We start from the raw sequence: 72,089 nt of genomic DNA, 5'->3' as shown, positions 1-72,089 counted from the left end.
TCATATAATTGCATACATTCCCATACATCTCATGCATTTATGGATAAAAAGTAAATATGGTATGTTCATGGACTTTCTAAGGGATTCAATTCTAAGCCACCAAGAATTGAATTAGGGCATTCCTAGGTGCATTTCATTCATTTATATTACAAGAGTTGCTGAAGGAGTACATAATCAACACTTGATATTGAATTCCTCCCACTGGTCCCACCAATACTCTTGACCTCTTTGATCTTTTTGTAATCCAATATTACATAATAATTCTTGGCATACCAAGGTGAATTTACAAGAACTAAATAAATGAAATTACAACCCAAAAATTATTACAACCTTAATAATATATGCCCAAAAATAAATTAAAATAAATTAATTTAAATTACAATCCCAAAGAAACATAAAAGAATAATTCCAATCACATTGGTCTTTTATAGTCCATGATCATCCATCATGCATATCACTATTTAACAATTAAATAAAACATACATACTAAATTAAATTGAATATCTCATATTCAACTTAAAAATTCAGATTTGAATATGATTCAAACAAATTTAAAAGTTAAGATTTGAATCACATTCAAACAAATTTAAAAATTCAGATTTGAATCATATTCAAACAACTTTAAAAATTCAGATTTGAATCACATTCAAACAATTTTTAAAAATTCAGATTTGAATCACATTCAAACAATTTTTTAAAAATTCATATTTGAATATTATTCAAACAACTTTAAAAATTCAGATTTAAATATGATTCAAACAACTTTAAAAATTCAGATTTGAATCACATTCAAACAACTTTTAAAATTCATATTTGAATCACATTCAAACAATTTTTTAAATTCTGATTTGAATCAAAATTTAATTGTATGATTAAAACTACTAATTAAATACTTTAATTAGTCATAGGATAGGCCTTAGATCATACAGTAATTGCAGAATTTAAAACCAAACCTTGCGCCACCCATGAAGCCCAAACCATGCGCACCATCTTGGAATTCATCAAGCATGCCGCCACACATCCATTGCAACCAGCAATAGATAAATCATCTCATGATCAAAACACATAATTAAATCATAGAATCAACAATCTAAATGGCAAATATAGTGGCTCTAATACCAATTGAAGGAGCGAAAGTATGAAAAACACAAGTTTATACCATTGAATTCAAAAATTTTCACCTAGGGTCACATGCATCATGTAAGATTTATTTTTATCTATTTGATTTCAATGATAAACAATATATTAAAACTCTTTTAATATGTCTTTGGATCTGTATTTGCCATTTAAGATTTTAGAATTAATCGGATTAATTTTAGAACCCTATATTAAATCAAGAACAAATACACTAATCTCTTGATGCACTGTAGCGTATTTGTGCCTTTGGGATGCGTCTTTAGGACACCAGATGTTGTCCCTCTAGCTTGTCCACACCAAGATCACCTATGGCAGCCCTTGACCAGGATCACCAACATCACCATCATCATTATCATAGGCCTTTTAGAGCTAGGACTATAGGATAGGATCTTTATTGTAATATCTTAAATGCCTTAGTACTAACTTGCAACCATAGGTCTCTTTTATTTGCTTTATGTTCAAAAATTCTCCATGCTTAATAAATAATATACTTCCTTAAAATTTTTGTACGTTTGTTCTGATTTTGCACATTATGTTAACATTGAGGACAATGTCTGGTTTGAGTTTTTTTTTTTTTTTTTGGGGGGGGGGGGGGGATACAATTGCATTTGCACATCATTACATGCACATCATTGCATTGTTTAAATTCAGCTACATTATTCTTGTGTATCAAAATTTTTGACAATTTTTGAAAAATTTTGGATTTTAAATTGTGAAACTTAGCACTATAACTAAATTTTAGTAAGCTAATAATTGAACTCCACAGGATAGAGGAATGAACGTATCTAGATAGGCTAAAAGGGATTCTAACATATTGTTTGTGAAGAAACTAATCTCTTTAATGGAACTAGACTAGTTAAACCTCTTAATAACTATTAATTTATCACATTGAACTTGTAAAATTAGGAGAATAATTTTTGAAATACAAGCAAACCTAAAAATGCCTCACCAGCTCTAGAACATATCTCTTGGACCTATCAAGACGAAATCCTAGCATATGCTTGATAAAGAAATGATTAAGGCATTCTTTGATATAACCTCACTAAGCCTTAGCCACCCCTAATTAAAATGAATATCCCTTGTAGCCAACTTGAAGCCTATGTTATCCCTTAGAATTTATTGCTTACCCATGTTATTTACCTAGCCCCTAGCTTAAACACCTACCATACCCTTTTGAGGAAGAAAAATGCATAAAGAAAATGAAGAGAGGATGTAGAACTCAGGGAAGAATGCAAGTGTGCAATTGAAATTAAAGAAAAATTTGCCTTTTCAACCCAGCAAAAGCAATGAGTTTGGGGGAGAGGACAAAAAGGAAAAAGAGAAGAAGTCCCAAGATAAGTATCATGGAAGCATGCTTGGCACTATAAAAAAAGCCAAAAGCCCTTCCTCTCCATGCAAAATATGTAGAAACAAACTTAGTATACTTGGATTTTATGCATACATGCTATCCTCATATTTGCATTCCCTAAAAACCTTTCATTAGCAATCAAGTAATTATCCCTCTAGCCCCATTACAACCCTTTTAAAGACCTTTTAATCTTTTGAGAAGTGCATGCTACATTAGCGGAGATAAAAAAAAAATTGAGATATGCCTATGGAATTGAAATTGAAATACTTTATCACAATTACTCACAAAAGAGGCAAATTTGAGGGAGTTAGTGTTTCTAAAATCTATCTCGATAAAACACGTTGTTTGTGGCTTATTAATAGTTTTGTATAGAGGAATAATTAGTCGAAACACCATGAAATTATGTAAAGTTCCAAACGAGCAGCTATTAGAACCCTTATGCCTTGAAAGAGGGAAATAGGAATGAAGGTTGGAGGAGTTCAATTCTATGCTTATTAAATTGATGGTTGTATTCCTAAGTATCCCCAGAAATGTGTTTTAAAACAGAGTTTTATTTTGCTTGAGGACAAGCAAAAGTTTGAGTTTGGGGGTATTTGATACACTTGAATTGTATAGATGTTTTTAAGCACATTTGCATACTATGTCATTGCATTTAGGCAAGTATTTTCATGCATAATAGTTGATTTCATTAGTTTTTGTAATTTCTATTATAAAGCCCTTAATTTCATATTTTCTGCATCATTTTAGGTGTTTGGGTAAAGCCTCAAAAGTATAAGAGTACAAAGGAAAGCTTAGAGGAGTCAAGAGACAGAGAATTGCTGCTGATACAAAGTACACGGGTCGTGTAAAACAAGCCCCAGACTTGTGTAACTCTCTGCCAGAAGAAAGCCAAGAGAATCGATGAGAAACACAAGTACACGGGTCGTGTAAGTAGACCCGTGTAATCTGCAGGGACCCGTGTAAGTCTCTGTCGGGCGCAAGCTTGAAGAACCTTATGGGAACAACAATATACGGCCCGTGTAACCAGGCCCGTGTAGTTGGCGCAGACCTGTATAACTTTCTGTGCCAAAACAAGCTTTCGCAATTCTCCTCCAGCAAGTTACACGGCCCTACATTACGGGACCCGTGTAGTGACACACGGGCCGTGTACTATGCTACAGCCAGTTTTATAACTCGAATTTCCCTCCTGTTTTCAGATAAAAATGAGACTACTAAGGCCCTTTGGACTCAAAGTGACCTAACCCTAGAGCAACCAATATAAATAGAAAAGAAAACATCAAAAGAGAGGACAGTCGTAGGGAGTGCTGCTGAAGGCTACTGCTGTCGGGCTCTGTATCAGTACTAAAAGAAGTTTTCCAGCTGAAGCTCCACAATATCAAAGCTGCAAACTATCTTCAGTTCCTTCGTTTCATCTCTCTAGACAAATTTCTATTGCTTTATTTCTTTTATATGATTTTCTTTTTACTGTTCTTACCTTTTATCATGATGTTTACTGAACTCACCATGAGTGAGTAGTTTCCTTATTCTGGATTTGGGAGAGTAATGCTTGTAATTATTATTATGGATGAATATTAAGTTTTATTTACTGGATTTGAGATTCGTTTCTTGATTTAATTTCTTGTGATCCTAATGCATGCTATGTGATGGTACCCACTTAGACATGATTGTAGATGTTGATTGAAGGACTGAAAGGTGAAGATTAACATTATAAAATCAAGATCTTGAACCTAGGAATTCTGACCTAGACATAGGCTAATACCTTTGTGGAACCTAAAAATTGGTCTAAGGTCTTAAAGGATTTTAATTAATTTGATCACCATGAAAGTAGGGTTTGAGTTAATTAAAATACACCCTAGATGCCTTGAGAGAGGATTTAGGATAACTTAGGGCTAATTTCCATCAAGGAAAATGAACCTCAATTCAGTAAATAAACGAGACAACATCCCTGACACCTCAATTCAAGTGTGAAATCTTAACTTCAGAATTGTTCCAAAAATAGATTACTTCATTTTAAGTTTACTATTCTAGTGTTTAAAGTTAACAAACTTCATTCCCTAAATATTCGATAGCCAAGACAGTCAAAATTACTGTGTAGATTGGTACTTGTTAAACAAAGGTCCTCGTAGGAACGATACTCTACTTATCACTTTATTACTTGTTAGCGATCCGTGCACTTGCAGGGTTGTAAAACCAAGTAAACAGCAGCACTTAGCACCCAAACTACCACCAAATCCAGTCCCACCTAGCTATGATATCAACCAATATTGGCAGTTTTACCAAAGTCACAATCATGACACCAACCGAAGCTTTTGGCTTAAACATGAGATCCAAGGCCTAATTGATGCCAAAAGGATAGCCAACCTGAAACCTTATCAAACACCCACACTAGCCCAATGTCTAACCACAATTTTCTATCTCTACTAGGTTTTCACATGATTTCCACTACCTCAAATAACTCTGACTAAATTATTGACCTTATCTAACCCATCCAGAAGCCTGATGAACCTCAACCTATAATGATTGTTAACATTTGTGATAGTTCTAGCAATGCTGAGGGTCCTTTGGATGTAGCTACATTGCAAGTAGATAGTTTAATTTAACCAATGTTTGATTTTTCAGGTTGCTAGGATTTATGGAAATTGAATGGATCCAAAAATGGCTAATGTAAAGAATGGGATGAAGTTTTTACCTAGCATGGGACTAAGAAAACATGTAGATGGCCAGATGACTTTTCTTGAGATTAATGGGTAGATCACAAGGTATGGGTTAATCTATGAGCCAACTGATGAGGAGGAGGAATCAAAGCCTCCTAAGTTCTTGAAATAGGAGGCAATTAGTTGGACAGGTGATCAGGGGGTACAACATGTGAAAGAGTCAAAGCATAAAATTAGCACCACTGATCTAAGACTGCATGGAAGCCAAACACCTAGAGATACATTCCTAAGTTTGAGTTTGTCTTTTGTAATGGCAATAATGCTAATGTTTAAATTTTTAATGTTCTTGATGCTGATTTTGAAGCAAAGATCAATAACATGATTTGCTTACATGTTTGATGCTTATTCTAATGGGCATGTGCATGACATTTATGACCATTTAGAATCTATTTCTATTAATGCATTAAAATCAATCTCTATTAATTTGGGTACATTAAGAAACCCTAAAAAAATAAAATCAGCCAAAGATTTTACTCTAAAAGAAAGAAATAGATTTATAACTTTATTAACAAAGTACCTATAAGTTTTTGCTTGGTCTTATAAGGATATGCCTGGAATTGATTGGGATATAGTATAACACAAGATTCGTACAGATCTGAATATGAGGCCTACATCTGTGGCCTAGAAGCATTGATAGATGTTAGAGCGAAGAAAGTAGAGGTAATTGGAGATTCGATACTAGTGGTTTCTTATATTAAAGTTGAATAGGAATTTAAGGAAGGAAAATTGAGGCCATACTTGGAGTATTTAAAGAAACTATTAGCTAATTTTTGATAAGGTAACCACGAAGCACATGTCTTAAACTTAGAATCAGATGGTCGATTTCTAAGCCACACTAGCATCCCTATTGGAAAAGGGTAATCAAAAGTTAACTCAGTCAATTATCTTACTGAAGAGTAGAATTTCCTACTGTGAAGGATTAATAGTAGCACATGTGGACCTAGAGAATGAAGGAAAATGGCATGTAGACATAAGGAAGTATCTGAAAATTAGTTAATACTCACAATCAGCCAATAAAAGAGATAGAGTAACAATTCGTAGATTAGCCACTTAATTTAATTTGGCTGGGGCGCAACTCTGTAAAAAGTACTTTAAAGGACTCTTGCTCATATGTGTGATAGAAAAATAGGTTGAGCAAATAATGAACAAAGTACATACAGGAATGTATAGTCCTCACATGAATGGAAGGGCTCTAGCTAGGAAAAATTTAAGGTTGGATTATTACTGGTCTACTATGGAGACTAACTATACCAAGTTTGTCAAGAAATGCCATCAATGTCAAATCCATGGAAATTTGAATCATCTACCTTCAAGTGAGCTCTATAATTCAAGGGTGATTTTCTAGAGTTAATTGAAGAGTTCAAAATCAAGCATCAAAAGTCTTCACTGTATAGACCTCAAACTAATGGAGCAGTTAAAGCAACCAAAAAGAATGTGAAGACTATTTTGAGAAAAATGGTTGAAACATATATTAGGATTAGCTTGAAAACTCCCTTATGCTCTTTGAGGTTATTACATTACTACAAGAACATCTACGGGGGCAACCCCATTCTCTTTAGTTTATGGAACTAAAGTAGTGCTACCTATTGAGTTAGAAGTTGAATCCTTATGAGTGATGCTTGAGGCTAGGGTCCTAGAAAATGTATGGGCTCAAAAAAGATATAAGGAATTGGCTCTGATTAATGAGAAAAGAATGAGGGTCTTATATCACATGCAGTCTTATCAGAGAAAAATAGCCCAAGCCTTTAACAAAAAGGTTAGGCTAAGAAAGATTAAAGAAGGTGACATGGTTTTGAAATAGGCAGGGCCCATTCCTTTTAATCCAAGAGGAAATTCAAGCCAAACTAGGATGGCTCATATATTATCAAAAAGATCTTGCTAGGAGGTATCGTGAGAATATCCGACTTGGATGAAAATAAGTTCTAGGAACTAGTTAACCTTGACAAGCTCAAAATGTACTTTGAGTGAGATAGGCTCGCTAGGCTGAAAACCCATAAAGGGCGGTCTAGGCAAAAGTTAGGGTCAAGAAAAAATAAAAAATAATAATAATAAATAAATAAAAAGAGAAGAAAAAAAAATAATAAATGCTAGGCTGAAAATCCGAAAGGAAGGTCTAAGCAAAAGAAGAATGAGAAAAGATCTGGATGGAAAACTTAAAAGGCCATTCAGCAAGTTATAATTTTATTTCTGACTTTGAAAGGTTAGAAATTTAGCAAAACTAAATATAAAATGGGTAATGGCATACCAACCCAAATTAATAAAGAAGGTCTTTATCGCATGATAATAAATGAATTCTATTTAGTTATAATTGCAAATGCTTGTGTCTAGAAAGATACATTAAATAGCTAAGTAGTAAGACTGTATGTTTCAGTTTAATGTGAGTTTTCTTATTACGATATAATAATCAATGGTAAATTCCCTGATAGTGAGCCTGCTGAGATAAAAACCTAAAAAGACAACTTAAGTAAAAGTTAGAGTAAGCCCGCTGAGATAAAAACCCCAAAAAGGCATTTTAGGCAAAAATTAGGACAAAAAGAATAAAACACACAAAAGAGAAGGAGCATAATGAATCAAGACAAGGCATGAACTTAAACATAGTCTTAGAATGACAAACCATAGTAAGAAGGAAAAGGGATTTGAAAGAAAAATCAGAGAAAATTATATTTTAAGCTAAAGGTAGTATCTTGGTGTGCAATGTTTTGAAAAGTTTTGAAAGATTCTTACCTGCCTAGTGAGTTTTCATAATGCCACCATGAAAACTTTGAAATTTTTAAAAAAATCCCCAGTGTCATTCATTCCCATTGATGTTTTCAAAGATATTCCCAATGGAAATGAGCATGCACACATGAAAGATAGAAAGCACATAGATCACAAGCAGTTTTGAGATCCAATCTTCTCAATTTTCAAATCACAGATTAGCTTTTTTTGGTAAGTCCTTAAACTTTGGTTAGGGTGCATAACATAGTTGTGTAAGGTATAGAAAATCATGCATCAACATGTCACTTGTAGGTGTATAAGGCGTAGAAGATCATACATCACCGTAATTTTCAAATCACAAATCAGTTTTTGGTAAGTCCTTAAACCTTATTTAGGGCGTATGACATAGTTGTAAAAGGAGTAGAAGATCATCCATGAACATGTCGGATAAATTTTGATAATTGTTCCTAAACTTATCTAGTTGTAATACTACAATTCCTCAATTTAAAAATGTAACATAAAATCCCATCAACTTTCAAATTTTGGACACTAGAATCCCTCTAACTTTCAATTATCGATTTTTCAGTTAGACGCTGACCTAGACAGTTCCAGCATGGAGCTTAGTCTGTATTTCTCTTTTCTCTCTCAAGCCATGTATAAATTGAATCCTTTTTCTCTCTATAGACAGAATAATTTTTTATGCGTAAAGAGAATAATTTTACACTTTGTATAAGAGAGGAGAGAGAAATGTTGACTAAGTGCCATGCGAGAGCTATTCACATCCGTTTCTAACTGAAAAATCAGTAATTGAAAGTCAGAGGGATTTTACTGTGCAAAATTTAAAAGTTTAGGGGTTTTATGTTACATTTTAAAGTTAAAGGATTGTAGTGTTATAACCATATAAGTTCAGGGATAGTTGTTGAAATTTATCCTCAACATGTCACTTATGAATGTGTAAGGCATAGAAGATCATGCCCATCACCATAGTTTTCAAGTGTTGAACTATGGGAGGATTTGATTCTTACTAAAAAGGAGATACGTAGGAAGCTTAGAGGTTCTAGGTTTAAAGTCTCAAAAATTCTAAATCATATATTAGTTTTTAGTAAGTCCTTAAACTTCGTTGAAGGCGCATGCTATAGTTGTGTAAGGTATAGAAGATCATGCATCAACATGTCACCTATAAGTGTATAAGGCATAGAAGATCACGCATCACCATAGTTTTCAAGTTTTGAACTATGAGTGGATCTAATTCCTCTTTAAGAATAACAAGGGGGATATGTAAATAGTTTAGGACTATGGTCCTAAATACGAATCCACAAATTTTCAAATCACACAATCATCACTGTTGTGGGACTGCAGCTAGTTCCATGACATAGAGGGTATCGATAGAGTAAGATACACTCGAAATTTCAAATCACACAATTATCACTGTTATGAGACAGTAGCTAGTGCCATGACACAGAGCGTATCAATAAAGCAAGATACACTTAAAATTTCAAATCACACAGTTGTCACTGTTGTAGGACCATAGCTAGTCCTATGACACAAAGGGTATTGACAGAGTAAGATATACTCAAAATTTTCAAATTACATAATTATCATTATTGTGGGACAGTAGCTAGTCCCATGACACATAGAGTATAGACAAAGTAAGATATACTCAAATTTCACTGTTGTGAGGCTGTAGCTAGTCTCATAACTCAAAGTCCTAAATTTAACTTAGGCAGAAGGTATATCGACAAAGCAGCAGAAGGTATATCAACAAAGCAAGATATACTCAATCTTCATAGCTAATATCGCGCTTGCTTTCAAATAGTTTTAAAAAAATTGTATTGTCACTTTAACGAAATTTGAGCAATGTCTTTGCACTGATTTCAAATCTCGCCAAAGCAGGGGACAAATTATAGACCCCTATTTTTGCGACCTTATGAGTATGTGCATTGAGGCCGTGAGAAACCTGATAATGAAAATTTTGTATGACTGCAAGAAATATTTAGAGGTATTAAAAATGGATAATCATATGTATGACATGTTTCTTGGAGAAAATAATTTTCAAGAGTAAAAAATGTTTAATTAAATTTAAATGAATTTATTTTTTGTTTAAATTTAATTTTGGAAATTTGTTTTATTAAAAAAAACTAATTGGACCTAATTAGACTCTTTAAGGCCAATAAGACCCAGTAGAGTATTTTGATTAAATAAATAAAAGCCTATAATTCTTTTTTATTTTTAAAGAAAAATTAAAACTAAATAGAAAGTTTCATTTTTAAGACTCCTTAAATCTTCTTATTTAGGGATTACATAAACTTTCTATTTGATATTTTGACCTAAACCTTATAAATACATCACAGAAAAGAAGAAACAGAGTTGGAGAGAGGGAGGGGAGTAGAGAACAATACAACATAAGAAAAAAAAAAACTCCTATTCCATCTCTCCAATTCGGTAAACTTTCCCAATCTCTCTCTTTTTTTTCTTCTTCTTGCTTTCTTCCTTTTTTTTCAACAAACCTTCAAGATTTTTTTAAAGTATGTATTCTAAATTATAAATATTCAAGTAATATACATATATCTATTATTTCATGTTTATGTACCTTTAAATGGTCTCATATGTTCATAATATTTATGTATATGTGAAAACTTTGAGGGTGATAACAATTCCGTACATGTTCTTGTTATTATCATTTTGTTTTTAATTAATTTTTGTGTACTTTTGTTTCTGTAAAAATTATATTTATAATCTTCATAAAATTATGATAATTTTAGCCTCAAGAATTATGAAAAAAAATGAGTGAGTTATAACTATCCAAAGTTATGGTGTCTGTAAATCGCAATTTGCAGTGGAGCCGATTTTCAAGGCTTATATCTCTCTCAATTCTTTATCTTTTTCTGTGATTCTTTAGTCTACAATTAAATTCAAGATCTTGTCTAATTTTTTTCATTAGTTTCATGAAAATATCTTTTGTAGTTTGAGAGAAATCATAGTTTTAAAGAAGTAGTGCAAATCTTTCACTGTTAAAAGTTTTGATTTTTGTAAATTATTTGATAATGATTTTGATCTGATTATTAATTTTATAATTTAATATGATGTCTTATCTTGCTCCTATAATTTTTTCTAAAATTTTATATTTGTTTAGATATTTTTAGAAATTCAAATACAAAGATATAATGAATCTATCAAATCTGAAATTTTCTTTTTATTTATAATTTTTTTTATTCAAGTTTTAAATTGTATCTTGATCTAATTTTAATGATGTATATGATATGGTATTGTGTTATGAAGTATTAGAATTAGATTAGATGTACACATGGCCATTGTATAGTTTTGGCCCATTAAAAATCCATATTATAAGTGATTAAATTTTTAATTATAATATTTATTTTATTTTAAAAAATAAATTGGTAAGTACTAAAAAGGATAATAATTGCGTGAAGATTAATAGGAATATGACAAGGATTAACTTACCATAATAGAAGAGAAGGTCCTTCTTTAAGGATAGCTTTCATAATAGCAACTATAATAATTAAAAGATAAGTACCCCCTTAAACTTTCTTAAAATAATAATTTTGTATATAATATGTAACAATAATAGGATTTACTTGGTAAATAATAAAATCAATTTTATTTGTATATTTAATCCATTTGTGTATGAAATTTAATTAAATAAATATTAGATAAATTAAAATTAAATCTTGTTTGTATAAAAAATAACTTTGACATGTAAATTAGATGTAATTAAAAATTTGGTAAGAAATAAAATAAATTAATATGTTAAAAACAAATATTTTTAGGATGTAATTATTTGAGCCTTTATGTGTTTATCAAAATAAATTACATATATACGTAATTTATTTAGTTTAATTATCTTTAGAGTAAGTTGATAAATAAATACAATATGTTAATTAAAAATTTAGGATTGTTTGTAAATTGAATTTATTTGTAAATTAAATTGTCAATAATAAATTAATTTTACTCATTTGATAAATTTCACTTAATTTAATTTAGCAATCCTATAGATAGAGAATACTTGTGCATAAAAATTATTTGTAAATAATAACTCCTATTTGAATTACTGCATGTGTAGGGTTATAAATTATATTTTTAGGTAGAATAAAATTTAATAACTGTCCTTAAACTTATATGGTTGTAACACTAATGTCCTTTAACTTTAAAATGTAACATAAAACCCCCTAAACTTTTATATTTTGCACAGAAAAATCTCTCTGACTTTCAATTATTGATTTTTCAATTAGAAACTAACATAAACAGCTCCCACATAGTGCTTAGTCAATATTTCTCTCTCCTTTGTTATGCAAAGTGTAAAATTATTCTCTCTACACGAGAAAAATTATTCTGTTTACAGAGAAGAAAAGAATTCAATTTACACATGGCTTAAGAGAGAAAAGAGAAATACTGACTAAGTTCTATGCTGAAACTGTCTAGATTAGCGTCCAACTGGAAAATTGGTAATTAGAGGTTAGAGGGATTTTACTGTGTAAAATTTGAAAGTTGATGGGGTTTTATATTACATTTTTAAGTTGAGGGACTGTAATGTTATAACTAGATAAGTTTAGAGATGGTTGTCAAAATTTATCATTTTTAGGTAAGAAGTTTGATAAAGGAATAATAAACAAGATTTTTAGAAACGTTAGTAGAAGGCTGACACTCGAATTAACGAGATTAAACCAGACGCAGGGGATGCCTAATACCTTATACATATTCACTATCCCAAACTTAGATATTGAGCTATGATGATGACAGTTGTGGAATCTCTACAATGAGTAAGTTGCCATCAATGACCTTATCGGAAAATTGCGTGCATTAATCAAGTCCCTTCGATTGTCCCTTTGGAAGTTAATGCCTCAATCAGATGTCACTCGAAAGAAACAATGAGTATATCCCAGTTATTACCCATGTGGCAATTTTCGTCTATCAATGCATTTGTGATATAAATCCTTACTACCATGGTAGTGTTATGGAAAGACGGTATTCACTAGTGGACTTGATTCTATTAAGAATTTATAAATTACATGTCTAGGAAATACTATCTAAGGAGATGGTACTTAAGAGAGATCAATGTGACTCCACCATCTTTCCTGGGTATTACCTGGTGCATTTTATGCGATTCTAGTCGATGATCCTTTGCTTCATGCCAAGTGATGCCACCCACAGATTTCAAGTCAAATATCATGTCTGTGAGAGGTGATACATTATTTTAACTAATTATTTTATATTATATCAATTGTTAAATACAATAATAGTGATATCTTATTGATTATGATTAAAACGTTCCCTCAACCTTTTTAAAAGTTAGGAGGGGTAATTTTCATAAACTGCTCTTTTAATCTATAAACACTATTATAAATAAGGGAGGTATTGTTTTGACTAATGTCAAATAACTAAACATTGCCTTAGAAGTTGTCATCGAACATGTCTAAATTAGAATTTGATTCACTCAAACTGGTGAAGGGACTAATTCCAAATTTTCCAGTTGAATAAGTTAGAGGCAGTTCGGGTTTGCCATCTCACCCTTATGAGTTAATTTTACTTATAGTCCATCAACTTAGTTGATTGTATCAGTAATGTACCTTAATTTCAATTCATATTATAAAAATCCCTGAATTTCAATTTGAGTATCATTAAAATCCCTGTAACCTACTGTTACAGATTTCCAAGTTAACTTATTGTTAAATTTCATTTATCATCCCTTAGCTTTGATAAATATACCTCTCTTATCTCTCGATTTTAATTTCTCTCACAAAAATTTTAAAACTTTAATTTAATATATAAATAATTTTAATACAAAATATACTAAATAATAATTAAGATTGGACATATTATTTTGCTAATTTAAAAAATAAAGACAAAAACTATATATAATATCAAACTATATAAAAAAATCATTTATACTTAATTAGGGTTTAAATATTGTCAAAATAAAGTAAAATAATTATATGTTATTAATTTTTTTCTTACATTAAAATAAAACCCAAGAAATTAGGATAAATTAGACATAAATCTTTTAGATATTAATATAAAATCGAATTAAAAAAATAATATGTAAAAATAATATTTTTATGTGATAAATTAAATAATTAATTGTAAATATTTATAAAAATATTAAACCATTTATAAAAGTATAATTTTATTTTAAATAAATCGAAAAAAAACTAGAAAATTAGGAAATAATTACGATACATTTATTTAAGATGAAAGATAATGAGTAAAATGTAGTTATAATTTAAGTCACAAATCTATAATAATATATTATAAGAATTTTAGTGATAATTAAAGTAAAGTTTGAGAATTTTATGATTCGAATTAAAATTGAAAAGGAATTAACACACCCCTATGCAACTTAAAAATGTAACATAAAATCTTATTAATTTTTAAATTTTATACAATAAAATTCTTCTAACATCAAATTACCAATTTTTTAGTTAGACACTGATCTGAACAGTTTCAGCATGTCACTTAGTCAATATTTCTCTTTTTTCTCTTAAATTATATGTAAATTAAATTATTTTTCTCTCTATAAACATAATAATTTTTTATACACGAAGAAAATAATTTTATACTTTAAATTAGAGAAAAGAAAAATATTGACTAAGTATTATGCAGAAACTATTCACATTAATTTTTAATTAAAAATTTAATAATTAAAAATCAAATAAATTTTACTTTATAAAATTTAAAAAATTTTATATTATATTTTAAAATTAAAAAATTATATTATTATAATTATATAAGTTCGAGCCATGAAATTTATCCTTCACGAAATTGTCCATTTGGAAGATGCTATCAAACCAGAAGTCAACAAGTGCCAGGTTTTCTCAACAAGGGCCAGGATTCATTGCGTCAAATCCTACGGCTCAAGCACCTACATTCATGTACCCACGTGTGCCTCTATTTGAAGACCCTACAAACGCCCAATGCTTCGTTTCCTTCTCTCCCAATTTCCCCAACGTTCTAGTGAGGAGACTTTCCCGACCATCTTTCTTCTCTCCGGCCACAGTTCCCGCTGTCCGGAGACTGTTCTACCCTGATGATAAAAATGCCAATTATAGACACAATGAAATGCGATAATTTCCACTCAATTTAGATGGGTTTCCAGTACCCTTAAACCTGTGATGGAGGCCGATCCAGATGACAAGCGTTAAGATAGAGAAAGATGAAAAATCGGAGTACGTTATGCATTTAATTGTTGATTGCTTGGGTATCAGTAATTGTACTGTCTCTATTTCAATTTCTCTTCTATTCTTCCCCATAATCTTAAATCTTTTTCCAATTCTTCAAAATGGTTTCCAATTCTTCTCCATAATTGTATGCCATCTGTTGTTGTTTAATTAACTTGAAGTTGAGTTGTTAATATAATCTGCTATGGTTTATGAAGATGTAAATCTATATGCTTGAGCATGCGCAATGTATTATATTTGTTTACTGTAGGGAATACTGTTGCTATTCTTAAAATGAAAAATATGTAATATGTGATTTTTCAACTTATAATCCAAATGGATGACTGATGTTATTCGTTTAGGAGTAGCACATTTGATGGTTTAGTTTAGAGACCGAATTTTACCCAGATAGTTGCCATTTATACTCAACTGGTTTTGTGGAATAGTAGTTCACATCAGAATTCAAAGTTTTTATTGCTCTGACTGAAGGCTAATTAAGTAATGTCCTGTTACTGTTTGCAGAAAGTTCATGGAAGAAATTTGTCGAACCCCACTCCTAGACATTTCCACTACTAAATCCTATTTCTTTTATTTTCTGTGGAATCTCATATTGGTTGGGAAAGCTCAATTGAAATGGGTTTATAAGTTCAGCCCATCTACCAAAAAAATAAAGTTGGTTTAACTATTTTAGGTCAAATGGTTTGGTCTTTAAGTTTTGCTATGAGTCACCTCGTTCAGAAAATTGTGCGAAACTGGTGTAGCTGTTCGAGGCACCAATGAATCATAATATCTAAGGGTTTGGTCTTGGCTTAGCAATTGTAACTAATAAAAGGGTGATATTATGTAATCTTAGTTTATAACCTAAGCACCAAAAACCCAATTGAAAATTGAAATGGGTTTATACTTTATAACCTAAGCACTAGAAACCCAATTGAAATGGTTTATAACCTAAGCCCAACTTAAAAAAAGAAAAAGTCAATCATTTTGAGTATAGTGGTTTGGGCCTCATAGTTATTTGACCTGGTTGGTTTTGGATTGTTACATTTTCTATTCTATTATGCATTTTCAATTCCAAAGTGAAGATAATTCCTCCCCTTTGTTTTTCCATGTTCCCCTCTCTGCAGGAGGTGGTTATTCCATCCAGTTGCTATTTAATAAGGCATACAGAAATAAAATGGATTATCAAAGTCCTTCTTTACAAGTTTCTGAGTGCTTTAAACTCAAGACATTTGTAGGTTCTATCTTTGATGAGCCTGTAAGTTGCAACCATAGGCAAGAAGAAGAAAACACCTTCCCAACTTTCCATTAAACCTCATTTTTGGTAGGAACCCTAAAAATAGTTATTCAGAGAGAAATTAGGAGAAATTACTAGAACAGAAGAATATATATATATATATATATATATATATATATATATATATATATATATATATATATATATATAATTACAGAATTAAATCAATCTTACTTGTTTCTATATTTCCTTCTCCTATGCGTAACAATACGCCCCTTTTAAGGACTTTCTTGTCCCCAAGAATGTACGAATGTGGGAAATTGGGCCTAAATAAAAGACTGGTCCTTCCAAATAGCATCTTCCAAAGGAAGGTTAACCTATTTGACTAACCCTTGAAGGACAGACTGACCATTCATTGCAATGGTTTTGGTTTGGAAAATTTGCTTAGGAGCTACTATAACTTAATCTCCACCATGTCTTGCAATTGCCATTGTGGCACAATATTTTCTCCAAGTTTCCTCTTTAAAAGAGAAACATGGAGAACGGGGTGTATAGCAGCAGTAGAAGGTAGCTGCAATTTGTAAGCCACCTTGCCAATCCTTTGCAGAACATTGAAAGGTCCATAGCATCTAGCAGCCAATTTCAAAGTCCTTCTCAAGGCAACTGAGGTTTGCCTATAAGGTTGGAGTCTTAAATACACCATATCACCTTCAGCAAATTCCTTCTCAACCCTTCCCTTATTAGCTTGCTGCTTCATTCTATTCCTGGCTTGCTCCAAATCACTTTTAAGAAAATCATTGAGCTGTTGCCTCTGCAGGAAGAATTGGTCAACTACCTGGAATGGTGAAGCAAAGGAAGAAATGGCTGGTAATGCTGGAGGATAATATCCGTTTTAAGCTTCAAAAGGTGTCATTATAATAGCTGAATGGGAAGTGGAATTATAGCACCACTCAGCAAGAGACAATCACTAATACCAAGCTCTAGGATGTTGATGAGTCATACATCTCAAATAATTTTCTAAACATTGGTTCAAACGTTCTGTTTGTCCACCACTTTGAGGGTGACAAGCACTACTGTGAGGAAGGGTAGTGCCTAATTGCTTAAAGAATTCCTTCCAAATCACACTTGTAAACAGCTTTTCCCTGTGACCTATCTGAAACAATGGTAATAGGAACACCTTGAAGTTTGTGAATGTTATCCACAAAATCCTTGGCTACAGTTGAGTAAGGCCAATAAAATGGCCATATTTAGTATACCTACAGACGATCACCCAAATGGTATTCTTCCCCCAAGATTTAGGAAGCTGCTCAATAAAATCCATGGTAATATGTTGCCGAGTTTGAGAAGGAATAGGCAAAGGTTGCCACAGACCGAGGGTAGCATAATTTAAGCCTTTACATTTAGCACATTCAGCTCATTGTTGCACCCATTGCACCACTTCAGCATACACACCAGGCTAATAAAAATGTCATTGAAGCCTCACATAAGAGTTATGAGTACTTGAATGACCTCCCATAGCATTGTCATGATATTATGCAAAAAATTGCTTCCTCAAATCTCAATAGATCCCAATACTATTTGTCTGATAATACAATAGACCTTGCATCAATTGAAACGTAGAATGAGCATGGCTATCCAATGACAGTTGAGTAATTGATTCCGTTGCTTTAGGATTATTGGCATAACTATCAAGCACATTAGTCATCCAAGTAGGAACTACTAGGATGGTGCACAGTTCTTGGGATCTTAAACCGAACCGAAGAATCATACCAAACTGATAGGAACCATACTGAACAAAAGTTATTTTGATATTTTGTTTTGGTTTTGGTTTTGGTTTTTCGCCAAGAACCAAATCGAAACTGTATTGAAACCGAATCGAAACTGTATTGAATCGGAATCGAATCGAGAACTTAATATATACATATATTTTTTTTATGGTTTTTTAGATGTATTATATAACTTCAATAAAATTATATATAATTATATATATATATATATATATATATATATATATATAATTATAAACTAAATACAACATAATATTATATTTTATTTCTCTATATTTTCTTAATAATTTTAGTTATAAATACATTAAATTACCTTATAATTCTTATTTATAAATATGTATTTTATAGTTAAATATTATATAATTTAGAAATAGTTAAAAGATATATTATATGAGATATTATATATTAATAACCCAATTCAAACTTAAATGTTAATTTAAGCATGACTTTTTAAAGAAATAATTACATAAAATTATTTTAAAAATCGAGAACCGAATGGGAACTATACCGAACCGTATTGGAACCGAATAATTAAGAACTATGCCAGACCGAAACCAAAACAATAAAGAATTAAAGTGGAACCGTACCAAAATTTCAGTTCGGTTCCGATTCCTAGGCAGACCCCAAACCGAACTGGAATCGCACATCCATAGGAAGTCCGCATGATGAATAGCAGTTAAATGATGAGTAGCTGAATGTGGCCTTCTAGACAAGGCATCAACCATCTTATTCTCTATCCCTCTTCTATCCAACATGTTATAATCCAGACCCAAAAGCTTGGATATACGTATACCCTTTTGCTGCAGGTTGGTATAAAGCCTTTGCTCCAAAAGATGCTTGATACTTTCATTATCAGTTTTGATAAAGAGGGACCTTGCTCAAGGTAGTGCCTCCATTTAGTGACTACAAAAGTGATTGCCAACAATTCCTTATCATATACAGAAATACTTTGATTCCTAACCCTAAAAGCTTTAGATATATAGGCAATAGGGTGCCCATTTTACTGCAATACAGCCTCCAGCCCATAACTGCTAGCATCAGTCTCAACTATAAAGGGTTGAGCAAAATTCGGTAATGCCAAAATAGGGGCAGAAGACATAGCAGTCTTTAAGGAATTAAAGGCTTGTTAAGTCTCATCATTCCACTGAAAACTATCTTCCTTCAACAAATTTGTAAGAGGTTTATTGATCTCCTATCAACCCAAAAATTTCTATATTCCTTAACAGAAGTAGGATTAGGCCAAGATACCGTAGCCTTAATTTTCTTAGGATTTGTAGACACACTCTAATGCAAAATAGGAAGTTTTGAATTTTATTTAGGAATTTTAATTACTAGAATTAGAAAATTTAAAAAGTTTTTACTATTTAGGAATTTTATTATTATTAGATGTATTATTTCCTAGTTTATCTTATTTAGTATTCCTAATCAGAGTTGAATAGTGTTTCTATTCCTAAATTGATTAGGGTTGTAAACTTTTTAAATAGAGCTAATTTTATATTATTCAGTAGCTTTCGATTATGATTATTGTTGAGATTAAATAAAATTGTTGAGAATTAGTTCCCTTTTTCAAGGATTGATACTTGATTTCTCTTCTTCTTGATCATTTCCCTTTGTTATACAAGAATTTTGGTATTAGAGCTTAAAATCAAGCCAAATTTCTATCGCTTTCTGTAAAATTACAAGAATTCCCATTCCTTAGATTCCCATTGGTGTTTTTCTCCTTTGAAAATTTTCCTTGCCGCTGACAGTTCAGAAAAAAAAAAGAAGTCAAAAACTAGAAAAACCCAGTAACTCGTTGTCAGCCGATCTATCTCTACACGTTGTTGGAACTTTAGTTCGACACCTTTGGAGCTTTAACCCAATGGATTGAGTATTCGGATAAGCTTCCACACCCAACGAGCTCACCCAGCTTTATTGTGAGCCTACAAGCTACAGATTTGGCCCGAGCAACAACACACATCAGATAGCCACATCAACTTGCCTCTTCAACACCACATCAACTACCATCATCACTATGTTATCACTGCCACATCAGCAAAATTTTAAGAGTTTCTTTCCTTACTAGGTTCGACATCTTGGATCTGATTTTGTAGCGCGTTTTCAACAGAAGCTACTCTTAAAAGCTGAATTTTGAGTTTTGTCTTCAAGTAAGGTATGTTTTCTTACATCAAATGCCATAAAAACTTATATTAAAAGGTTAGAAGAGGAGATTAATTACTGCTAAAATGTTCTTGAAGAAATTAACCATGACTTTGGATTTTATAAGGGTTAATTATTATCTTTATGTCATTGGATAGATAATTGTAGTTATAGACGTGATCGTGAAAGGTGTTTTTTCTTACATGGTGAATATCGAGAAGTTAGATTTTACTAGATAAGGAAAGGGAATATAAAGATTTACAATAATTCTTACAAGTTAAGGAAAGAGAGCTTGAAGAATATAGGAAAGAACTTGTGATTTCAAGTATAAATGCACAGCTTGATAAGTTCCCCAAAGTAAAGCTTAGTGAGTTATCAAAAGTAGAGTTTAATGAATTATCAGTAGCTTTGCAGGGACTTAAAGAAGAAATTCAAAATATAAATCAAGGCAAAAAGTTTGATGTTGAAGATGAACAAGAAGAAGAATTCAAAGAGCAGCTTGAAGATGAGAATGAGGAACAAGAAGAGCAACCTGGAGAAACTAAGTTTGAAGAGTATGAGATTGAAAAATCTGAAGATTCGAGTCTTGAACATTCACTTGTTGAAGAGCCTATTCAAGAGCAAGAAGTTGATAGAACTGCATAAGCAAAGCTTGAGGAAGATATATTTTGGGAATGAAGAAGATTCAATGAACAAATCAATGAAAATTGAAGATTCTGTTAAGTTAAAGGACATTTTAACTATTGTTCTAATTGATTTTATCTATCTAGATGTTTCCAAGAATAAAAAAGAGAGTGCAAACTTCTTCAAGTCAATCTTGCTGCTACCATACATGAAGATAGTATTGTGTGTTCTTCTCATTTGGTTTGTGATCCTTCAGCACTTCAAGACTCGAGGATGAGTTTTCTCCAACCAAGGTAGAACAATGCAGAATAGGAAGTTTTAAATTTTATTTAGGAATTTTAATTACTATAGAATTAGGAAATTTAAAGAGTTTTTATTATTTAGGAAATTTATTATTACTAGGTCTATTATTTTTTAGTTTATCTTATTTAGTATTTCTAATTAGAGTTGATTGGGATTTCTATTCCTATATTGATTAGGGTTGTAAGCTCTATAAATAGAGCTAATTTTATATTATTTAGTAGCTTTGGATTATGATTATTGTTGAGATTAAATAAAATCATTGAGAATTAGTTCTCTTTTTCAAGGATTGGTTGTTGATTTCTCTTCTTCTTGATTCTTTCCCTTTGTTCTACATCACCTCCTGTTCTAAACTGATGTGCCCTTATTAGTCCACTGAATTTTGAACAAAAAGAGTACTTTGACATTTTACCAAAAAGTTGCTACTCCTTCAATGCTTTAAACACAGATTCCAAGTGCTGCAAATGGGATTCCAGGTCTGGACTATAGATGAGTTTATCATCAATAAAAGAACAAACATCCTTAGGTATGATTGGAAAATGTGGTTCATTAGAGCTTGAAAGGTGGTGGGGGCATTAGTCGACCCAAAGGGCATGACTGTAAATTCAAAATGCCCATTGTGAGTTTTGAATGCAGTGGGAATGTCAGGGGATCCATTCTAATTTGGTGGTACCTAGCTCTCAAATCAATCTTAGAAAACATTTTAGCCCCATACAATTCATCCAACGAGTCATCTATAATAGGAATTGGGAATTTGTTGTTAATAGTATGTTCATTCAATCTCCTGTAATCAATATAAAATCTCCACGTCCCATCGTTCTTCCTAACAAGTAAAACAGGGGAAGAAAATGAGCTAGAACTAGGTTGGATAACTATGGAATCCAGCATCTCAGTCACCAACTTCTCAATCTCTCTTTTTTAATAATGGGATAGCTATAAGGTCTGACATTTATAGGTTTAGCATCAGGTTGTAGAGGGATACTGTGATTATGACTTCCAAAGGGTGGCAAGGAAGTTGGTTCAGCAAAATATTTGAGGGTATTGATCAATAAAGTTTTGAATGGTAGGATGAAAGTTACCTTTGGTAGCTGCATGTAAGGTTGCCCTTCCATTAGAATGAAATACATCACTACTAGCTTGTTCCAACAATTGACACAAAATAATGGTGACTGGAAGTCATTTCCCTTCCTATGCATCAGCTGCTGCAAGGACTCATGCTTGAAGTTTGAACAACACTCCTCTGTTACATACTACAAAAGGAAGAGGAGAAATAATAATAGGGTCGGATAAGGAGTATTTTGGAAGGAAATATTGTTAGGGAAGTCAGCTGGTTTGACTGAATTAGTTAGTTGTTGAGAGGAGGTTATGAGGCATTTATGCTTTTGTGTATAAAGAGAGATTCTCAGTTGTATTCATTCATTCTTCTACTGAATCAATAACAGATTACTTCTTCTCTCTCAAGTTCTATTTCTCTTATCATCTAATCTCTTTTCTCTTCTTATCTACTCTATTCTCTATTTCTTTCACAATCTCTGTATTCCAGAGATTGAGTTAGGCTGATACCTAACAATTTGTTATCAAAGCAAGGTTGCAAGGGGCTTAGGTCTGTAATTTTTGTTTCTCATAGTCGCAAGATGACCAGATCTGGGGTAGTTACTCAAGATTCAGCTAATTCCGCTAAATTGGCTGAATTAGAGGAGCATATTAGTGTTATACAGGAGACGACAAAGAAGGATAAGGCTGAATTGAAGGAGGAAATTAAGCAGAATACAAATATGGAGGAGATAAAATCCTTGTTTGGGGTTACCATGGGAGGAAAAAGCGTTGGAAATCCAAGTCCAACATTAGAAATGAACAAAAATTAAATGGTGAATATAAGTGGTTGGTTTGCAACATTGAATTAGCTAGTAATCTTGATATGTAAAGTAAGTTAATCACTTATATAAGCTCGAATTAAAATGAATTAAAACGTAATTTGATCAGCACTTTCTCCAAATTTAAAGCAAGGGAAATAATTCTGGAGAAAATGATGTAGCTGGAACCTCTGTTGCTGCCTTCTGAGTAAAACGAATTCCCCAAGCTTAAGGAGACTGGAAATCAAGTGCAGAAGGGGGATAACTGTGCTGGATCTATAGCTGAAAATGAAGGCATGCTGAAAACATTGCCTAAAATGAAGTTAGTTACATTTGAAGGGAAAGAACCTAGGGCTTGGATTAGAAAATGTATTAAATACTTTGAGGCGTATGGGGTACCTAAAGATCAAATGTTCGGAATTGCTAGTTTGTTTTTAATAGATAAGGCAGATGCTTGGTATCACAATTGGATAAAAGGGGCTGGATCTCATGATTGGGTGTATTTTGGAAGGGAGATTTGTAGCAGATTTGATGAGGAAGGGTTTGAAGATATAATGGAGGAGTTTATGAGAATTAGGCAAGAGAGAACTATAGAGGAATATTTGGATAAATTTGAAGATATGGGAATTAGATTGGAAAGGGTTATGTTATGATAATAAGGGGAATAAGAATTGTGAGAATGTATGGGAGGAAAATATTGTATGAATAGGGTAGCATTGTAACTAATTGGGTCAGCCAATAATTCAATAATACAAGAATTACTTCTCTATCTATAATTCTCTCTTTCTTTCTACTTCCCATCCCTATCTATTCTATTCTCTTATCTTCTTTCTTCTACTTCTCATCTCTATTTCTTTCGTTCTCTCATATACTTTCTCGTTATTATTTGAGGCAGAACCCTAACTCAGAGGTATACTAACAAATTGGTATTAGAGCCCTTTGATCAGTGAGCAACAACTAGAATGCTTCTTCAATGGTAGATCAATGATAGTCTTTTAAATACCAGGTTTCTTTCTATTCTTATCTTCCTCGCTTCTTTTCCTTTGCTCTCTTTCTTCTCTCTAATCCGACTCTGGTCTTTTATCTCTTCCCTAATTCTTTTCAATTTCTTCTCAATATCTTATATTCTAGATCTGTAACTTGGAATTAGGGTTTTTTCTTCTTCTTCTTCTTCTTCCCTATTTCTTCTTCCTTCATATCCGAGATTTCTTTCCGTTCTTTCCCAGAAAATTTTTCCTTTTCTTTCCCTTCTGTTTCTTGCTCTGTTTCTTCTTCTCGACAGAACCCTATTCTTTTTCTTCATCCTTTCTTCTTGAAATTCCAAGAATTACTTGAAATAAAATCTCTTCTTCCTTCAATTTTTTTTTTTTTTTTAAATTTCTGATCCTCTTTCTATCTCTTCTTCTTATGATTTCTTTAGTTTCTCTCTATTCCTCTTCCCAACTCTTCTTTCTTGATTTGTTAGTGTTACAAATTTAGATAAATACTCCAGCATTTCCCTTTCCTTTAATTCTTTCCATTTCTCACTCTGAAACTCTATTTTAGGTTTTGGAAATAATTCCTTGGTTCAAACCCTGTTCTTGAAAATCTTGACTCTTACTTACCTTTCTTTCCTTGTTCCTATATTTTCTGATTATGGACGAGCAATCTCGGAAACAAAAGTTAAGGGATTTGGAACAAGGCATTTGTGAAATTGTTGATAGGGCATTTAATAGATACGAGGAAAGGCTGGATAAAATATGGGAGAAGTGGGAGATATCGTTTCAAGAGAAAATAGAGAAATTTGAAATGGAGGAGCAAGTGCCCATTAATGATGTGGACATAGCAGAAGAGGACCACAATGTGGAAAAGTTTGATTTGCAAATATCCAACTTAGATGAGGAACAAGTGGAAATTCATGCTTCACTTGCTACCGAGGAAGAAAATTCAGAAGTGGCTTGCAGCCAAGAGGTGGATGTTAAGGCTCATATCCTTAACTTGAAGTTGGAATCATTGAGTTATGATGTTCTAGAAAAGCAGTCCATTATATTTTCAATGGTGATTAGGTAGATGGGATGTCGTTTGAGCTGGTGAATTCAGAACAACAGGGAGATATCGTTTCAATTCCTAAGGAAGTGCCAAAACTGACCAAGTTTTACTGATTTCTGGGCATTACTTTTGCTACATGTGGTCCTTTCCAAACACGTGGCATAACCTGGATGACTCAAGGGTAATTAAGATTGATGAAGAGGTTGATTTTGAATTTCATTGCTATAATTTGGAGTGGGTTTCCTATGAGATTGTTTCTTCTGAAACAGAATGAGTACGAGAATTAGCAAAGAAACAAAATGAAATTAAAATTCTATCATTGTAGGGAGAATGTACAATGGTTGATTGTAAGAAAGTATGTGCAGAACATTCCAGTGCATCAACAATCTAATTGGGAAGGCAATCTTGTTTAGATAAAAATGCTTCCTACCAATTCAATCCTAGCATTCAAGTGCAGCTCCACCATAGCATTCAAGATACTTACATAGAAGATTTTTCTTTTATTCATGGAACCTTTTCATTCTTGAGGACAAGAATGATCTCAAGAAGAGAATAATATGATACTAAGGGGAATAGGAACTGTGAGAATGTATGGGGGGAAAATATTGTATAAATAGGGTAGCATTGTAACTAATTGAGCCAAGAATTCAATAATACAAGAATTACTTCTCTCTCTATAATGCTTTCTTTCTCTCCGCTTCTCATCACTATTTCTTCTATTCTATCATCTCCTTTTTTCTACTTCTCATCTTTATTTCTTCCATTCTCTCCTCTACTTTCTTGTTATTATTTGAGGCAGAAAATTCTGTAACAGGTTATGCCTAATTTGGGGGAAGCTTATTTCCTTTCTGGTTTTATTGGGGGTTTAAGGGATGATAAGGCCTATGGCGAGAATGATGAGACCTGCTACCCTCTCTCATGCCTTTAAAACTACAAAACTCCAAGAACAGTATTTGAACAGTAAAAAAAACCAAATTCTTATTCCAGATCATTTCCTTCAAACACCAAAACCAACTCTTTTTCATCCTCTACACCATTCTCCTGCAGAAACTCACCAGATTATTAAAATTACTCTTACGTACCTAAACCCCTCAATTCTGACCAAAATAGCAATTTGAAACAGCCTGCATCCACTACTCTGAAATCTTCAGCCACTGCTACTCAAACTTTTGTCAACCAACCTGCATCCAAACCAAACACTAAGGTTACTACCAATGCCAACACTATTAGGTGGCAGCCAAAATGTAGAGAAAAGTACTTCCCTGGTCATCAATGTAAGCAGCAGAAGTCAGTTATGGCTCTGCAGACTTGTGAAGGGGAAGCAGCAATTCTACAAATGCAGGGTCAGAATTTGAAAGATGGAGAGGAAGTATGGCATGATGTTATGGAAGGAGGAGTCGTTCCCTCTAATGAAATTACCCTATCTGTACATGCCATTGATGGGAAGCAAGGAGCTGAAACCATAAGAGTATTAGGCAAATATCAGAATAGGGAATTACTAATTCTAATTGACAGTGGTAGTACCCATAGTTTCTTAGAACAAAGGTGGCTAGGGAATTGAAAGTACCTTTGGTGGATGTGGCTTTATTTGCTGTTAGTGTAGCAGATGTCAAAAAAATTTCCAACACCAGCTTGTGTCTTGATTTTTGGTAGAAAATGCTTTCAATTTGACTTTAGACTGTTGGATATGGGGAGCTTTGATATGATACTTGGGGTGGATTGGATGAAAACTTTTAAACCAATCCTATTTGAATTCAAGCATTCTTCTGTCAGCTTTTGTAGGGATGGAATAAGGGTGATTCTGAGGGTATAACTAATACAATTTCACAGCCCAAACTTCTGAATTGTGCCAGCTGTGATCAGTTGGTTCTTAAAGGTGGAGGAGATTTTCATACTCCACTATTTTGTGTGCAATTTCTCAGTGGCTACCTTTAGAATGTGAGAGTGCTGCTGTAGCCAGTATTTCATCATCTTCTACCTATCCTACTGATTTACAGTTGTTGCTGGATAAAATACCACGGTATTTTTGAAGACTCCAAGGTATTGCCTATCATCCTATTCCTTTAGTACCTTTTGCTCAGCCTGTTAATATTAGGCCTTATAGGTGCCCACATTTTCAAAAGGCTGAAATAGAGAAACTTATTAAGGAGATGTTGGAGAGTGGGGTTATACAGCCTAGCAATAGTCTACATGGCTCCCCAGTCTTAAAGAAGAAAGATGGGTCTTGGAGATTTTGCATTGAGTACAGAAGGCTTAATGACATTTACAGTCAAGGACAAGTTTCCCATTCCTATTATTGATGATCTTCTAGATGATTTGCATGGGGCTTCTGTCTTTTCTAAGATTGATTTAAAGGCAGGGTATCATCAAATAAAGATGAATCCTTTAGATGTGCACAAGACAGCTTTTAGAACACATCATGGGCATTATGAATTTACTGTTATGCCCTTTGGTTTAACTGATCCCCCTGCCACATTTGAAGCCCTTATGAATCGTATATTTCAGCCTTTCGTAAGGAAGTTTGTTCCGGTTTTCTTTGATGATATTTTGATATATAATTCATCATGGGAGGAGCATTTGCAGCATTTAGAAGAGGGTTTTAAAGTATTGCAGCAGCAGAACCTTTATGCCAAGCGTGGTAAGTGCTCTTTTGGCAAGACTGAGATTGACTATTTAGGTAATGTTATTTTTGGGCAGGGTGTAGCTACTATCTTGTTAAAATACAAGCTATGATTTCATGGCCTGTTCCTCAATCAGTGAAAGAATTGAGAAGTTTTTTGGGCTTAACAGGCTATTACTGAAAATTTATGCATTAGTATGGTCTCATAAGTAAACCACTTACCGATATGATTGAAAAGGATGCTTTTCATTGGGATTGTTATAGGAAGTCAATTCTATAATTATGTAAATAATATTCTTTCTTAATTAGTTAGCTAATTAGTTAGCATAATTATTGGGATATCTTCCCAATTAGAATACTTAATTATAAAATTCTTTGTATATAAATACCTTGTATCTCATTCAATAAAATACACAGAAAAATATTCACTTCATGGTATCAAAGTCGTGTTGGAGAAGAATTTTTTTTTTTGACAAAACCATCAGAATCATTATTGTGGAGTTAGGTCGTCACTGTCTCAAGGTGACATTTATGTCTCACCGCCCACCCAAGAAGGAAGACCCCTCACCGGCGACCTCACCTAGAAAATCCGGTCACCAGAAGGCCGGCGAGTGAGTCTCACGCGCCGGTACAAGCTCCTGCCACCACCCCACTCGCCATCGCGTGGAGGCGCATCCGCAGTCCTTTGCCGCTCCGATTGCTCTCACTGGCGTCGCCTTGGGTGTATACTGTATTCCTGTTAGCTGTTTTATCATAGGGTGCTCTTGTGGAGGTGATTTGTCTTGGTCCACCTACTGTTGGTTATGTTTATGGCTTTTGTTACGCTGAACTGCTTTAAAATTGTGTCTTGAGGTGTGTTTGCTCTGTGTTTATTTGTTTGGGAAAGGAGATTTTTGTGACTTGCTGTTGTGAATTTTTTTTGATGGCGGAAAGTAAAAGTGTAGTAGTTGATGTGATTCCTGTGATGACTAAAATCACAGAACACAAACTTAATGGTTCTAATTATTTGGATTGGAGTTAGACTGTTAGGGTTTATTTGCAGAGTATTGATAAGGATGATCATCTCACCTAAGATCTACCTACTGATGATACAAAGCAAACTTGGATGAGGGAAGATGCTCGTTTGTTCTTGCAAATTCGAAATTCCATTAATAGTGAGGTAATTAGCTTAATTAATCACTGTGAGTTTATTAAAGAATTGATGGATTATTTAGAATTCTTATATTCGGATAAAGGAAATATCTTTCGTATTTATGAGGTGTGTAAGGCATTTTATCGTGCAGAGAAATAAGATAGATCCCTCACCGCCTATTTTATGGATTTTAAAAGAATCTATGAAGAACTTAATGTCTTAATGCTGTTTAGTCCCAATGTGAAAGTTCAGCAAGCTCAACGAGAACAAATGATTGTCATGAGTTTTTTGGCAGGTCTTCCCTCAGAGTTTGAGACTGCTAAATATCAAATTCTTTTTGATTCTGAAATTTCAACTCTTCATGATACTTTCTCAAGAGTACTTCGCACTGAAGCTCTCCAATTTTCCTAATATGTTAATAGTGCTCTTGTTAGTCGTACTGACAGTGGAAGGCAAAGTTATAGAGGGGGCAGTAAAGGAGGGTACAGTGGCAATAAGGGTAACCAGCGTAGTGGAGAGATTGCCCCTAATCACCAGCGTGGTGGGGAGGTTGCCCGTAATCGTGACTCAGGAGGAATTGAATGTTATTATTGCCATGAGCCGGGTCATACAAAAAGATATTGTCCAAAACTTCAGAATAAGAACCCACAATCTCAGATGGCCAATATGGTAGTTGATGCCTCTTCAGTACCTCCTTCTGAGAAAGCAGTTTTGGTGTTAGCTGAAGAATATACACAGTTCTCCCAGTATTAGGCATCTCTAAAGTCTTCTAGTCCTCCAGTCACTACAATAGCCTAGTCAGGTAAATCTACTACATGCCTAGTCTCCTCTGTTATGGAAAGTTAATCACTATGTTATGGAAAGTCAATCACTATATTATTTCTCTGTATATTTTGTATTCTGTATTCCTATTTAGGATTTCTTATTTAGGATTTCTTCCTAATTAGTAGAACACAATTATAGGAATCAATTGTATATATATACCCATGTACAGATTAATTGAAATCAATGAGAATCATCTCTTTCTACATGGTATCAGAGCAGGTCATAAATCTAGAGTGACTATTTGTTCTCACTACCCAGCTCAGGAGAGACCTTGGCCGACGACCGGCCGTTTCAACCCCGATCAACATTGCCGGTGTCGTCTCAACCCCCTCATTCCACCACTGTGTGCTGTTGCCTGATCCAGTATAACCATTAAAGGACTTCTGAGGTTTGGCTCTCAGATCCAGTATAACCATTAAAGGACTTGATTTGTGATTTTGGGTTATTTTAGTTTTCTTTGTCTCAACAAATGGCAGACAATAAGAATGTTATTTCTGATGTGATTCCGGTGATGACTAAGATCACGGAACACAAACTTAATGGTTCGAATTACCTTGACTGGAGTAAGACTGTTAGGGTCTATTTGCGTAGCATTGATAAGGATGATCACCTTACTAAAGATCCACCCACTGATGATACACGACAAACTTGGCTAAGGGAGGATGCTCGGTTGTTTTTGCAGCTTCGGAACTCGATTCATAGTGAGGTAATTAGTTTAATTAATCACTGTGAATTTGTTAAGGAATTGATGGATTACTTAGATTTTCTGTATTCTGGTAAAGGGAATATCTCTCGTATTTATGATGTTTGTAAGGCATTCTACCGTGCTGAGAAAGAGGATAAGTCTCTCACGGCTTATTTTATGGATTTTAAACGGGTATATGAGGAACTTAATGTTTTGTTGCCTTTTAGTCCTGATGTGAAAGTTCAGCAGGCTCAACGGGAGCAACTGGCTGTTATGAGTTTTCTTGCAGGCCTTCCTTCAGAGTATGAGACTGCTAAATCTCAGATCCTCTCCAGTTCTGAGATTTCCTCTTTGCATGAAACGTTCACACGGGTCCTTCGTACAGAGAGTACTCAATCTTCACAGCCTGCCAGTAGTGCTCTTATTAGCTGTAATTCAAATGGACAACAGGGTAATAGAAGAGAAAGTAGAGGAGGAATTACAGGCAACAGAAGTAATCAACGTAATGGAGAGGCTAGTTCTAATCAGGACTCAAGAGGAGTCATTTGTTATTATTGCCATGAGCCTGGCCATACAAAATATAATTGTCCGCAACTTCAGAGAAAAAATCAGAGATCACAGATGGCAAATATGGCAGCAGAGAATTCTATAGTATCTTCCTCTGAGAAAATTATTTTGGTATCTGCAGAGGATTTTGCACAATTTTCCCAATATCAGGCATCTCTAAAGCCTACCAGTTCCCCTGTCACTGCGATCGCTGAGTCAGGTAAATTCACTACATGCCTTGTGTCTTCTTCATCCAAATGGGTTATTGATTCTGGTGCGACAGATCACATGACAGGTAATTCTAGTCTTCTATCTCCTTTTCAGTCTAATCTCACTTCCTCTACTGTTACTTTAGCTGATGATTCTACTTGTGTCATGGGTTCTGGAATTGCGAACCCGACTTCGTCAATTTCTTTGTCTTCTGTTTTCTGTCTACCAAAATTCTCTTTTAATCTACTTTCTGTTAGTAAACTTACTCGTACCTTAAATTGTTCTGTTTCCTTTTTTCCTGACCAGTGTTTGTTTCAGGATCTTATGACGAAGCAGATTATTGGTAGAGGACGCGAGTCAGGTGGTCTCTACATTCTGGAAAATCATGTACATGTCGCTTGTTTGCTCAGCACCTTAACACCTCTTGAAGCTCGGTGTAGATTGGGTCATCCTTCTTTGTCTATCATGAAGAAGTCGTGTCCTCAATTTGATCTTTATCGATCTTAGAATGTGAGTCGTGTCAGTTTGCAAAACATCATTGTTTGCCTTCTGTGTCTAGAGTTAATAAACGGGCTTCATCTCCTTTTGAGTTAGTTCATTCTGATGTTTGGGGTCCTTGTTCTGTTACATCTAAAACTGGATTTCGTTATTTTGTTACTTTTGTTGATGATTACTCGTGTTACTGGTTATATTTAATGAAGAATCGTTACGAGTTGTTTTCTATCTTTTGTGCCTTTTGTAATGAAATCAAAACTCAATTTAATATTTCATGCGCATATTAAGAAGTGACAATGCCAAAGAATACTTTTCAAAGACAATTTCAGCCTTATATGACACAAAATGGCATTCTTCATCGTCTTCTTGTGTGGATACCCCATCCCAAAATGGCGTGGCGAAAGAAAAATCGTCATCTTCTTGAGGTAACTCGTGCTCTTCTTTTCGGATGAAAGTACCTAAACACTTTTGGGCGGATGCGCTTCTATGGCATGTTTTTGATCAATTGTATGCCGTCTTACATCCTTAATGGGGATATTCCTTATACTACTTTGTTTCCTACAAAATCTTTGTTCCCTATTGAACCCGTATTTTTGTTGTACTGTTTTGTGCGTGATGTTCGTCCACAAAGTTACTAAATTGGATCCAAAATCTCTCAAATGTGTCTTCCTTGGGTACTCCGGCTCCAAAGAAGTACCGTTGTTTCTCTCCTACTCTCAATCGTTATCTTGTTTCGCAGATGTCACATTTTTGAGTCCACTCCATTTTTTCCTCCATCATCCGTGTATGAGAGTCGGGGAGGAGGATGATCTCTTAATATATCTTGTCAACCAATGTCTAGTCCTCTCCCACACTGTTCCTTCGTCTCTAGACCTACTCGACCTCCCGTTGTTCATGTTTATTCCAGAGATTGGAGATTCGACTCGGATCCTCCACCAGCTACTTCGTTGGGAGATCCTGTACCTCATACTGATCATGATTTTGATCTAGACTTACCCATTGCTCTTCGTAAAGGTAAACGTTCATGTACTTATCCTATCTCTTCTTTTGTTTCTTATAATCAATTGTCTTCTTGTTCTCGGTGTTTTGTTACTTCTTTAGACTCTGTTCCTATCCCTAATACTGTTGATGAGGCACTGTCTCATCCTGGCTGGTGTGATGCTATGAAAGAGGAAATGGAGGCTTTAGATGCTAATGGTACATGGGAACTATTGCCTTTGCCCACTGGTAAGAAAGCTATTGGTTGCAAATGGATATATCTGATGAGTAAATCCTGATGGTTCTGTGGCTAGGTTAAAAGCACGCCTTGTAGCAAAAGGATATGCTCAGACATATGGGGTTGATTACTCTGATACTTTTTCTCCTGTAGCTAAACTTACTTCTATTCGCTTGTTTATCTCTTTAGTAGCTACATATGATTGGCCCCTGCATCAATTGGATATCAAGAATGCTTTCCTTCATGGTGATCTTCAGGAGGAGGTGTATATGGAGCAACCACCTGGGTTTGTTGCTCTTCGGAAGTCTCTTTATGGCTTGAAACAAAGTCCTAGGGCATGGTTTGGGAGATTCAGTGAAGCAGTACAGGAATTTGGTATGCAAAAGAGTAAGTGTGATCACTCAGTATTTTATAGGCAATCTGAGACTGGTCTAATTCTCTTAGTAGTCTATGTGGATGACATTGTCATCACTGGGAGTGACTCTGCAGGTATTTCATCTCTTAAAACCTTCCTCCAAACTCAGTTTCAGACCAAAGACTTGGGATTGTTAAAGTATTTCTTGGGTATCGAAGTTATGAGAAGTAAGAAGGGTATTTTCTTGTCTCAAAGAAAATATGTCCTCGATCTATTGACAGAGACAGGAAAATTAGGTGCTAAGCCTTGTAGCGCACCAATGACTCCAACTTTACAACTGTTAGCGGGGATAGTGAGTTGTTTGAAGATCCGGAGAATCAGGAGATTGGTAGGAAAATTGAACTACCTTATAGTCACTCGTCGACATTGCTTATGCCGTTAGTGTGGTAAGTCGGTTTATGTCTTCCCCAACCTGTTGCTCATTGGGAAGCCTTGGAACAAATCTTGTGTTATCCGAAGGCGCTCCAGAAAAGGTTTGCTATATGGTAATCATGGGCATTTAAATGTTGAATGTTTTTGAGATGCTGGCCGAATTTGGATCTAAGGTTGACAGGAGGTCAACTCGGATATTGTGTTTTTATTGGAGGAAATTTGGTGTCTTGGAGAAGCAAGAAGCAGAGTGTAGTTTCTCGATCTAGTGTTGAATCCGAATACAGAGCCATGGCACAATCAGTATGTGAGGTAATGTGGATACTTCAATTACTAGATGAGACAGGTTTTAAGACCTCACTGCCTGCGAAATTGTGGTGTGATAATCAAGCTGCTCTTCATATTGCTTCTAATCCGGTGTTTCATGAGCGGACCAAACATATTGAGGTTGATTGTCACTTTATTCGTGAAAAGATTCAACAACAGATCATCTCAACAGGACACATCAAAACTGGAGAGCAGTTAGGAGATATTTTCACAAAAGCTCTGAATGGAGCTAGGATTGACTACATTTGTAACAAGTTGGGCATGATTAACATCTATGCTCCAACTTGAGGGGGAGTGTTATGGAAAGTCAATCACTATGTTATGGAAAGCCAATCACTATATTATTTCTCTGTATATTTTGTATTCTGTATTCCTATTTAGGATTTCTTATTTAGGATTTCTTCCTAATTAGTAGAACACAATTATAGGAATCAATTGTATATATATACCCATGTACAGATTAATTGAAATCAATGAGAATCATCTCTTTCTACATCCTCCAAATGGTCATTGATTTTGGTGCTACAGACCACATAACAGGTAATTCTAGTCTTTTGTCTAACTTTCAATCTCATCATTCTTCATCCTCTGTAGTTTTGGCCAATGGGTCCAAGTCTTGTGTCATTGGTTCTGGCATCGCAAATCTCATACCATCCATTTCTGTGTCATCTGCTTTGTGTATACTCAAATTCGCCTTCGATTTACTTTCTATTAGTAAACTCACTGGAGTCTTAAATTGTAGTTTCTCATTTTTGCATGATCATTGTTTGTTCCAGGATTTTACGACAAAGCAGATTATTGGTAGAGGATATGAGTTTGAAGGCCTCTACATCCTTTACAAACAGGTGCCAAGATCTCTTGTGTGTTCCAATAATTGAACTCCTCTTGAAGTCCATTGTCGGTTGGGACATCCGTCTTTATCTGTCTTGAAGAAGTTATGTTCACAGTTTCAGTTTTTGTCAATTTTAGATTGTGAGTCATGTTAGTTTGACAAATATCATCGTTTGCCTAAAATGTTTCGAGTCAATATATGGACTTTGTCCCCTTTTGAGTTAGTTCATTCTGATGTATGGGGTTCATGTTCGATTATTTCAAACTCTGGATTCAAGTATTTTGTTGATTCTCGTGTTACTTGGTTATTTTTAATGAAAAATCGTTCAGAATTGTTTTCTATTTTTTGTGCTTTTTGTGCTGAGATTCAAACTCAATTTAATACCTCTGTGCGTATATTGAGAAGTGATAATGCTAAGGAATATCTTTCTGGCAATTTCCAAACCTATATGTCATAAAATGGATTCTTCATCAGACATCTTGTACTGATACTTCATCCCAGAATGAGGTTGTTGAAAGGAAAAATAGACATCTTCTTAAGGTAGCACGGACACTTCTGTTTTAAATGAAAGTCCCTAAACAGTTTTGGGCTGATGCAGTTTCTACAACTTGTTTCTTAATTAATCGTATGCCATCATCTGTCCTTGACGGTGACATTCCTTATGCCGTTTTGTTTCCTTCTAAATCATTGTTTCCTATTGAACCTCGTATTTTTGGTAGTACTTGTTTTGTGCGAGATGTTTGTCCACAAGTTGCTAAACTGAATCCCGAGTCTATTAGGTGTCTCTTCCTTGGATATTCTCAACTTCAAAAAGAGTACAGATGTTTTTCTTCAACCCTTAATCGTTATATTGTATCTGCTAATGTTACATTTTTTGAATCTACTCTATTCTTTCCTCCCTTACCTGTTGATGAGAGTCAGAGAGAGGAAGATGATTTCTTAGCCTATTCTATCCATTCAGTGTCAAGTCCTTAGGCAAGTCCTCAGAATTCTCCTGCACCAGCATCTGCTCGACCCCCTCACCCACCTGTTGTTCATGTTTATTCCAGGAGATTGAAAACTCTTGACTCAGATCCTCCACCAGCTTCTTCGTCAGAAGATCTAGTTTCATCCACTGCTCCTTGGTCTAACTTTGATCTTCCCATTGCTCTTCGCAAAGGTAAGCGTCAATGTACTTATCCTATCTCTTCCTTTGTATGTTATGATCTCTTGTCTCCTTCATCTTGTTGTTTTGTCAGTTCTCTAGATTTTAATTCCTAAAACTGTTACTGAGACATTGTCTCATCCTGGCTGTCGTGCTGCAATGGAAAAGGAAATGGTGGTTTTAGATACTAATGGTACTTGGGAATTGGTGCATCTGCCTTTGGATAAGAAAGCTATTGGATGTAAATGGGTTTTTACAGTCAAAGTGAATCCCAATGGTACTGTAGCTCATCTCAAGGCTCGCCTTGTTGCTAAAGGATATGCTTAGACTTATGGGACTGATTACTCTGACACTTTCTCTTCTGTTGCTAAACTAGCTTCTGTTGGCTTGTTTGTTTCCTTGGCAGCTTGATATGATTGGCCTTTACATCAGTTAGACATCAAAAATGCTTTCCTTCATGGTGATCTTCAGGAGGAAGTTTATATGGAGCAACCACCAGGTTTTCTTGCTCAGAGGGAGTTTGGCAAAGTTTGCAAGCTTCAAAAACCCCTTTATGGCTTGAAAAAGAGTTCTCGAGCTTGGTTTGGCAGATTCAGTGATGTAGTTTAGTGGGTTGGTATGTAGAAGAGCAAGTCTGATCATTCGGTGTTTTATAGACATTCTAAAGCTGGAATAATCTTACTTATATTATAGTATATGTTGATGATATTATCATTACTGAAAATGACTCTACAGGCATTTCATTATTTAAGTCATTCCTTCAGACTCAGTTTCAAACAAAAGATTTGGGTTTGTTGAAATATTTTTTAGGCATTGAAGTTTCAAGGTGTAAGAAAGACATCTTCTTATCTCAGAGGAAGTATGTCCTTGATTTATTGGAGGAAACAGGAAAATTAGGTGCCAAATCATGTAGTGCACCAATGACTCCCAATCTTCAGCTCACAGCAGGAGATGGTGAACCATTTGAGGACCCTGAGATGTATAGGAGATTGGTTGGTAAACTTAATTATCTCACAGTGACTCGTCCAGATATTGCATATTCAGTTAGTGTTGTAAGTCAATTTATGTCCTCTCCTATTGTTAACCGTTGGGAAGCGTTAGGACAAATTTTATGTTGCTTGAAGGGTGCTCCAGGTCATGGTCTTTTATATAACAATTATGGGCACTTAAATATTGAGTGTTTTTTAGATGCAGATTGGACAGGTTCAAAGATTGATAGGAGATCCATTACAGGATATTGTATCTTTGTTGGAGGAAACTTAGTATCTTGGAGAAGTAAGAAACAAACTGTAGTTTCTCGTTCGAATGCTGTGTGTGTAATGTGGACACATCAGTTATTAGAAGAAGTGGGTCTTGAGACCTTATCTCCTGCCAAACTATGGTGTGACAATCAAGCCGCTCTTCATATCGCTTCAAATCCAGTGTTTCATTGGCATACTAAGCATATTGAAATTGATTGTCACTTATCTTTGAGAAAAGATTCAACAGAAGATCATCTCAACAGGGCATGTCAAAATCGGAGAGCAGTTAAGAGATATCTTCACAAAGACTCTGAATAGGGCTCGGGTTGACTACATTTGTAAAAAGTTTGGCATGATTAATATTGATGCTCCAACTTGAGGGGGAGTGTTATAAGAAGTCAATCCTATAATTATGTAAATAATGTTCTTTTTTAATTAGTTAGCTAATTAGTTAGCATAATTATTGGGATATCTTCTCAATTAGAATATTTAATTATAGGATTCTTTGTATATAAATACTTTGTATCTCATTCAATAAAATACACAGAAAAATATTCACTTCAGGGATGACAAGGCACAACAAGCTTGTGATCAACTTAGAAATGCTATGTCCCAAGCTCCTGTTTTAGCCTTGCTAGACTTTACTCAACCCTTTATCGTAGAAACAAATGCTAGTGGTACTGGTATGGGAGCAGTATTGCAGCAAAATGGGCATCCAATAGCCTTTACTTCTAAAGCTTTTGGGCCTAGGACAAGGGTATTATAAATTTATGAAAGGGAATTGTTAGCCATCACTTTTGCTGTCACAAAGTGGAGGCATTATTTTGAGCAGGGTCCCTTTTTCATCAAAACTGATCATGAAAGCATCAAACATTTATCAGAACAAAGGCTGCATACCAATCTTCAAGCTAGAGGTATTTTCAAGTTATTGGGGTTGCAGTATAGAATTTTATATAGAAGAGGAGCAGAAAATGCAGTTGCAGATGCCTTATCTAGAAGGCCTGCAGACTTGGAAGGGCAGCTTTTAGCTCTGCTTCACTCTTCTTTACAACCAACCTGGATGACTCAGCTTTTGCATTATTGTACTGATAAAGTGGTTGCTGATATTATTTCTCATTTGTCTGATGATGAGAATGCTCATCCAGGTTATGCATTGAAGGATGGATTGTTATTCTACAAAGATAGATTATAAGTTGGCAGTACAGGGCACTTGGGGGAACATTTGTTGGCTCTTTATTACAATTCTGCTTTGGGCGGCCATTCTGGTATTAATGCTACGTCTGTGAGGTTGAGTAGACACTTCTATTGGCCTAGTATGCTAAAAGCAGTAGCAGAGTGGGTAAAAAGTTATGATACTTGTCCTAGGTGTGAAGCAGAAACTTGTGCTTCACCAGGGTTGCTTCAGCCCTTACCTATTCCCACTCAAGCTTGGCAACATGTTACAATGGATTTTGTAGAGCAATTGCCCAAATCCAAAGGCCAAGACACTATACTGTAGTCATTTGTAAATTCACCAAGTACGCTCATTTTATGGCTCTTCATCACCTTTTTTCTGCTTCAGATTTTGCAAAACTCTTTTTGGATTCTATTTTCAAACTGCATGGGTGCCCTTTGACTATTATTTCTGATAGAGATAAGGTGTTTACAAGTTTATTTTGGAAGGAACTTTTTAGAATGTTGGGAGTGAAGTCGGCTTATAGTTCAGCCTATCATCGTCAAACAGATGGCCAATCTGAGAGGCTGAATCAGAGTTTGGAAGGGTACTTAAGGTGTCTTTGTTTTCAGCAATCTCACTCATGGAGTAAGCGATTACTTTTAGCTGAATGGTGGTACAATACTAGCAACCATACTGCTTTAAAGATGTCCCCCTTTGAGGCTTTATACGGATAAAAGCCAGCACCACTGGCATTCTTGCCCTTGGATAGCACTATTGTGGGTGCTGTGTCTGATTTGGTTTATGAAAGACAGGATATCTCTCAACTTATCAGAGAATTTATTAAAGGCCGGCCCAGAACAGAATGAAACAATATGCTGATAGAAAGAGGTCTGACAGAAGCTTGGAAGTTGGTGATTGACTTTTTATCAAATTGCAGCCTTGTAGACAGATTTTTGTAGCTTTCAGGAAAAATTTCAAGCTTGCTGCTGTATACGTGGGCCATTTCAGGTTGAAGCTAAGGTGGGGTCAGTTGCATACAAGCTCAAGTTGCCTGAGCAAGCCACCATCCACCCCATTTTTCATGTCTCTCTGTTGAAGACAAAGCTAGGAGAAGGTGTTGTTGTGATTCATGATTTGCCTTCCTTTCAAGAAGACATGGTTTTGATAGCACTAGAAAAGGTCTTGTCGGCCAGAACTGTTATTAGAAACCAACAATAGATCCTTCAAGGCCTTACTAAATAGTTTAATCTACCTGAAGAAGAAGCTACATGGGAGGATTAGTTCTTTATTCGGAACCAATTTCCTGACTTCCAATCTTTTTGGGGACAAGAAGATTCTTGTGGAAGAGGTATTGTTACGTATCATAGAAGGAAGAGGAGATATAGTAATAGGGTTGGATAAGGAGTATTTTGGAGGGAAATATTGTTAGGGAAGTCGGCTGGTTTGATTGAATTAGTTAGTTGTTGAGAGGTGGTTATGAGGCAGTTACGCTTCTGTGTATAAAGAGAGATTCTTAGTTGTATTCATTCATTCTTCTACTTGATCAATAACAGATTACTTCTTCTCTCTCAAGTTCTATTTCTCTTCTCATCTAATCTCTTCTCTTCTCATCTACTCTATTCTCTATTTCTTTCACAATCTCTGTATTCCAGAGATTGAGTTAGGCTGATACCTATCATCCTCATCCAATCCACTCTCAAAATAACATCAAATCCATCCAATCCCAATATCCTCAGAGGAAATGAAAAGTGCTGATTCTGAGTGTGCCATTGAAATAGGAGACATGCAGTAGAACTCAATAACTTTCTCCTATCAGCCACATTAACTATTGAAACAGCTACTTGCACTAAAGGTAGCTTCAATTCCTTAGCCACCTTCTCATTTAGAAAACTGTTAGTGCTTCCACAGTCTACCAATATTACTAATTTCCTATCTTTGTGTCTCTCTAGCACCTTAATTGTGTCCACTCCTTGACTGCCCTCCATAGCATGGACTGACAAAGTCATCTTAGGCTGTCCTTCATTAGCCTCTTTGCCCTCCATAACCTCCTGACATTCTTCCTCTGAACTTTTCCATCCCTTGTTCCTCCAATTGGATTGCCATAGCAGCCTTAGGCTTACATTGGTAACCTGGGAAAAATCTTTCCCCACATCTAAAACAAGGTTTCGGCTGTTTATTCACTGTTGGAGTTGGAAGCGGACCTGGTTTAGGCGCAGGTGGAGTGACTGAATTATTGCTGGTAGCAAAATTGGGTTTGTAATTAGACACAAAAGGCTTAAGGGACTAAGAAGTATCTGTTGAATTTTTAGAAAGAAAGAAGAAAAGGGAGAGAAAGGGAGAGAATTGGAATGGACCTCAAAGGATTATGTAATTGAAGGTATCTTTTTCATTGATTTTAATTGAGTATATACATAGGTATTTATATATAAAATTGTCCTACACTAATTAGGAATTCTACATATTAGGAATTCTACACTAATTGGGAAACCTATATTAATAGGAATCCTTATGAGGTAACCTTACTATATAGGACTCTATCAAGATAATATTCATAACACTCCCCCTCAAGTTGGAGCATAGATGTTAATCATGCCCAACTTATTACAAATGTAGTCAACTCGAGTTCCACTCAGAGCTTTTGTAAAAATATCTTATAACTGCTCTCCAGTTTTGATGTATCCTATTGAGATGATCTTTTGTTGAATTTTTCCACGAATAAAGTGACAATCGATTTTAATAAATTTAGCTCGTTCATGAAACATAGGATTAGATGCAATATGGAGTGCAGCTTGATTATCACACTATAGTCGTGCAGGTAGAGAGATCTTGAGGCTAATCTCATCTAATAACTGAAGCATCCACATTATCTCACACACTGATTGAGCCATAGCTTTATACTATGATTCAGCACTAGATCGAGAAATTACACTCTGCTTTTTACTTCTCCATGACACCAAATTTTCTCCAACAAAGACACAATATCCGGTAGTTGACCTTCTATCAGCCTTTTGCGTTGAAAAACACTCTACATTCAAATGCCCATGATTACTATATAATTATCCTCGCCCGTGAGCTCCCTTCAAATAATACAAGATTTGTCTCAAAGCTTTCCAATGAGCAACAGTTGGGGAAGGCATAAATTGAATCTCCACACTGATTGAATATGCAATGTCAGGATCAGTTACTGTAAGGTAGCCTCTTATACTTTTCTGGGTCTTTAAACAACTTATCATCCTCTGCTACTAGTTGCAAATTTGAGGTCATTGGTGCATTGCAAGGCTTAGCACCTAATTTCCCAGTTTCTGTCAAAAGCTCAAGGATATATTTTCACTGAGACGGGAAGATGCCTTTTTTAATTTTCATAACTTCAATATCCAAGAAATACTTTAGTGGACTCAAGTCTTTTGTCTGAAATTGGGTCTGAAGAAAGTTTTTAAGGAATGAAATACCTATAAAGTCGCTTCTAGTGATAATATCATCCACATACTACCAGCAAGATTAAGCCAGTTTTAGACTTTTTATAGAATACTGAATGATCGCACTTACTCTTTTGCATACTAAATTCTTGTATTGCTTTACTGAATCTCCTAAACCAAGCCTGATGACTTTGTTTCAAGCAATAAAGAGACTTTCGAAGTTTGTAGACTTTATCCAACTTTTCCTGTGTAATAAACCCAGGTGGTTGCTCCATGTACACCTCCTCTTGAAGGTCACCATGAAGAAAAACATTCTTGATAACTAACTGATACAAAGGCCAATCATATGTAGCTGCTAGAGAGATAAACAGCCGAACAGAAGCCAATTTAGCTACAGGAGAAAAAGTGTCAGAGTAATTAACTCTATATGTTTGAGCATACCCTTTAGCAACAAGGCGGATTTTTAATCTAGCCACAAAATCATCAGGATTCACTTTCATTGTAAACACCCATTTGCTGTACACCTCATTCTGAAGGTCACCATGAAGAAAAACATTCTTGATATCTAATTGATACAAAGGCCAATCATATGTAGCTGCTAGAGAGATAAACAGCCGAACATAAGCCAATTTAGCTACAGGAGAAAAAGTGTCAGAGTAATCAACTCCATATGTTTGAGCATACCCTTTAGTAACAAGGCGGGTTTTTAATCTAGTCACAAAATCATCAGGATTCACTTTCACAGTAAACACCCATTTGCAATCAATAGCTTTCTTTCTAGTGGGCAAAGGCACCAGTTTCCATGTACCGTTAATATCTAAAGCTTCCATTTTCTCTTTCATAGCAGCATACCTGCCAGGATGAGCTAATGCCTGAACAACAGTTTTAGGAATAGAGATAGAGTCTAAATGGCTAATAAAGCACTGAGAAGGAGATAAATGATCATTAGAAACCAATGAGGAAATAGGGTAGGTGCATGTACGTTTCCCTTTGCAAAGAGCAATAGGAAGATCTAAGTTAGATTCGGGATTGGTGGTGGGAACATAATCTTCAGACAAAGAAGCTGGTGGAGGGTTTGAGTCAGTGTTCTCCTTTCTCCTAGAATAAACATGAATAACAAGAGGTCTAACTGTTGCTGGTGGAGATGGCACATGAGACTGAGGAGACTGGGGAGAGATGGACATTGGATGAATAGTGTATATTAAGAGATTATCCTCCTCCCCCTGATCTTCATACACAGAAGTTTGTGGGAAAAATGGAGTAGACTCAAAGAATGTAACATCTGCAAACACAACATAACAATTAAGAGTTGGAGAAAAATACCTGTATCCCTTTTGGAGCTGAGAGTACCCAAGAAAGATACAGTTAAGAGATTTTGGATCCAATTTAATTATCTATGTTTGACATCACGCACAAAATAAGTATAGCAAAAAATACGATGTTCAATAGGAAACAGAGTATAGGGAATGTCTCCATCAAGAACAGAAGAGGGCATACGATTGATCAAAAACATGCTGTAGAAATTGCATCAACCCAAAATTGTTTAGGGACCTTCATTTGGAAAAGAAGAGCTTGAGTTGTCTCAAGGAGATGCCGATTTTTTCTTTCAGCAACACCATTTTGAGATGGTGCATCTACACAAGAGGATTGATGGAGAATGCCATTTTGTATCATATAAGACTGAAAGCTTTCTGAAAAATATTCTTTAGCATTATCACTCCTCAACATACGTTTAGAGGCATTAAACTGGGTTTTAATTTAAGTACAAAAAGCACAAAAAATAGAAAATAATTCAAAACGATTCTTCATAAATATAACCAAGTAACACGAGAGTAATCATCAACAAAAGTGAAAAAATATCTAAAACCAATTTTAGAAGTAATAGAATAAGGACCCCAAACATCAGAATAAACTAATTCAAAAGGGGACGAAGCCCGTTTATTGACTCTAGGTGTAGAAGGTAAATGATGGTGTTTAGCAAACTGACATGACTCACACTTTAAGACTGACAAAATCTGAAATTGAGGACAACTTCTTCAAGGTAGGCAGGGAGGGATGGCCCAAACGACAATGAATTTCGAGAGGAGTTAAGGCGCTGGAGCAAGTAAGAGACCGCGATACATGTTTATCCAGGATGTAGAGACCACCAGACTCATATCCTCTACCAATAATCTGCTTTGTCATAAGATCTTGAAACAAACAATGATTAAGAAAAAAGGAAACCGAACAATGTAAGGCACGAGTAAGTTTACTAACTGAAAGGAAATTAAAAGAAAATTTAGGTAGACATAAAACAGATGACAAAGAAATAGATGATGTTGGGTTTGTAGTACTAGAACCCATGACACAAGAAGTAGAACCATCAGCTAGAATAATAGTAGAGGTGGGATGAGATCGAAAAGAAGATAAAAGACTAGAATTACCTGTCATATGATCTGTAGCACTAGAATCAATGACTCATTTTGATGAGAAAGACACAAGGCATGTAATGGATTTACTTGACTCAGCGATAGCAGTAACAAGGGAATTGAAGGGCTTTAGAGATGCTTCATACTGGGACAATTGTGCATATTCCTCTGCAGATATTAAGACAGTTTTCTCAGAGGATGGAGAAACTGTAGACTCATCTATTGTCATGTTTGCCATCTGAGACCGCTGATTCTTTCTTTGAAGTTTTAGACAATTGTATTTTGTATGACCAGGCTCATAACAGTAATAAGAAATGACTCCCTTTGAGTCCATATTAGAACTGGTTTCCCCATTACGCTGATTACTTCTATTGCTCAAATTTCCTCTTTTGTTTCTCGATTGTCCAGTTGTATTCTGACTAAAAAGAGCACCACTAGTAGTTTGTGGAGGTTGGGTTGTTTCTGTATGAAGGACACGTATAAATGTATCATACAGAGAGGAAATTTCAGAGCCGGAAAGGATTTGAGATTTAGCAGTCTCATATTCTGAAAGAAGACCTGCAAGAAAACTCATAACAGCCATATGCTCTCGTTGAGCTTGTTGAACTTTCACATCAGGGTTAAAAGGCAACAAAACATTAAGCTCTTCATATACCCTCTTAAACTCCATAAAATAAGCTGTGAGGGACTTATCCTGTTTCTTAACACGATAGAATGCTTTGCACACATCATAAATACAAGAAATATTTCCTTTACCAGAATACAGAAATTCTAAGTAATCCATCGATTTCTTAACAAATTCACAGTGATTAATTAAACTGATTGCCTCACTATGAATTGAATTCTGAAGTTGCAAAAATAACCAAGCATCCTCCCTAAGCTAAGCTTGCCTTGTATCATCAGTGGGTGGATCATTAATTAGGTGATCATCCTTATCAATATTTTGTAAATAGACCCTAACAGTCTTACTCCACTCCAGGGAATTTGAGCCATTAAGTTTGTGTTCCGTGATTTTTGTCATCATTGGAGCCACAACAGAAACAATGGCTTTATTATCCGCCATTTGAATGAAATTAATAAATTCACAAAATCAAATACCCACAATCTCTAGAACTCAATATCACTACCCAACCTTTAGCAAGGCAAATCAACTAAATACCTAGAGAGTTACAGAAACAGAACGTGAAATTGATCACAGTCCAAAGAAGCAGTGATTCAAAACTCTAGAACAGCTTGAAGAGTACCGCAAATCAAACAGGAAATGCCTTGGCTGAACTGAGGATGTCAGAGCGACGCCGAGAGAAGAGGTCGGAGAGGCAAAAGCCAACAGATGTGCTGCCACATGCTGGCGTGTGAGATAACGGCGAAAGACAAAATTGGCTCGTGTGGCTCATGCACTTTAGATCCACTCACCGGACTTTGTGTGTAGGGTCGTCGGCGGTCTGTTGTCCTTCTTGAGTGGGCGGTGTGATGAAAAAGTCACCCAAAGTGGGTGATTTGAAGACTCCAGTAAGTTAACCCGCGAACAAACGGGGAAGCAGACCAAAAAAATTTCAGATTTCAAGCTTTGATGCCATGTAATTGAAGGTATCTTTTTTATTGATTTTAATTGAGTATATACATAAGTATTTATTACACTTATTAGGAATTCTACATACTAGGAATTCTGCACTAATTAGGAAACCTATATTAATAGGAATCCTTATGAGGTAATCTTACTATACCGGACTCTATCAAGATAATATTCATAACAGATTACATTTTCATTTACTTGTACTTTGCATAATACATAAGAGTTCATATTTACAATGGAAGATACAAGATATATGGCATTTCTTAAATCACTCCTTAATATAAGCACTAATTAAGCTAATAAATCAAATGATTTTCTCATAAGCATATCCCATAAATTAAACATTTCTTCAATTCCAACAGTATCATTTGGTGGTTTTGAGACATGAGGAAAGGTTTGGCTTGACTGAAAAGTTTTATAAGGTAAACTTGCAGTAGAAGGTACATAATTGAACTTGTACCCACTGCTGTAACCTGATCTTTGGAGTGAATAGGCCCTATTATTGCACCGAAGCCACTGTACTTGCAATCTGGCAGAGTCAAAAGCATGTGCTAGGCTTTTAAGCCTTACCATTCTCACCATTAGCTTGATTTCATCCCTCAATCCTCCAATAAACCCAGATAAAAAAAATAGGCTTCACTCAATTTAGGCATAAATCTTTCCATTGTCACCTTAAGGTCTTACAACCTATCTTGATTGTCTCCCACACTTCCCTCTTGTCCTAGCCTCATAAATTCCTCAACCACATCTTCAAAACCTTGCTCCCCAAACCTATTGCATACTGCTACCTCAAACTCTTCCCAAGATCCATCATTTTTGACTTATTCCAATTCTGGAACCAGGCATCAGCTCTTCCCACCATATACAAACATGTCATACCCACCATTTTATCCTTTGGAACCCCCAAAACCTCTAAGTATTTAAAACACTTCCTTACCAAAGCTCTAGGCTCATTCCCATCAAGGGTTAATAATTCAATCTTGGGCAAAACCTTTTCTACCCCTACTAATTCCATAATTGAATCAGAACTCCCTTAATCCGCGGCATGAGGAATCAAGGATTCCTTTGGAGTAGGTAAAGAACATGTATCTGCTACCCCATTAGAATCTTTGCCATTAGAGTTGATTTCCTTCCCTTTTTCCACAAAAAACCTAACATTAGGGTTTCTAATCTTCCCACAGCAGTCTCATTAGTCATTTGTCTTTTCCATTGCAACTTTATTCTTGGCAGCATCCTTCTTGAAATCATGCCTCAAAAACTTCCACTTCCTTCCTTGTCCCCCAAGATACCCCTTGTAACAAATCAAGCCTTTTCTCCGGTTGTGCCATCTTAATAAGCATCCTGACCAACAACTACTGATTTAGTCTGGGATTGCGACTCAAAAGAACCAAATTGCAGATAAAGCCCGCCTAGTTGTCAAGCTTTGACACCAAATGTTAGGTAGGAACCCTAACATTAGTTATTCGATGAAAGAAATTAGGAGAAATTAGTAGAACAGAAGAGATACAAGTATAGAGAGAGAGAGTGAGAAAGACAGAGAAAATGTCGAAGATAGAAGAAGAGAAGTATTTCATTAGATTTTCCCTCCAAACTTAACAACTACTTACTAGGGATTTTGCAGCTTCTACGTTGGACAGATGAAAGTAGCAATAGCCGAGTATGAAAGGGAGAGGTATTGTAGGCTCTAAAATTTTAGGACCAATTGTCCTCAAATTCATAAAGTTGGATTTTTCCATGATTTAATGAACAAGAAGATCCTTAGGGTGGTTATAGGAACGGAGCCTAGAAATTTTTTTATCCATTAAAAATGTTATAACAAAATTTCTATAATAAATATAAGTACTATATATTATAGTTTTGATTAAAGAAAAAAAATCGGTATCAAAAAAATCAATCAGTATCAAAGTATTATATCAAATCATTGCATAAAATGTAGACCTAAAAGCTAAAAAAAATATAAACCCGAATTAGCTGGACCATATGGCATAATAGTATAAGATTAAAATAAAATAATAATTATTAAAATTAAAGGGACGTGAAAAATTAGAAATTAGTAAAATAATAGAATAAGCATATTAGTTAAAAATAAATGTATCTTTAAGTTGATTTATCTAAAATTTGCATAAGAGTTGTGACCATGAATTTTGTTTATTTATACATATACAAATAAAAAAAATTTTTAATTTGAAAGAAATAAAAAAAAAAAAAAAAAAAAAAAATATATATATATATATATATATATATATATATATATATATATATATATATTGTACTTATAGAATGAGAGGGAGAGCAAAAATAAAAATTAAAAAATCCCATCTAATTTATAAATAATTAATTAAATATAAAATATATTTTTTATAATAATATTTATAAATAAATAACATTACACATTACTGAGGATTTAGCCTAAAATCGTTCAGAGTGGAAAAAGCAAATCCATATAGCCGAACCCAAATTTTTGGGATAAAGGCTTAGTTGAGTTGAGTTGAGTTGAGATGAGAATTTATAAACAAATAAATATATATTATATTTTAAATAAATGAAATTTATATATTTTATAGAATTGTTAAATTTTAAATATAAATTATTATTAAAAAATATATTTTATGCAGATTATTAATTAAAATATGTAAAATTAAATGGGCTCGAGTATTGTTCTAGTAATAATTGTTGGGTTTGGAATGGGTTCAGGTATTGAGAATAATAATCGGGTTTGGGTTCAGTAGGGCGATTTTGGTACCCTACCCGTTGTCATCTCTACGTTGATCCACTTGCATTGGGGTGATTCTAGTTGTCCTCCACCCAAAATAGCAATTGGAAGCATGATTATTAAAAGGTTGAGCCAAGTTGAGATGGAAGAGAGGAGTTTAATCAAATTCCATGAATCTTTTGTTCGCGGCCATCGGTGCAAGAAACTTTTCTTCCTTGAAGCCATTACCTAGGAAGAGCCATTAGAGTTTGAACCTAATCTTAAGATGCAATCACCTTGAATTTCCTCACATGCAATTACAAGCATCCACACAACGTCCAAATTTTGTGCTTGAGGATAAGTGAGTTGAGGACTCAAGGACTAATGTTACCGTAGACATCTAGTTTTTACCCTCTGTTTTAAACATGTTGAGACAGTGAGGAGCCTTAAGATGAAAATATCATTGGATGGTAAGGACCCTGAAATATTTTGGAGACTAAATTAATAAAATAAAATAATTTTACGCGTTATAGGAAATTAATTGTATTGTTTTGAAAATAAAAAGTTTTTTTTTAAGTCATAAGCCTGTATTATTTAATTGGGCTTAATATAATATTTTTCAAAGTTTTGAATGAACTTAGGAAATATTTAATTGAGCGAAATTAAATAATGAAACCCATTAAACTTCTTAATTTCAGCTATAAATGGAAGTGGGCTTGATTTTTTGGGGGCTTTATTAAAACACCTTTTAGTTAATTAATAAAATTTAAAAAAAAAATGAGAAAAATAATAAGGTGTTTGCCGAAAATTATCTTCTTATTAATTATTATTATTATTGTTATTATTATTTAAAATTTAAAAAAAAAGAAAAAGATTGAATGGTTGCTGAATGAAGATTAGATTAGGTTTGGATTATTTATTATCTCATTTATTTATTATCTTTTCATTATTTTTTATCATTATTATTAAAAAAAAATAGAAGTTGCAGATGAAGATTAGGTTAGGATCAGGTTTTTTTTTTGTTCATCTCTTTTTTATTTATTTAATTTTTGAAAACCTAATGTGATTAAGTTTATCCTATCATCATACTACTATAAATACATCATTATAGCTAGGATTGAGGAGACCAGAGAAAATTAGGGAAAATTTAGGCTTTCTTTTTAGATCTATTGGTGTGTGGGAGAGCTTCTCTGCCGAAGTTTTCTTCCTTCAATTTCCCAATCATTTTTTTTTTTACATTCACACGCTAATCACCTAGTTAGTTTAATTAATCGAGTTCCAAATCATTCCTAAGCTCACCAAGGTGCTAAAGGAGCCTCATAATTCCATTGAAATCGTCTAAAAAAAGGTACGTCTCTTATTGGGCACCTACAACTCCAATATTGCCATTTTCATCACTTTTAATTGTTCATGTATTTTCATCATGTAATTGTTATATTTAGAACTTAAAAATAATTTTAGAAAATCGATTGGGTTGTTTCCATATCGAATAGCCTTTTGAATCACCAAAAAAGTTATTTTGTAGGTTTAGATATTAATTTTTGAAATTGACATTATTATGGATGATTTTTATGATATCTGAATTTGTAAAATCTTTTTAAGGGTTAAATCTTGCGTATTTTCAGTCTTTTTTTTTTTTGGTGATTGTTCAAGATGTCTAATTTATTCTCATATTTTTAGATTTGCAAAATCCTAAGTAGATTGGTGTGAGTAATTTTTACAAAATTATTATGCATGCTGTTTAGATTTTACTGTTGGTCGATTCAATTAATTTTCCTTATTTGATCTATATGGTAGAATAATTATTTTCTTTTACCATATTTTAGTTTGATATGTTAGGTAGCTTCTGGTAAATTTTTATGATTTTTCATGATGTTTTATTATTTTTCCCTGATTTTACAAAATTGCTACACAATTTTAGGATTTCTGCATGTAGGTCAGTATCGGTTGCTTTTACATTTTTTTGGTGTCAAATTTTTAGTCTTTACGTTTTTCCATATTAAAGTTTGGTATGTTTAGGATTTCAACTAATTTTTCTAGATTTTTTCTTATAAGTTTTGTATTTTTTATGAATATTACAAAATTTTTACACTGGCCCTCACTTTTTTTATTAATTAGAATTTTTTTTGGAAATGTTATACCTACTGGAACTAGGATTAATTAATTTGATTAGATTCGGACATTTAAATTATTTGAAATTAGTATCTAATTACAACTTCAACTTGTTTTAGTTAGATAGTTGATTTTTTTTATTTGCTTATTATTATTTATTTATTTGTTTTTTCTTTTTTCTTTATTTAAATGCTTGCCTTTTGCTATTTCATTTTATTTTGTTTTATTTTATTTTTTATGGTTGAATTTAAATGTGTGTAACTTTAGTTTGTGTAAATTTATGATTGGGAATTTAATAAAAGATATAATAAGGTAGACTTTAGGAATCAATAGTAGAGGCTGGCTCTTGTTCTAAGATAAGTCTAAGTGGAGAAGGTGCCTAACACCTTCCTTCTCTCGTACGCACTATCCCGAATCTAGGCTATTGGGCTCATGGTAAAAGAAGGGTAGTAGACCTCTGTAAGGGGTAAGTTACCACCCACATCCCTTCTTACGAATTTGTCCCGATTATTACTTGGGTGGTGACTCATTTCCTTTGCCTTTGTGGCGTTAATATCTAAGTATTATAATAGTGTTATGAGAAGATGATGCTAAATCAGATTTGAAGGTCTCACAAAAAGTTCACTTTTAGGAAAAAAATTTTCTCGAACCCCACTACTAGAGGTTTTTGTTAAGTTAGCCACTAATCCTATTTCTGTTATTTTCTATTGTGTTATTGATGAAGTGTGGAAAGATAAGGTTTCTAATACAATTTAGGAACTTTGTTTATTATAAAATTAGGAAAAGTATATTAAGGAAATAATAGAATTATTATTATTATTATTTAGGAATTTTGTTTATTTGGGATTACTAGTTAGGATTTAATTTGTATTTTCTTAATTAGGTTCTAATTCTAAATCCTAAAACTAGTAGGATTACTAATACTATATATAGGCCTTAGTTCTCTACAAGATTAATTTTTGTCTTGACAATCAAATTTAAATTAATAATATTTTGAGAATTAGTTCTCTTTTCCTTAAGGATTTGTTCCTTGTGTGCCTTTTTGTTTTTGGTGTTACATCAGTGCTTGATTTCAATATTGTTGCTACAATGCAAGAATGAAGAGTTGATTGTACTACTGATACAATTTCTAATTCCTTCGCACTTCAAGACTCGAGGACAATTTTTTTCTAGCTAGGGGAGAATGATGAAGTATGGAAAGATAAAGTTTCTAATACAATTTAGGAACTTTGTTTATTGTAAAAATAGGAAAATTATATTTAGGAAATAATAGATTTATTCTTATTATTTAGGAAGTGTTTTCATTATTTAGGAATTTTATTGATTTGGTATTCCTAGCTAGGATTTGATTTGTATGTTCCTGATTAGGTTCTAATTCTAAATCCTAAAGCTAGTAGGATTATTAATGCTATATATAATGTTTTTAAATAAAGGCTGTTACGTTACGTAACGACCGTTATTTATAGGTTTTTTTGCCCTCCCGTTACTATGATGCCCTTTATTTAAAGGCATAAGAAAATTTGTTCTTATAACTGCTGTTACATCTGTTACTTAACTGTAAAAGCCATTATTTACCATTAATTAACGATAATGGTCCATTACCTCATTTATTATTTTAAGCCAAATGGAGGCAACAACTATAGCTCATTGTTTTTTTTTTTTTTTGGTTTCGAGTGGTTTTAGCTGTTGTCTCTTACTTTCTCTCAAATTTCTATCTAAGCCTTTTTTATTTTTTTACAAATCTTTTATTTTTTCTCTCTTGAGTTATCATCAACAATTTTTCTAGTTCTACACATTTGTTTCCTGCAAAAGGTGAGTTATTTATTTATTTAATTTTTTGCTATTTTTTTTCCTTATTCATTAAAGAAAATTATATTTATGCTAGTTTATTATTAAATTTATGGTATGAAGTATTAGTTTGCCCAATATACATAGTTATAGGGTTTGCTTTTTACTATTTACATAGTTAAATTAGCTTTAAATTAATTAATATTAATGATGTTCAAGAATGATAGATTTAATATCATTATTTGACGTATTTATACTTATTATTTAGTTGTGTATCTTAGTTTTAATTATATCTTTAAATATATATTAGTTTTATGAACTTTGTAAATTTTTCAAAAAACTTTAATTGCCGATAGGTTGTAAAATGTTACAGTCGTTATGGGCCTGTTTCCATTACCCGTGAATGCGGCTGTGACCGTGATTTAAATTCATGCTATATATAGGCCTTAGTTCTCTACAATATTAAGTTTTGTTATGACAATCAAATTTGAATAAATAATATTTTGAGAATTAGTTCTCTTTTCCTTAAAGATTTGTTTCTTGTGTGCCTTGTTGTTTCTTGTACTACATCAGTGCTTGATTTCAATATTATTGCTACCACACGAGTGAAGAGTTGATTGTTCTCCTAATACAGTTTTTGATTCTCCCCCACTTCAAAATTCAAGAACGAGTTTTTTCTAACCAGGGGAGAATGTTGAAGTGTGGAAAGATAAAGTTTCTAATATAATTTAGGAACTTTGTTTATTGTAAAACTAGGAAAAATTATATTCAGGAATTATTATTATTATTATTATTATTTAGGAAGTATTTTAATTATTTTGGAATTTTGTTGATTTGGGATTCCTAGTTAGGATTTGATTTGTATCTTCCTAATTAGGTTCTAAAATTCTAAAAGCTAGTAGTATTACTAATACCATATGTAGGCCTTAGTTCTCTACAAAGATTAAGATTTGTTATGACAATCAGATTTGAATCAATAATATTTTGAGAATTTGTTCTCTTTTCCTTAAGGATGTGTTCCTTGTGAGCCTTTATTGTTTCTGTTGCTACATCAATTATGCATTCAATTCTTACTTTTCAATTCTTACTTTGTAGGAGGTAATGCTTCCACTTTGTTTTTCAATATTTCCCTCTTTGTAGATAGTGGTTATTTCACCCAGCTGCAATTTTAAAAAGGCAAACAGAATTAAAATGGATTATCAGAGTTATCTTTAAGATTTTTTTGAGTGCTTTAAACTCAAGAGGTTTTGCGAGTTCTCTCAGACGAGCCTGTAAGTTGTAGCCATAGGTAGAAAAAAGAAAATACCTTCCCGACTTCCCATTAACCCTCAAAACCCTCCAGAATCCACTACCCAGACCCATAACGGAATCCTTATTCTAGGAACGTAAAAGATCCCATTCATTTTGCAGGCACTGCAATTTTGTAACAAACAATGAGGTATTGATATAATTGAAGCGAGAAGGAACTTGTTTTACAAAAGAAAGACATAAAAAGTTAATTTTTTAGGAGAATTTATGATAAAACCAAAATATAGGTTCAATTTGGGTTTGGGTAGCGTTAGGATTGATTAGGATTGAATGGATATGTCTGCTGGCGTAAATTTTAAATAGTTTGCAAGTGTTTTATTTATATCCTAGCCCATTTACCACTTCTAATGTACACACAAATATGTAGCAGGGAAAATATTGGGAATTTTATATTTGGCTTGGTTTTATATAATCGAAAATATATTTTGCCTTTTTTTTTTATTTGAGTCTTTTTATTCCAGATATATGCTGTTTGGGTACAGAGTTTTCTGTTAGTGGAGATGGTGAAAGGGCGGGCACCATATGGTAATCCCAATATGAATCCCTACATTTCATCTCATCAGCATGTGTCTGCTCAGAGAATGCTACAAAATGTTGACATGAATGATTTTCCAGGACGTCCTGATTCTTATGTTGCTGAGGCAGAACATCCATACAAATCTTCCAAAGTAGAGACCCGATGGCAGTGGAATAGAGATGCACAGAATCTACCAAGTCATATGCCCTTGCATTCATTCACTGAAGGTAACTAGTGTTTGAGAGTTTTGTCATATACCTATAATAGTGATTACCTTATCCTTTTTTTTTATGGAGGCGTCCCTGGTTCAAACCCAGCAAAAACAAAGCCATCCATCTGGAACAACTTGAAATTAGGGAAAAGGGGCAAAAAAAGAATCAACTTAGAGGTTTTACTTTGTTATGAGCATGTTCAAATATGCTTACATGTGTGTTGCATCTTCAATATGTAGTTTGCAGAACAAAATTTAGATCTTACATGTGAATAATAATGTGGTGTGCTTCCTGTCATGGGAAAAAAGAAAATTTAGCATGGGATTGTGTATTTATATACAAACACTCACTGTATTCCTACTTTTTAATATTTTATAACACAGAAGGAAGCTTATATGTAACAAATCTAAATTGGGTGATATCATACCCCATCTTGAGTTTGTTTGGATATTCAAACAAAGGTATAAATTTTTCATGATACAGAAATCCATAGATACATTAGAAATTCCAATGTTTGAATGAATTGTTTATTGATGCATGGATGTTTATAAATGAGAGCATAAAGCTTTCTTTTTCCTCACTGATTTGCATATAAAGAGACAATTGTCTGCAGATTCTGAATGAGCTTGATGTTAAGTGTTATGGAAAGTCAATCACTATGTTATGGAAAGTCAATCACTATATTATTTCTCTGTATATTCTGTATTCTGTATTCCTATTTAGGATTTCTTATTTATGATTTTTTCCTAATTAGTAGAATACAATTATAGGAATCAATTGTATATATATACCCATGTACAGATTAATTGATATCAATGAGAATCATCTCTTTCTACATGGTATCAGAGCAGGTCATCAATCTAGGGTGACTATTTGTTCTCACTACCCAGCTCAGGAGAGACCTTAGCCGCCGACCGGCCGTTTTAACCCCATCATTCCACCACTGTGTGCTGTTACCTGATCCAGTATACCATTAAAGGGCTTCTGAGGTTTGGCTCTCAGATCCTATTTCGGTATTTGCTTGATTTGTTATTTTGGGTTATTTTGCTGCTATAAGCACTTTGGATTAGCGTTTCGGTTAGTTTTCTTTGTCTCAACAAATGGCAGACAATAAGAATGTCATTTCTGATATGATTCCGGTGATGACTAAGATCACGGAACACAAACTTAATGGTTCGAATTACCTGGAGTGGAGTAAGACTGTTAGGGTCTATTTGCGTAGCATTGATAAGGATGATCACCTTACTAAAGATCCACCCACTGATGATACACGACAAACTTGGCTAAGGGAGGATGCTCGGTTGTTTTTGCAGCTTCGGAACTCGATTCATAGTGAGGTAATTAGTTTAATTAATCACTGTGAATTTGTTAAGGAATTGATGGATTACTTAGATTTTCTGTATTCTGGTAAAGGGAATATCTCCCGTATTTATGATGTTTGTAAGGCATTCTACCGTACTGAGAAAGAGGATAAGTCTCTCACGGCTTATTTTATGGATTTTAAACGGGTATATGAGGAACTTAATGTTTTGTTGCCTTTTAGTCCTGATGTAAAAGTTCAAAGAGCCCAACGGAGCAACTAGTCATTATGAGTTTTCTTGCGTGCCTTCCTTCAAAGTATGAGGCGCTAAATCTCGGATTCTCTCGATTCGAGATTTTCTCTTTGCATGAAACGTTCACACGGGTCCTTCGCCGTGCAGAGTACTCAATCTTCACACCGCCAAGAGTGCTCTTATTAGACGTAATCCAAATGGACAACAGGTAATAGAAGAGGAAGTAGAGGAGGAATTACAGCAGTAATGTCAGCGTAATGGAGAGACTAGTTCTAATCAGGACTCAAGAGGAGTCATATGTTATTATTGCAATGAGCCTGGCCATACAAAATATAATTGTCTACAACTTCAGAGGAAAAATCAGCGATCACAGATGGCAAATATGGCAGCAGAGAATTCTACAGTATCTTCCTCTGAGAAAACTATTTTAGTATCTGCAGAGGATTTTGCACAATTTTCCCAGTATCAGGCATCTCTAAAGCCTACCAGTTCCCCTGTCACTGCGATCGCTGAGTCAGGTAAATCCACTACATGCCTTGTGTCTTCTTCATCCAAATGGGTTATTGATTCTGGTGCGACAGATCACATGACAGGTAATTCTAGTCTTCTATCTGCTTTTCAGTCTAATCTCACTTCCTCTACTGTTACTTTAGCTGATAGTTCTACTTCTTGTGTCATGGGTTCTGGAACTGCGAACCCGACTTCGTCAATTTCTTTGTCTTCTGTTTTGTGTCTACCAAAATTCTCTTTTAATCTACTTTCTATTAGTAAACTTACTCGTACCTTAAATTGTTCTGTTTCCTTTTTTCCTGACCAGTGTTTGTTTCAGGATCTTACGACGAAGCAGATTATTGGTAGAGGACGCGAGTCAGGTGGTCTCTACATTCTGGAAAATCATGTACCGCAGTCGCTTGTTTGCTCCAGTACCTTAACACCTCTTGAAGCTCATTGTAGATTGGGTCATCCTTCTTTGTCTACCATGAAGAAGCTGTGTCCTCAATTTCAGTCTTTATCAGTACTAGAATGTGAGTCGTGTCAGTTTGCAAAACATCATCGTTTGCCTTCTGTGTCTAGAGTCAATAAACGGGCTTCATCCCTTTTTGAGTTAGTTCATTCTGATGTTTGGGGTCCTTGTTCTATTACATCTAAAACTGGATTTCGTTATTTTGTTACTTTTGTTGATGATTACTCTCGTGTTACCTGGTTATATTTAATGAAGAATCGTTCTGAGTTGTTTTCTATCTTTTGTGCCTTTTGTAATGAAATCAAAACTCAATTTAATATTTCTGTGCGCATATTAAGAAGTGATAATTCCAAAGAATATTTTTCAGCACAATTTCAGTCTTATATGACACAAAATGGCATTCTTCATCAGTCTTCCTGTGCGGATACCCCATCCCAAAATGGCGTGGCCGAAAGAAAAAATCGTCATCTTCTTGAGGTAACTCGTGCTCTTCTTTTTCAGATGAAAGTACCTAAACACTTTTGGGCTGATGCAGTTTCTACGGCATGTTTTTTGATCAATCGTATGTCATCTTCTGTCCTTAATGGGGATATTCCTTGTACTACCTTGTTTCCTACAAAATCTTTATTCCCTATTGAACCTCGTATTTTTGGTTGTACCTGTTTTGTGCGTGATGTTCGTCCACAGGTTACTAAATTGGATCCAAAATCTCTCAAATGTGTCTTCCTTGGGTACTCCCGGCTCCAAAAAGGTATCGTTGTTTCTCTCCTACTCTTAATCGTTATCTTGTTTCTGCAGATGTCACATTTTTTGAGTGCACTCCATTTTTTCCTCCATCATCTGTGTATGAGAGTCAGGGGAAGGAGGATGATCTCTTAATATATACTGTCCAACCAATGTCTAGTCCTCTTCCACAGCCTGTTCCTTCTGTCTCTAGACCTACTCGACCTCCCGTTGTTCATGTTTATTCCAGGAGATTGGAGATTCCTGACTCAGATCCTCCACCAGCTACTTCGTTGGGCGATCCTGTACCTCATACTGATCATAATTCTGATCTAGACTTACCCATTGCTCTTCGTAAAGGTAAACGTTCATGTACTTACCCTATCTCTTCTTTTGTTTTGTTATGGAAAGTCAATCACTATATTATTTCTCTGTATATTCTGTATTCTGTATTCCTATTTAGGATTTCTTATTTAGGATTTTTTCCTAATTAGTAGAACACAATTATAGGAATCAATTGTATATATATACCCATGTACAGATTAATTGAAATCAATGAGAATCATCTCTTTCTACATGGTATCAGAGCATGTCATCAATCTAGGGTGACTATTTGTTTTCACTACCCAGCTCAGGAGAGACCTTGGCCGCCGATCTGCCGTTTCAACCCCGATCAACATCGCCAGCGTCGTCTCAACCCCCTCATTCCACCACTGTGTGCTGTTGCCTGATCCAGTACACTATTAAAGGACTTTTGAGGTTTGGCTCTCAGATCCTATTTCGGTATTTGCTTGATTTGTGATTTTGGATTATTTTGCTGCTATAAGCACTTTGGATTAGCGTTTCGGTTAGTTTTCTTTGTCTCAACAAATGGCAGACAATAAGAATGTTATTTCTGATGTGATTCCGGTGATGACTAAGATCACGGAACACAAACTTAATGGTTCGAATTACCTGGAGTGGAGTAAGACTGTTAGGGTCTATTTGCGTAGCATTGATAAGGATGATCACCTTACTAAAGATCCACCCACTGATGGATACACGACAAACTTAGCTAAGGGAGGATGCTCGGTTGTTTTTGCAGCTTCGGAACTCGATTCATAGTGAGGTAATTAGTTTAATTAATCACTGTGAATTTGTTAAGGAATTGATGGATTACTTAGATTTTTACGTATTACGTAAGGGAATATCTCCCGTATTTATGATGTTTGTAAGGCATTCTACCGTGCTGAGAAAAAGGATAAGTCTCTCACGGCTTATTTTATGGATTTTAAACGGGTATATGAGGAACTTAATGTATTGTTGCCTTTTAGTCCTGATGTGAAAGTTCAGCAGGCCCAACGGGAGCAACTGGCTGTTATGAGTTTTCTTGCAGGCCTTCCTTCAGAGTATGAGACTGCTAAATCTCGATTCTCTCGATTACGAGATTTCCTCTTTGCATGAAACGTTCACACGGGTCCTTCGTGCAGAGTACTCAATCTTCACACACTGTCGGTAGTGCTCTTATTAGCCGTAATCCAAATGGACAACGTGGTAATAGAAGAGGAAGTAGAGGAGTAATTACAGAACAGTAATGTCAGCGTAATGGAGAGGCTAGTTCTAATCAGACTCAAGAGGAGTCATTTGTTATTATTGCAACGAGCACAGCCATACAAAATATAATTGTCCGCAACTTGAAGAAAAATCAGCGATCACGGATGGCAAATATGGCAGTGAGAATTCTACAGATATCTTCCTCTGAGAAAACTATTTTGGTATCTGCGGATGATTTTGCACAATTTTCCCAAGATCGTGCATCTCTAAAGCCTACCGGTTCCTGTCACATCGCGATCACGAGTCGAGTAAATCCACTACATGCCTTGTGTCTTCCTCATCCAAATGGATTATTGATTACGTGCGACGGATCACATGACAGTAATTCTAGTCTTCTATCCGCTTTTGATCTAATCTCACTTCCAACATTGTTACTTTAGGCGATGGTTCTACTTCTTGTGTCATGGGTTCAATCTGCGAATCCGACTTCGTCAATTTCTTTGTCTTCATTTTGTGTCTACCAAAATTCTCTTTTAATCTACTTTCGCTTGTAAACTTACTCGTACCTTAAATTGTTCTGTTTCCTTTTTCTGACCGGTGTTTGTTTGAGGATCTTACGACGGCGTATTATTGGTAGATGACGTAAGTCAGGTGGTCTCTACATTCTAGAAAATCATGTACCGCGGTCGCTTGTTTGCTCCAGTACCTAACACCTCTTGAAGCTCAATGTAGATTGGCTCATCCTTCTTTGTCTACAATGAAGAAGTCGTGTCCTCAATTTGATCTTTATCGATACTAGAATGTGAGTCGTGTCGGTTTGCAAAACATCATCGTTTGCCTTACGTGTCTAGAGTCAATAAACGGGCTTCATCCCCTTTTGAGTTAGTTCATTCGATGTTTGGGGTCCTTGTTCATTACTTCTAAAGCTGGATTTCGTTATTTCGTTACTTTTGTTGATGATTACTCTCGTGTTACCTGGTTATATTTAATGAAGAATCGTTCTGAGTTGTTTTCTATCTTTTGTGCCTTTTGTAATGAAATCAAAACTCAATTTAATATTTCTGTGCGCATATTAAGAAGTGACAATGCCAAAGAATACTTTTCAGCACAATTTCAGTCTTATATGACACAAAATGGCATTCTTCATCAGTCTTCCTGTGTGGATACCCCATCCCAAAATGGTGTGGCCGAAAGAAAAATCGGCATCTTCTTGAGGTAACTCGTGCTCTTCTTTTTCAGATGAAAGTACCTAAACACTTTTGGGCGGATGCAGTTTCTACGGCATGTTTTTTGATCAATCGTATGCCGTCTTCTGTCCTTAATGGGGATATTCCTTATACTGCTTTGTTTCCTACAAAATCTTTGTTCCCTATTGAACCCCGTATTTTTGGTTGTACATGTTTTGTGCGTGATGTTCGTCCACAGGTTACTAAATTGGATCCAAAATCTCTCAAATGTGTCTTCCTTGGGTACTCCCGGCTCCAAAAAGGGTACCGTTGTTTCTCTCCTACTCTTAATTGTTATCTTGTTTCTGCAGATGTCATATTTTTTGAGTCCATTCCATTTTTTCCTCCATCATCTGTGTATGAGAGTCAGGGGGAGGAGGATGATCTCTTAATATATACTGTCCAACCAATGTCTAGTCCTCTCCCACAGCCTGTTCCTTCTATCTCTAGACCTACTCGACCTACCGTTGTTCATGTTTATTCCAGGAGATTGGAGATTCCCGACTCAGATCCTCCACCAGCTACTTCGTTGGGAGATCTTGTACCTCATACTGATAATGATTCTGATCTAGACTTACCCATTGCTCTTCGTAAAGGTAAACGTTCATGTACTTACCCTATCTCTTCTTTTGTTTCTTATAATCAATTGTCTTCTTGTTCTCGGTGTTTTGTTACTTCTTTAGACTCTGTTCCTATCCCTACTACTGTTGGTGAGGCACTGTCTCATCCTGGCTGGTGTGATGCTATGAAAGAGGAGATGGAGGCTTTAGATGCTAATGGTACATGGGAACTATTGCCTTTGCCCACTGGTAAGAAAGCTATTGGTTGCAAATTGGTATTTACAGTAAAGGTAAATCCTGATGGTTCTGTGGCTAGGTTAAAAGCACGCCTTGTAGCAAAAGGATATGCTCAGACATATGGGGTTGATTACTCTGATACTTTTTCTCCTGTAGCTAAACTTACTTCTATTCGCTTATTTATCTCTTTAGCAGCTACATATGATTGGCCCCTGCATCAATTGGATATCAAGAATGCTTTCCTTCATGGTGATCTTCGGGAGGAGGTGTATATGGAGCAACCACCTGGGTTTGTTGCTCAGGGGGAGTTGGGTAAAGTTTGTAGGCTTCGGAAGTCTCTTTATGGCTTGAAACAAAGTCCTAGGGCATGGTTTGGGAGATTCAGTGAAGCAGTACAGGAATTTGGTATGCAAAAGAGTAAGTGTGATCACTCAGTATTTTATAACAAAGTCCTAGGGCATGGTTTGGGAGATTCAGTGAAGCAGTACAGGAATTTGGTATACAAAAGAGTAAGTGTGATCACTCAGTATTTTATAGGCAATCTGAGGCTGGTCTAATTCTCTTGGTAGTCTATGTGGATGACATTGTCATCACTGGGAGTGACTCTGCAGGTATTTCATCTCTTAAAACCTTCCTCCAAACTCGTTTGGACCAAAGACTTGGGATTGTTAAAGTATTTCTTGGGTATCGAAGTTATGAGAAGTAAGAAGGGTATTTTCTTGTCTCAAAGAAAATATGTCCTCGATCTATTGACAGAGACAGGAAAATTAGGTGCTAAACCTTGTAGCGCACCAATGACTCCAACTTTACAACTGTTAGCAGGGGATAGTGAATTGTTTGAAGATCCAGAGAGATACAGGAGATTGGTAGGAAAATTGAACTACCTTACAGTCACTCGTCCTGACATTGCTTATGCCGTTAGTGTGGTAAGTCAATTTATGTCTTCCCCAACTGTTGCTCATTGGGAAGCCTTGAAACAAATCTTATGTTATCTGAAGGGCGCTCCAGGAAGAGGTTTGCTATATGGTAATCATGGGCATTTGAATATTGAATGTTTTTCAGATGCCGACTGGGCTGGATCTAAGGTTGACAGAAGGTCAACTACTGGATATTGCGTTTTTATTGGAGGAAATTTAGTGTCTTGGAGAAGCAAGAAACAGAGTGTAGTTTCTCGATCTAGTGCTGAATCCGAATACAGAGCCATGGCACAATCAGTATGTGAGGTAATGTGGATACTTCAATTACTAGATGAGACAGGTTTTAAGACCTCCCTGCCTGCGAAATTGTGGTGTGATAATCAAGCTGCTCTTCATATTGCTTCTAATCCGGTGTTTCATGAGCGGACCAAACATATTGAGATTGATTGTCATTTTATTCGTGAAAAGATTCAACAACAGATCATCTCAACAGGACACATCAAAACTGGAGAGCAGTTAGGAGATATTTTCACAAAAGCTCTAAATGGAGCTAGGATTGACTACATTTGTAATAAGTTGGGCATGATTAACATCTATGCTCCAACTTGAGGGGGAGTGTTATGGAAAGTCAATCACTATATTATTTCTCTGTATATTCTGTATTCTGTATTCCTATTTAGGATTTCTTATTTAGGATTTTTTCCTAATTAGTAGAACACAATTATAGGAATCAATTGTATATATATACCCATGTACAGATTAATTGAAATCAATGAGAATCATCTCTTTCTACATGTTTCTTATAATCAATTGTCTTCTTGTTCTCGATGTTTTATTATTTCTTTAGACTCTGTTCCTATCCCTAATACTGTTAATGAGGCACTGTCTCATCCTGGCTGGTGTGATGCTATGAAAGAGGAAATGGAGGCTTTAGATGCTAATGGTACTTGGGAACTATTGCCTTTGCCCATTGGTAAGAAAGCTATTGGATGCAAATGGGTATTTACAGTAAAGGTAAATCCTGATGGTTCGGTGGCTAGGTTAAAAGCACGCCTTGTAGCAAAAAGATATGCTCAGACATATGGGGTTGATTACTCTGATACTTTTTCTCCTGTAGCTAAAATTACTTCTATTCGCTTGTTTATCTCTTTAGCAGCTACATATGATTGGCCTCTGCATCAATTGGATATCAAGAATGCTTTCCTTCATGGTGATCTTCAGGAGGAGGTGTATATGGAGCAACCACCTGGGTTTGTTGCTTAGGGGGAGTTAGGTAAAGTTTGTAGGCTTCGGAAGTCTCTTTATGGCTTGAAACAAAGTCCTAGGGCATGGTTTGGGAGATTCAGTGAAGCAGTACAGGAATTTGGTATGCAAAAGAGTAAGTGTGATCACTCAGTATTTTATAGGCAATCTGAGGCTGGCATAATTCTCTTGGTAGTCTATGTGGATGACATTGTCATCACTGGGAGTGATTCTGCAGGTATTTCATCTCTTAAAACCTTCTTCCAAACTCAGTTTTAGACCAAAGACTTTGGATTGTTAAAGTATTTCTTGGGTATCGAAGTTATAAGAAGTAAGAAGGGTATTTTCTTGTCTCAAAGAAAATATGTCCTCGATCTATTGACAGAGACAGGAAAATTAGGTGCTAAGCCTTGTAGCGCACCAATGACTCCAACTTTACAAATCATAGCGTGGGATAGTGAGTTGTTTGAAGATCCAGAGAGATACAGGAGATTAGTAGGAAAATTGAACTACCTTACAGTCACTCGTCCTGACATTGCTTATGCCGTTAGTGTGGTAAGTCAGTTTATGTCTTCCCCAACTGTTGCTCGTTAGGAAGCCTTGGAACAAATCTTGTGTTATCTGAAGGGCGCTTCAGGAAGAGGTTTGCTATATGGCAATCATGGGCATTTGAATGTTGAATGTTTTTCAGATGCCGACTGGGCTGGATCTAAGGTTGACAGGAGGTCAACTACTGGATATTGCGTTTTTATTGGAGGAAATTTGGTGTCTTGGAGAAGCAAGAAACAGAGTGTAGTTTCTCGATCTAGTGCTGAATCCGAATACAGAGCCATGGCACAATCAGTATGTGAGGTAATGTGGATACTTCAATTACTAGATGAGACCGGTTTTAAGACCTCTCTGCCTGCGAAATTGTGGTGTGATAATCAAGCTGCTCTTCATATTGCTTCTAATCTGGTGTTTCATGAGCGGACCAAACATAATGAGATTGATTGTCACTTTATTCGTGAAAAGATTCAACAACAGATCATCTCAACAGGACACATCAAAACTGGAGAGCAGTTAGGAGATATTTTCACAAAAGCTCTGAATGGAGCTAGGATTGACTACATTTGTAACAAGTTGGGCATGATTAACATCTATGCTCCAACTTGAGGGGGAGTGTTATGGAAAGTCAATCACTATGTTATGGAAAGTCAATCACTATATTATTTCTCTGTATATTCTGTATTCTGTATTCCTATTTAGGATTTCTTATTTATGATTTTTTCCTAATTAGTAGAACACAATTATAGGAATCAATTGTATATATATACCAATGTACAGATTAATTGATATCAATGAGAATCATCTCTTTCTACATTAAGATAATACTGGTATAATATTGGTTAAATTCGCATTCCTGTTGAGCTCAATAGGGTTAGTTAATCCTAATTCACATTTCTCAGGCTCTGAATTTCTTGCTTGAATTATTTTTATAAATTGATTCTGCTGGGATATCTTTTTTATTATTTGTCAAACTGTGGTGGGACATCTGAGTTCCATTTGTTTGATGACTTTGTGATATTCTAATATGTGTTTTCAGGTTTTCTGTTAACGCATTGACCTGGCTTGTGATGGAGGACTTGTACCTTAAAACCAAGTTTGCTGAAGGCAGAATGCATTACTAGTCTGATTTTTTTTTTTTTTTGGCGTTTGCATTCAAGAACCATACAATAGTAAAAAAACATAAGCAATCCTGAGCTTTTAATGTGCGAATTTTCAAATTAGGGTGTAAAATTTGTTGCATATTTAATGAGAGTTAAAATTGTGACGAGAAGTTAAATATATTATGAATTTTGTGGATTGATATAATAGCAAATAGCTCAAATTATAGATATAGGACTGCCCCCCTCTTTAAAACCATAACCTGGAATGCTCGTCCCAGAATGTGGTACGTCAGCATTCTGGATCATTAAAACTGGCATTCCAGTTCTTTTTTCCAATTTCATTCAGCAAGTATGTTTAATGCTAGTCAGAAAGGGTGAAAGGATAATGAAGTTTTGATAAGGGAAATGACAGGAAAAGCCTAAAAACACCCCAAAAAAAAAAAAAAAGAGATAGAATGTACTCTGATTAAATTAAATTTAGGTGAGATTTGGTGAGATTTATTGATTATTTATTATTTATTATGGGGAAGGGGGTAGGTGGTGCTACTGCTTGTGGCTGTTTCTACTATAATTTTTTGAAAGTAAATGCTAGATTTTATCAAAAAGAAATTGATTAATTTATTGGGTTGGGGGCCAATTAATATATTTACAAATTTGTTAAAAGTTTAAAATAATTAGAAAATTTTTAGTTGCCTAATTTGTTGACTTTATATCCCAGAGTCTAAATAAAACTTTTTTTAGTCTTTTTTATTAAAATTAATTATGTGAAATGTATTCATAATTTTTTTAACGAAAAAATGAAAGGAAATTATTATTTGATTCGGTGTTTTTAGACTTGGTGATTAGACTAGTTAAGTGTAATTCACGTAACGCATTTCGAATTGATATAATTAATGTACGGCATTCGGAATTGGTGTATTAACTAAGCATACTCCTTATGCATCCTATATCTAGCAAAGTGGCATTCTGTGTACTTGTACCCATACCCATACGACAGCCCAAGATTTACAGTTTTCTAGGTAACTATGGTTCAAATAATTCATCCATATTTCTCTCAGACCCTTTTATCATTTTAGCAAAATAGGAAGGTTGAAAAGCCTTCACAATTCATATGCATTTCTGGTCTGAATTGATTTTACAAGGCTCAACAAAGTTGGTGGCTTTGCAAGGATAAATTATTGTATTTTCTGTTAAAATGTGCCATTAGTTCTATAAGTTATACTCATATTTCTGTGGTGTGGTGATGCAGGTCAAGGGAGAAATAGTGCAAGATCTTTTTACCAGGGTCAGGCACCTGGACCTAAACTAGGATCAGAAAATCCAGCCAAGGACGGTAGTACCCAGCCTTATGAACAAGATATGGAGATCGGCTATGAGGACAGCACATTACCACCGACTTTTGAAGGTCTTGAACAGAAGTTCCTTGATGAAATAACGAGATTGGGACAGGAACAAATTGATGCAGAAGATGCAGAAAATACTAGGCATAGGGAGGTTAGTGCACTACAGAATATTTCTCATGTGCTGGACCTCTTTTCTTTTCTCTAGTTTACCATTGCCCCAAATTTGAATCTTGATCAATCATGGATGAGGGAAAGGGAGGGGGAGGGGATCGTAAGGATCCATGTTGTTCGGTGATCTTTTGAGTTTGGTGTTTGTTGATAATGTTGTGTTGCTGAGGGTTTTGGCATGGGATGGAGTAGAGTTGTCTCTATTTTGCAGCATTCTGTAACTAATAACAGAGATGAAGTCTTTGTTTCAGTTTCTTAGGTGTTTGTGTCAGGATGAATCTCTGCCTCTTATCATGGTCACTCTTATTGGGATTAAAATTAACATGCATAAATGTGATCTTGCAGGAATTATCTATTTTTGCCCTGTACGATCTTGTTAGTGGGTGGATCAAACCTGATTCATCATGGTAGCCACCAGAAGAAAATCATTTCAATCAATTCTGAACCAGAAATCTTGATTCCAATTTAATAAAACCACAAAATCTATCCATACCTTTATTGGTTTCCAACCTCTTCCCACATTAAGAGTGAAACCTACTGATTGATCTTCAGATGTATACTTTCTTGTTGGTTGGTTTGCCTTCCTATGGCTCTTACCTTCATGTTGAGCCCCTCTTTTGCATCTTTTATATCTTTTAAAGGTTTGGAATATTTAGTTTTTGGGTTTTATGGTTTAGGGCTTTTTTTTTTTTCTCCCCATTGGTGGATAGCCAAGTATTTTAATCAGTAATTTGGTCAGAGTGTTTTGCTTGTTTATGGAAACTTTACTGTTGTGTTATTTCATAAGCTACTGTAATGGAAACCGTTTGTGTTACTGTTGAGGCAGGTTGTCAGGGATCTTTTCACTTTAGATTTTATTGCAGAAGCAATTTGAGTGTTGATCTATAGTTGGGATTGGTATGCTATGTACCATGCTATAAGAAAAGCTTGTACAGATTGTTGTTTTTGTCATTGTTCTTCTTGTGTTTGTATATACATTCTTCTAGTCTAGAGTTTTATAATTTAGGAGTAAGGAGTTTTTATTTCTATAGCTTTTCTGCAGTGGACTGGCTAGCAGTCTTTGGGTTTATTTTGAATTATTCATATCACTGGAAGAGTTCAATAGTTAACCTACTTAGTTCTTATCAGATTCAAATAAAAAAGTTTTTGGTGTATTTAAGTTGGACTACTATGCTGCAAATTTCTATGTGTCCACACAACTTCTTCCTGGCCATCAATTAATCATTGAAGTAGAGAGAATTGTCCACCATTTGAGCTTCTTTATGATTTTGTGATACGATTTTAATCCCTAGGATTGATGTATATGGGACCTTAGTGGCATTCTAGAAAAGGGTAATAATTGTTCATGGGTCCCTTACATATTGTTGGATTTGCACTTGGAATAGACTTGGGTAGCTCTGATGTAACGGTAAAGTTACTATATTTATGACATGAATGTCACAGTTTTGAGCCACGGAAATAGTGGTAAGGCTGCATATGACAACCTTCTTTAGAGCTCGCATCTGCACTTGGAACAGACTTTATTATTATTTTTTTCTATATGTCCGTAATATTTCCTTTCATCAATTAATCATTGAAGAATCTCGTTTTATTTTGTTGTATCTTTCCTTCGGAGTTCATTAAATGTATTTTTCTGTTTCAGAAAATAATTGAGATCAATTATTGGTACCAGGACAAACTATCAGAACTACGCACTCAACAAGCAAATCAAAGAAAAGTATTTCTTCGAAAGGAATCACAGGCACGATTGAATCAGTATCAGCAAGCCGGAATGAGCCACTTCTCAAACACGGGCGTTGGCAGCAATAGTGGTGCGCCAGCTACAGGTTCTACAAACGTACGTCGAGCTTACACAACTAATCAGTTTGGATCATACAGGGCCCCACCTCAGTTTGTTGGGCGTAGAAGGAATCCAGGAACTAAAAGAAGGGTTCCATACCGTAAGGGCCGTGTTTACAACAATGCTGGAGCTCATTATCGCTAGTGATGTAGCTTGAAACCCATAGCTAGGTTGGTCACATCTTTAACCTGAAATTATTCTAGTTGTGGTATTTCTCCTGTTATTATTATTATTATTATTATTTAAGGTATGTATTTTGCTTGGTAATGTGGGAGGACTTAAGGGTGATATCGGTCAGTTTGATTAGAAAAATAAAAATCTAAATGAATTTAAATTATTAGAAGTCCAAATCGAATTGAATTGAACTATGAAGCAAATTAAACTGATTCAGTTTGATTCATTGATTTTGGCTTTATATTGGAACTCTTTTTTGAGGTTATTTTGGATTTTAATTTGACGATTAGGACAAGTTGAAAAAATCCACTTGTATGCAATACGAAGATTTTGCAACAAAGATAGCAATACAATGATTTTGCAATCCACTTGAAAACAACAGTGTAAGACTTAATGCCTTAATACAAAAAGTATGAGGGAAGATATTCGGTCACTTAATTTTATGAATGTTTTTATAAATATTATTAAATTTTAATTTTTTTTATAAAATTTATTGAAATTCAATTTAATTTCACAAGTCATTATGATTGAAAATTTAAAGTTTTTAGGCTAAATTATTTTATATATAAAGTTATATAATTAGTAGTTAGCGGAGAAAAAACAAAAAAAGAGAAAGAATTTGATGACAGAAGAGATAGTTGGATGTATTTTATGTATTTTATTTTATTTTATTGTTTTTTTCAAAGAAATTAATAAAATAAGTTAATTTTATTTGTAAAATAGGTGACAAGTCGATAGATTAACTTGAAAACTTTTGATTTTTTGTTATAATGACTTTTATAAATTCTATTGAAGTTTAATGAATTTTACGAAAGAAATTAAAATTTAATGATTTTTATGAAATATTCATAAAGTTGAGTGATTGTGTATGATATTTATCCAAAAAAGATTGAAAAAACTTTAAGATGATAACAATTTGGACAAAAAGGGTATGAGGATACCTTAATGCCTATAGTGCCAAACACAGCATTTTACCTTTGTTCAATAGTTTGGTTTGGTTCAATTGAGATATTTTTTAAATCAAAGTGAGACCAAATTTTTTAACTATAAATCAAATCAAATTGATTACGAAAAAAATTGAATCGAATTTTTAAATTAAATCAGTTTAATTAATTTTTTCCTTTTTAGTTTTAACCAAATTTTAACCAAATTTTGTTCACCTCTAGAAGGATTCTTGATCCTTCAATTTGTATTATACAGTCACCACTCCCATCCATTTCCAATTTTATTGGAAGATATAGGGTTTGTTTGGTATTATTATTAAAATTGTTATTGAAAAAAAATTATTTTTTTAATTATATTAATTAGAGAGTATTAAAAAATATTTAAAATTAAATTTAATAAGTTTAAGTTATTAGGGCATTAAAATAGTAAAATAATTTTTTTAAAACTTTTTTTTAATATTTAAAATGGTGCTTATTTTATTTTTCTAAAAAACAATTTTAACCTTAGGGCTTATTGGGTATGGAAAATTTTCCATTTGATGGTTGGACATGTAGTTGAAGTCCTCTGCCCTTATGATTTGCGAATGCAAGTTGGGATTCAGTTTTTTAACTAGTTAAAGAACTTATATAAGACAATTTTTTTTTTTCTAAATTTTTTTATCTTGAAGGTTATTTTGACTATGAAATGTGTGTATTCTTTACCATTGGCTTTGCATGTGGGTAAGACACATAATTGCAGACAACCTTTAACATTCAGTGTAGCTCCAAACTGTATTAAAAATAAAACTAAAAGCTCATCTCTAGCCTTGACATTCAGCATCTCCTCGCTAGCTTCACTGCAATTTCAAGCGTGCATAGGTTTTTTTCTTTTTTTTGAAAATTACTGCAGTGGTCCCTATTGTTTAAAAATTTAATCATTTAAATTTTAACAAATTAGTCATTCTATCCCAAGGCACAAAGACATTCAGAATTGCATTGCTTTGCTCTCTCCCTCACCTTCCCTTGCTCTGTCTCTCACTCATTCTTCCCTAGGTAGCTGTTAGATTATAAAATTATTGTTGACATTTTTTTTTTTACCTATTATGGGATAAGTTTTATTTATTGCACATAATAAATTTTCTCTTTTAAAATAGTTTTAGTAATATAAATATCTACATATAAAATTATTTTGTTAATATTTTTATAATTTTTAAATTAGTGTGTTCAATGATATATATATATATATATATATATATATATATATATATATATATATATATATATATATATATATATATATATAAATTTTCTCTTTTAAAATAGTTTTAGTAATATAAATATCTACATATAAAATTATTTTTTTAATATTTTTATAATTTTTAAATTAGTGTGTTCAATGATATATATGTGTGTGTGTGTGTGTGTGTGTGTGAAGGGGAGGAGGAATATTTGGTTTGCCAAAAATACCCTTCATTATTCAAATTAATTATAATATATTTTTATTATTTAAATTAATTTTAAAGTTTATATAAATTTAAATTCTTAATTTTAGAATTCATATAAAATTAAAATTTTTAATCTTGCTTATACTTAGTTTCAATTAAATATAAAATTATATAAAAAATAATTAACTAAAATAAGAAATTAATAAGTAAAAAAATTATTAATGTATAATTTATAATAAATTAATGACGAAAATCCATCGCCAATTACCTTCAGCGGTATGAGAAGCATTTTTATAGAAAGTTTTGCTAATACTTTAGTGATGCCTTATCCGTCCCTAATACTTCAGTGAGAGAAATATTTTACATAAATTTATAGCTAATAATTTTTAATGACAAATTATTGATAGCTAAAACTTTCATTAATGTAAAGTCGTTGCCAATAATTTTTAGCGATGACGTATTCGTTCTAAATCTATAAATAATTAATTTCAAATATTATTGTAAGTAATATAAATTAAAATTTTATTATTATTTTAACAATAATTATACTTATACTAAAAATCATATTATAAATCTATATTTTTAATTCTATAAGCATTATTAATTCATTAAAAAATATTTAGTTTATTAAAATCAAATTAATAAATGATATTAAATACCAAATCTTAATTATACTAATTTATTTTTTAATTATTCTAAATATTAACAAATTTATATTATTAAATTTATAATAACCTAAATTTTAAAAATATAAATTTTATGAATTTTGATATTATTTTATTGATAATGATGTAATTTAAACTTGTTTAAGCATATGATAATTATTCTAACACTTGTTCCATTACTGTCTAGCGGCCTTTTTCAACAATTTGGGTGGCGTTGGAATCCTCATGAACCAGCTTTCTTTTGAGACCAACCTTGCTCAAAATGGTGGCTGGAGGAAGAAGTTACGAATAAGAGAAGTTTTGACTTTTTCAAGTTTTTCGACTAGATCATGGCCAATCTGTCCATAATGGATGATCAGGCCCAATAATCTTCATCTACTCTTCGTAAGTTTCAATTTGACAATAATCACGCATTGACCGGAGATTAGACAGCCTAAACTAAATCGACTGATACCAGGCAATCAGAGCAGAGTTTCAATAAATCGTCTGTGTATCCATCGCCAATAGCTCACGAGCATCTCGAATGTACTCTCAAATTAGTGATTGCTCACTAGCGCCCGGGTACACTCAGATCAGTGATTGCTCACTAGTATCTAGGTACACTCAGATCAGTGATCGCTTACCAGTGCCCGGGATTGCATTTCCGTCCTGATCC

The 72,089-nt window shown here is 34.3% G+C and overlaps 2 protein-coding genes across 5 annotated transcripts; both read left to right on the top strand.

Annotated features, from left to right (window-relative positions):
* Window positions 1-14,811: 14,811 nt before the first annotated feature.
* Window positions 14,812-68,468, top strand: LOC110665661 (uncharacterized). 4 transcript variants are annotated; one of them, XM_021825867.2, is made up of 5 exons: window positions 14,812-15,077; window positions 54,005-54,068; window positions 54,159-54,287; window positions 66,126-66,370; window positions 68,030-68,468. In XM_021825867.2, exons 2-5 carry the CDS (start codon window positions 54,044-54,046, stop codon window positions 68,369-68,371), a joined length of 741 nt encoding a protein of 246 aa, XP_021681559.2. In that variant the 5' UTR covers window positions 14,812-15,077; window positions 54,005-54,043; the 3' UTR covers window positions 68,372-68,468. The 4 variants fall into 4 exon arrangements, with proteins under 4 accessions (XP_021681559.2, XP_021681560.2, XP_057991652.1 ...); XM_021825868.2 differs by lacking the exon at window positions 54,005-54,068; XM_058135669.1 differs by lacking the exons at window positions 14,812-15,077; window positions 54,005-54,068 and adding an exon at window positions 64,813-64,880.
* Window positions 61,626-62,614, top strand: LOC131173364 (uncharacterized mitochondrial protein AtMg00810-like). The gene has a single exon (XM_058135667.1). It carries the CDS (start codon window positions 61,641-61,643, stop codon window positions 62,592-62,594), a length of 954 nt encoding a protein of 317 aa, XP_057991650.1. The 5' UTR covers window positions 61,626-61,640; the 3' UTR covers window positions 62,595-62,614.
* Window positions 68,469-72,089: the final 3,621 nt, after the last annotated feature.

This window comes from Hevea brasiliensis, chromosome 14 (assembly GCF_030052815.1).
Source record: "Hevea brasiliensis isolate MT/VB/25A 57/8 chromosome 14, ASM3005281v1, whole genome shotgun sequence".
Lineage (NCBI taxonomy): Eukaryota > Viridiplantae > Streptophyta > Magnoliopsida > Malpighiales > Euphorbiaceae > Hevea > Hevea brasiliensis.
Note: the sequence above shows the minus strand (reverse complement) of the source record. Positions and strands in the feature narration are given on the sequence as shown.

Excerpts from the sequence above, each read along its gene's own strand:
- LOC110665661 (XM_021825867.2), top strand. The coding sequence starts at position 54,044 with ATGGTGAAAGGGCGGGCACCATATG. Across the intron at positions 54,069-54,158 it reads GAAAGGGCGGGCACCATATG|GACGTCCTGATTCTTATGTT; the intron begins GTAATCCCAATA and ends ATGATTTTCCAG. Across the intron at positions 66,371-68,029 it reads AAAATACTAGGCATAGGGAG|AAAATAATTGAGATCAATTA; the intron begins GTTAGTGCACTA and ends TTTCTGTTTCAG.
- LOC131173364 (XM_058135667.1), top strand. The coding sequence starts at position 61,641 with ATGTGGATGACATTGTCATCACTGGGAGTGACTCTGCAGGTATTTCAT.